At 43.2% G+C, this 72,089-nt stretch overlaps 2 protein-coding genes across 2 annotated transcripts; both read left to right on the plus strand.

Annotated features, from left to right (window-relative positions):
- Positions 1-6,447: 6,447 nt before the first annotated feature.
- Positions 6,448-51,001, plus strand: LOC131890482 (brother of CDO-like). The gene is made up of 7 exons (XM_059239832.1): positions 6,448-7,363; positions 27,963-28,295; positions 31,395-31,670; positions 38,023-38,295; positions 40,290-40,417; positions 42,851-43,283; positions 49,815-51,001. The coding sequence occupies exons 1-7, from the start codon at positions 7,297-7,299 to the stop codon at positions 50,069-50,071; spliced, it is 1,767 nt and encodes a 588-aa protein (XP_059095815.1). The 5' UTR covers positions 6,448-7,296; the 3' UTR covers positions 50,072-51,001.
- Positions 51,002-70,776: 19,775 nt separating this feature from the next.
- LOC131890776 (phosphatidylinositol 3,4,5-trisphosphate 3-phosphatase and dual-specificity protein phosphatase PTEN-like) lies at positions 70,777-71,967 on the plus strand. Its single transcript, XM_059240187.1, has one exon. The coding sequence runs from the start codon at positions 70,777-70,779 to the stop codon at positions 71,965-71,967; it is 1,191 nt and encodes a 396-aa protein (XP_059096170.1).
- Positions 71,968-72,089: the final 122 nt, after the last annotated feature.

Genomic DNA, 72,089 nt, shown 5'->3' on the forward strand with positions numbered 1-72,089 from the left:
AAATGAGCCGAGGTATCTTGGCGTAGATCGCTAACGCATTTTCCGGAACATGGATCCGGTTCGAGGTCAAAAGTGTTCCAGTCATCCTAAAGTGCCTTATTCCGTAGTTTGCTAGTCCATCTTACGGTATGAATGATGACGGGACGATTTCTTGAGAATCATCATTACGCTCAATGCTTTGTCGTCGTATGCAGAGGACGTATGGAGTAGCCACTACTACTGAGTGCCACAACATACATACCTTGTCTATTGTGGGATGGGAATCATGGGATGCAAAGCCGATGGCTTGAGTTCATTCTTATCTTGATCATGATCGTCATCCTATTTCACATGGTGTGTATTGTTATCATCGTCGTCGGCGTCGTCGTCGGTCCGGGCACCCAACCCTTCCGAATGAAGTGAATTATCAACCACCACTAGATACCTTTTGTTCGCAGATAGTCCGTGTCGTTGTTGGCTTCCTCCAGGAATAATCATCATTGTTCGCCCAGCTAGCACCTAAGTGAGACTCCCCGCTGATAAGACTCATTAAGCTCAGATCAATCTCAAGGATTAATGAACTGTCGCCAGACCCATATTCAACAGATTACCAACTTGTTACTATAGTATTAGGTTAATGCGCACCGTTCGACTCCTTTGAAAAAGTGAGTGTGACGTTTTTGTTGCAATCCTCGCAATGGCTTTTTGCTTCACGGTGGTTTTCCTTGGCGTCTGCCGGCAGCCTAATGGGTGGAATGTCTTTTGCTTGTTTTTTGACAGGGTCAACTATGATTTATTGAAGAGGATACAACAACCAAACAGTGAAACTAGAGGACGTCTCAAACTTATTCGTCTTCGTCCTCTTCCACGAGAGAGAAAGAGCGAGGAAAGGACCAAAAGGCATTTCAAGTTTTTCCATTTCTCATTTTATGAGTGCTCCCTGATGACAGATGACAGAAAAAAATGCGGCTGGAAAGCCATCTTGAGTGGCAGTCTACTGCATTACTGTTCAACAGCATACCTACGTTCGTTCACATGGCATTATAAGTATACTGTACACTGAAGAGGTACGTCCGTACAATGGAAAGGGGACTATTGAACAACCTGATCCGCCCTCTAGACCTTTACTTACAGTTGTCCATTGCCGCATTATATGCCCATTGTGGTTCAAGTCCAGGATGACTTTAATGTAACCACCTATCATTTTGTACTGCAACAAATGTAACAGACCTTGACCAAGAACGAGCGGACTTCCGAGTATTTGGATCAACTCCCTTTTTGTAAGGGGGCAAAAAAACACTATGAAATTTATGGGTTAAATTAAAAGGTGGCGTAGTACGGAGGTAAACCGATTTATTCCAATCACGTTGTGACACAAGGTAAATATTGGAATTTAGAATTTGGAAAGAGGTTTGGCTGATGTTTGAGGAAATGAAATTGGCCTTTGAAGCGACTGCGACTTGAACAAATGGCTTCATTTCTGTGAAACATTATTGCCGCATTGGTCCTTTCAATTTCAGGGCCCGAATTTCTCGCCGATTCATCACTTTCCACATTTTGTCAATACCCTGCCATTGATTGGCTTTCATATTTTCGTGCGGTTGACAGTTGACAGCATTTTAAAGGGATCCGATTTTCTGCGACAGAACGAAAGAGCCTTTTCTGAACCATTACGTTTCCGTCAAAAGGTTTGCTGGAGGATTTTCTTATAAGGTGGTTATTACATAGCCAGCTGCAAGAATCCGCCTCTCCTGACCCAAATTTTTGGCAAGCCCTCCAGGGTGTATGTATAATGTGTACAAAAAGGCACACTTCAGTCGGGAATCCCATGCTTGCATGAGGCAAATCGCATTAGCAGTACTCTCAGGGCATCTTGTTCGAACGGAGAGGAGAACGTGGCAAATGGAACAAAGTGAGTCTCTGGATCTCCCTTGGAACGGATTCGACCTTGCATGTGAGTCGTTTTTAGGGCAGCGTTAGAGCTTGACTCAGACGTACATTTCGTACAAACGTACCAAAGGTGGAATTGTTCCACGTGCCCTTAGATATTATTCGTCCTCGACTCGGAAATGTTCCACATGATAATGACTTGACCTAATTAGACGAAGGCACGGCACCACAAGGTGAGAGAGGAGAAGAAAACCAACCAGAGCAGATCTTGTTGGAGTGGAGGGGGAGATCTAGTGTCTACACAAAACACAATACACGTAATGTTGTGCTGAAAACAGGGTAGGAAATCTTCTGCATGATTCACTGTAATGATCAGGTGGCTTAGGCATTACTCGATACCCATACATCCACTGAATCAGGTCAAATAGCGACCATGCACAACATTGGATCTGTCTCTACCCGCGGTGGAACCGAACTGGATCCAGAACGGTCTAGTTGAAACAGTAAACTAAGATATCGGTAACCGTTGAGCCATAGCGCCCAATATTAAGTAGGACAGGATCTGTGATTGAGATGGATCGTTGAATACTGTATTTAAACTTTTTTCAAAGAAGACTAATAAAAGCAACGACTTTCGAAACGGGTGAGTTATCCTTGGTCATATGTCATTCATATCGAGCTCCAGGTCAAGATGGATTCATTTGTGGAAATGTTCCACTCCAAAAAACGTGTGTTCCATTGGGTTTTAATTACCTTTTGTATCCATTGGTTCAAAACATTTCCAAGCAGAGGGTACAAACGAGCAAAGAGAGGAGCCCCGAGCTTGGGAACGAGTCATTCATCAGGAAGGTCTGTTGGCTCTTGGCTCACGCCAATGAAAGAGGACGACAAAAAGACCGGATATGTCTGACCGGAAATGGGAAAGGCCTTCTAATGATTGTATGAAAAGAACCCTGACTGGTCTGGTGTGCACAAACGGGTTTGTGTCATCATTACCTTCAGGAGAAGAAGCGGAAAACAATTGGGGAGAAACACATTCCGAAAAACGACACTCACCTCTTTGCTTGTTCCAAGGGCCAACTGGAGCGCTTCAACACGAGGATAGAGGAGGGGGAGAAAATGACACCTCTTGAAGGTCATGTCTCCCTATAGTCCATTCCTGTGTTCCAACGGCCAACAGGAACAGGAACAAGTATTCCTCCTACCAACCAACCAACCAACCATCCATCCATTCGTTGGTCCATCCATCCCCGGCAACCATTGCACCAAGGCGGCTTGGAATCCTAACTCTGCTATCTTATACGTATCGGTATTCAGTTCTTTGGGAAAAGCCAGTCATGCGGAACTGAAGAATGAACGATAAAACCGTGTTGTTCATCGCATGATCACGGAATATCTTCTTGTCCAGGCCTCCAAAGCTACTGAACTACTAGAGCTATGAGCCAACGAGAGTGAGTTTGGTTTATAAGCATCTTTGCGTGAGCAACCCAAGAATCCAAAAATCGTGATGTTCCAAGGAAATCGCCAATTTTCAAGCTCCCTTGAACCCACATAAAAAAAAAAACAATTCTAACTGCGATTTTTCAAGTAAATTAGAGTTTGGCCTCATGAAGGAACTTTAAAACTGATTGGACAATCTTCAACTTAATCTTAAGTATCGAGAGGAGGGATTCGAGAGTGGCTTTTCGCTATTCAATTCTTTTTGCTTGGACATGTCCACTTTAAAGTTGATTGTGCTGAAATGGGAACCAGACATATCCATCATGGGAAGGAGATTTCATGCCATTTTAGAGCGTGGGTTTGAAGAAGCCTTGAAATCCAAGCAAACTTATGGACCTTGCATCGGGGCCAGCTTTTGTAGTTTCCTGGGCGTGGGAAGGTTTTTTCCTTTATCGTTTTGCCCTGAACAATGAAGGCCCAGAATTTCCACTCCCATAGGAGCAATAGAGCCAAACAAAAATATCGAAGTCTGTTGACGCAATATGTGACGGTTTCTATCATATATTTGGTTTCTTTAAAAAATCGAAAACAATCAGCCACATGGTGATGTTCTTCTTTCTAATTTCTTAGACCTATTATTTCCCTTTTTGTCTTTAGACTTTTTTAGAAACGCAATGAGCCTACGAAAAGAAACCACTTTGGAAACCCTAGTTTGTTTCGTTGCGGTGTTATTACTCCACTTTTCAAACGGACCGTCTTGTCTTCCACAGAGTTGTTCGGGTTTCAAGGCAGTTCCCATGATTATTACCCGGCTCAATTGAAGTGAGCCAAAAGGAGTTGAAAGCTCATTGTTCCATGAAAATAGCATGGAGGGAAAAGAAAAGGAATATCTGATCATGCATGGAGGAAGAGAGGAACAAGCATCGTGGTCTCTGTCGACCAGGAGGACCTCGGAATTGCCGGAAACTTCCATTGGGGTGGGTGGTTCCAGACAAACGAAACTATTGAAGGTCTTCTTCTGCGCTCACTTGGAACGTGGAACAAGTAGGTAAGGCCTTGTACAATGCGTAAGCTGAATGGACCATCCATTTATTGATATGATCGGGATGGAAAGGAAAGGAGAACCTTTCCACTCCCACAAATGGGAAGCAATATGAACTAGGGATTGAACCTTTCGTTAAAAAAGGGTAAATCCATGTCTTCTTATTGTGATTTTAATTAAAATGACCATCATCACTAACTCATCGTACACCTCGCATACCATTCAGGCATGATCTGTTCGGATACGTATCTTTGTCCCACTTGGCTTAAAATTGCGGTTATTTTTAGTCATCTCATTCAACTTTTGGATAATCCAAATTTTCAGATAAAACCCATAGCATGTCTTGCTTGAATTGAGCTGTCATATATTTGAATAAGAACTGATGTCTGTCAGAAACCTGACGGTTGGTAGATGGCCCCCTAACGAAAATATTGGATGATTTCTTGGGTCTTGGCCTAGAATTGCAACTCCTTGATTGAGAGTAACGATGAGCAATCAATTGATAAAGCAAGGCCATTTCTCAGGCATAGTTTCCAGCCCGGCTCCTATCACACCATCTACTCAGGCCAGTAGGGCGGTTCTCCGAATTTTGAGTGAAAAATAGGCCAAGGTGAAAAGACGTCAATTTCCTCATGGCAACTCGGAAATTTATCATGATCTTATCATCCGAAGCCAAAGCTGCAAATTTTCTTCGCGTGATTAACCCGACAACCGTGGTGGAACCGTGATCAGTAGGGCTTGGAATAATGGTTCGATATTTATTAGATTTTTCATTTTTCATTTTTATGAATTATCGATGGAATACATATCTAAACTCAATTTTCAAACCTTTTGCGAAAAGAATGAATCGTAATTCTATGTCCATATTTAAGGTTTCAAGTGATGTTTACAAACGAATCAAAAATGACAGTATAGCAAAAGCCAGTCAACAGTCTAATAATTTACATCACTCATGAACTAGTAATCATATTAATAATCAGCTAATAGTTTTGTTTATAATCAACTAGTAGATCTATTTATGCGATTAATTAACTAGTAATTTAATTTTCTTGCCAAATTTTTTGGCACATATTCTGACGTATTCTTTGGTATATTATTGTTGGTCTCTCTTTTGTTCAAAACATTAAAGGTGTTTTTGAATTTGAACACCTCTTAAACTTAACTTTTTTTGCTTGCATTAAATCAATATTGCAGCGGACGGTGTTTAAGTACATTTCTACGGTATGTTCAAGTAATTCATGCATCTTTTCGAATTAAATACAAACTTCGTTAGCGTTATCAGGATCGAGAAGGGAACAAATGATCGGTGCCCTTTATTACTTTGGATGGTATATAGAACCAAAAGAAGCATTCTCAAATGTTAGGCCTACTTGTAATGCTCAGATATATCATTTTCAAAGTCTCACAAATCAATTTCCAACAATAGAAGCCGCGATTTGGTCGTCCAACATTGGCCTCCAAGTTCTTGGATTGGGAGGGATGGGAGGAGAAAGATCCCAAAGTGCATAAGATTGTCGTTCCACATTTTGTACATCCAAACTTCAAGCCTTTTGTCTGGAACTTCCCTCACCAAAGTTGTTCCAATCAAATGGATTAAGCATGAACTTGCAACTACTATATTTCCAGAAGACTTTGCTTTGAAGGAAACTGACATGGCACCAAATCTAAGTGAGCCAACAAAAGAGGCTCCGTGTTGTTTGATTGTGAGACATGTGTTGGGTAAACGTATTAAAAAAGAAATAGGATTGAGGATGAAGGTGCATTGCATTACATTGAACCCATCAAAATAGCAATCTTATGCTTCGGAAAAGACGTTTGAGGAGCAGTATCCCAAATCCCAATCCTCTAAGTATACGTACATGGCTCAGGAACAACAAGAATGTTCGAGCAGAGGAGACCATCGCTTTACATGTACAGTACGTACGTACTAGAATTCCCGAGAAGGGCGAATGCCGCGTCAAAGGCAGGTTCTCTGCTCCTCTTCTGCAGCGTTGGCCTCGTCCGCTTTCCTCCTTTTGGATGGATCGGACTTGGAGGTCCTTCCGTCCCTGGCTCCCTCTGAACTGTGCGAGTGTGTGTGGTGCCCGCTGAGCTCCAGCCTCGAGGAGAGGAGGCCGCTGCTTGTTCCTCAGTCTCGAAGATTGGCCCGTCAGATAGTTGCGAGACGTTAGTTATCCCAGTGTCACGGTACGCGTCCTCGGTCGAGTTTCGAGTGAAATAATAAAATAAATTGGAGACCGAAAAGTGCTGATCTGGAGTTTTGTTGCGAAACAAAGATTAATTTATGCCTCATCCCCAAATTTATTGGCCCTAATCGTTGTGAGACCGAGAAAGTCGGAGCAGCATTGGCCGGAGAAAGAGGCGTGCCATTGTTGCGAGCCAGTCTGCTCGTCATCAGACAGCGCGAGAATTAGTCAAATCGGGGCTTAACATGAGGAAGAAACCTCCTCGAGATGAGGTCGTTAGTGAAACATTTCCCTATGGAATCATGGGTCTGTAAGCGGACACCTTCTTCCCTGAGGACAATTTCTTTTAAAAGCCCTCCTGGAGAGGATTCGACCCTAAGATAGAGGCAGTGAGGATCCTGGAGAAAGTGCAATTGTCAAAGTGACAGGTTCTGGACCTTCTCGTTTTTCATTCACTATTACTATTGTTTCATGCCTTAGACGACCCCGAGGATTGGAACGGACCGCCGAGGGATCTTGAAGCATTCTTCCTCGTTCAAGCTGTGATAAGAAATGGGCTCGAGGGACGAAATGAGCCAGGGGGTAGCAGTGGCCCCATCTTGAATTGACGTTGCTGTGAAATTGGAATTTGCAACATCAACCACAGTATTTCCGAGGGAAATATTCCGGGCTTTCTGGGCGAGCGAAACGCGAGACTGCGTCCATTTCCGACGAGTGCTTCTTGAGTGTGTGAATTGGGAGGGGGGCAAAAAGTGAAAAATGACAAACATTATCGCCTGCTTGGCAACCTTTCTTCATCTCGCGGGGTTCTTTATCATCACTGACGGTAAGCAATAGGGATTATTTATTCCTCTTTGTTGGGCAATACGTTGAACTTTGGCAAGTTTCGAGACTCCATTTCTAATGTAAAAAAAGGCCCACCGACCTTGGCCAAGTCAAAAGCCCAGGCAGAAATGAAGAGTGGCGATATGCAAATGAACTTTGTGGCATGACTCTTCAACGACAAACTCTTGAGCTCGGACCATAGTATTTGTCAGTCGTCACGTCATCATGCAAATGTTTTGTCCTCAAAAATTTCCTCCCAGTGGTGGATGAAAAAAGGAGACCAGTTCAGTGCACTTCATATTATGTGACGGAGAGCAAAGCGGCTGCTAGTGTAACACTGTCATGGCATGGTAGAAATAAAGTCCCAGACGCCAAGTCGCTTCATATCAAGCGAGCCATTATGCAAACTTTTTTCTGCCTTCTTAAAGAGATACGTCATACGTGAAAAAGCCTCTATCACTATCACGAGTTACGGGCGCGACAGGAACCACCGGGTTAAAGTAGGCCACGATTCCGGTAGTTCCATGCTTGCTTAATGTTATATGGACCGGCTACCGGCTACATTCTGTACATACTCTGGGCAAGATCTGAGGGTGGATGGACTAGTTTGGTGTCCTAGGAGGAGGAGGACGAGAACGAGATGTAGTACGTAAGCTGCTTTCAGTGTGGGGGCTTCTTGGAGAAGAATAGCCCCAGCGTTTTCATCTTCTCCAGGGAAATCGTTGCTCGTTACGTATGCTTATTCTTTTCCAGCTTTTTATCCATTTGAATCTGCTGGCGAAAGAGCCATTTTCTTGGGCCATGAACACAGGCTTTTGGGGACACATCAATTGCGAAGTCGTTTATAGTCTAGTACATACTAGCACCATAGATAGCGCTATGGAGAGTAAGAACGAAAGAGGAAAGGAAACAGGAGAAGGAAGACCCTTCTTCCAGGAAATTGCCAGTCTTTTACCACATGCGTACGAACCAACCAACGAACGAAGGGCACGGAGTCCCTTGGAGGAGGGGTCTTCAGATATTTCATCTCGCTTTTCACACAAAACCTCTTGGCCAAGGAGAAAAAGAAGAAGAAGGAGATGAAGGAGGCAAGAAACTAAAATAAGAGGCTACCAGATACTTTATGCCTTCAGGATATCATTCAGTTCTTCCAGTGCATTGTGACGCTTATCACATTTCAGCCGAGCCCCCAAAAAACCTGCAAAATATGTCTCGGGTTGACAAACCTAATTTTTGACTTTTGACTCACTTCTTTCAAGGACAATCTGCGAATTTAGGCAATAACGAATCCCCAACATTTGTTCTATTTAAGCCTCATTTTTTGCCACTGTCTGTTAATTAGCAGAAACAAGCGCATTTTTCCTTTCGTTCAAAAATTACAAAAATAGACCCAACTCAAATCTTGTCAAGTCTTAAGACAACGCCTCTTCAACTTAGTTCTTACTTTTTGGTCTCTTTCTTAATTCGGACTAATCTCGCAGATTCCATAGAACTATTTCCAAGCCCTCTGAACCCGATGTGTTTACAACCAGTGGAGAGTTCGGGGGTAATAGTATGCATAGAGTATGCAAATGTGGAGAGTCACCTGTCGACTATGGCCAGCTCCTGGTCGACCGCACAATTTACTGAATTCCGTGCCTTTTCCAAGGATATTAAGCCCACCAGGCCCAGGGTTTGTAAGTATAGACCGTCATACACCGACTTGGCCCTAAGACATTGAGAAACCATTAGAATCTAATTTGGCTTTGCCTTGGCTCGCATTTGGAAATCCATGCTTGAATAGGCTTGTCTACCTTATCGGTATCCTCGGGTCATTTGATATTTGCCCACCCGTCTCAGTTGTTCAATAGTACTGTACATTGCGGCATCATCCTGGTTCTCTAGTAAGTACTGTACATGGGGAAATAGGAAAAGCTGTTTCATCTATCTCAGCCTTTGACTGTTTTGGTGGCAAAACAATGAGGGTCTTTGTCGATATGAAGGATTCCAAGATGGCCTTTCTTTTGTGTCTTAAGCGAGATTTACGGTCCACAAGGCTATCTCTCGAGATTTTCATAAAGAGAGCTTGAGATGCACATCTTCTAGATGCACTTTTCCCTTGTGTTGTAGCATCCTCTTAGCGAGAAGGTATGACCTTCAGTGGGATGATGAGCGATGAGGTTTGACAGTATAGAAAAATTTCGAGGTTTTATCATCTAAGGTATCCAAACACATGTCGGATGTAATTGTGGAATGGGAATAGCTCTTGGGTACGATGAAGATGGTGATTTCCATAAAAAAGATCTCATCAGAGATGATGAGGGCCCCTCTGTCGTTTCTTTTTTCAGGGAACCAGGAAAGAGGAAAAGAGGACGAGAAGCGAAATTTTAAAGAGAGCGACACCGCCATCAGACTTCAAGTACTATAACATGAGCCAGAACATGCACTCAAATTGCGGCCAAGACGAGGGACAAAGACCTTGAATAATAGTCAGCACTTCCATTTCTGCATGCTTCTGGGAACCCAAGAACGATGATGGAAAACTAGGAAAGAGACTTTAGCCGAGCGTCAGGGAAAAACGGGACATTTATTCTCTTATTTCATTGTCAATGTCGGTCGTTACGTAGGAGTTAAGCGAGACAGACAGCCAGAGTGTTCCACTTGTCAAAATCAGCAGCCTTTGCGAGATCAAGAGGGTCTTTCGAACCACAAGGTCACAACTGGTTGCCTTCGTATTTAGAGGCCAGATTTCAGGTGGTTTACAATGTGCAATAATCCTTTTTTACCGGTTGGGCGTTCGAGTTCTACTCGTGGGTTAAATACTCACTCCATTTTGGATGTGGAATTTGGACCGCAGTGCAGAATTTGGACCCAAACCACCACCAGATAGAACTGGGAAGGAAGGCCCTTTGGAGGCATTCCTTCGCATTTGTTTTTCCATTGAGCACACAAATCGTAGAAACTCGCGGTGGGCCTCTTCTCGTTTCAACTTGAGAGAAAGAGAAACGTTCAAGATGGCACAAGTGGGTGTGCTCAAGAAGAGGATGATGAGGAAAAGAACAGGGCAAAACAAAGGGTGGAAAAAAACTTTTCCCTGCCCACCTCGCAGTGGATTTGTTTCAAGTTCGGATCCTTGAAATACGCACACTGTCATGCCGCAATTCCCCAGGTTCAATGTTTCGTCTTCACTTCCACTCGATTTTCTGGTGGATTCGCGGAGTTGGCAGAATTTGCTTCCAACTTTGCTTTTTTCTCGAGGCGGATTTGAGGTTTTTGTATCCCAGCCGATTTTGGACCCATGTCCGTAGGTTGGTAGTGGAAGTCTAAGCTTGTTGTTCGATCCCCTAAAGTGTTCTGCCAGACCTGAAAAGACAAGGTGGTCAGTATTTCGGTTTATTATGTAGCGAGGCAAATATCGATTGAAAGGAGATCTTCCGGGTCCTATTATGATGATTATTACCATTTGCGGCAGAGTGCCCAGAGAGGTCAAGCGGGAAAAGAAGAGCATAATATACAACGATGTGGCCACTTCCGATGTACCCATAGTCTTAGCAAGGTCATTTTTAGTCCTTCACATTCCGATGCGCCTCTTCTTTCCTCCAAGACTTCTTAACAAAGGTCGTCGTTATCGAAGGCTCTGCGCCCTCTTTATGCAATTGAGTTGGAGAGAAATCCAAGACCCTCGAGGCGCGTTCTGGTGATCAAGGATCGATGCTCAACATTCCCGAAAACCATTATCTAGGTTATAGGATGGAGTTCCTGTTCAGTCTCGGTGAGCCCCTATCATCAAGAATTGACCCACGAATTTCACAACGATGCGATGATCCCGGACCCTGACCCAGATATAAGAATTTGTTGTTGTGACGTCTTGTTCCCGGAACCTTCAAGAGACTCGGTTATTGCCATACGCACTCATGAATTTCCGCCAATTGATCTTTGATAACTTGGCTAGAAACTCGACTCAAATGAAACCTGACTCAGGGTATTTTCGTTTTTTTTTCCCTGGGCCATGATTTTGTTGACAGTTTGGTCGCAAGCACATAGTGAGGTCTCTAAGGAGGTCTGTTGGTTGGTTCCACTCCCAAGCCAAAAAAGATCAGTCCATGGTCTGCTTGGTTCCCTTTTGTCTGAACTCTACATTCATCTTATCCCTGGTTGGTTTTGGGGTGTTCTCCCACACTTTTGCTTTTGTATCTTCCTAACATCCTCACGCCTTGTCGAGAAGGGTTTCATCTCAAATCGGCTGAGGACGGACCAAAGTCTGGAGTCGAGTTTAGAAGGTCGAATCTTGGACCTTGGAGACCAGAAAAGGTCGTGCCAGTGTATCACCACCCGACCGACTCTTGAGGATGCGTGGAATAACATGGGACAGGCAATCTCGTTGGTTCGTTTTCTCGATGTTTGGTGTCGAAAAATCACTCCCATCCCAATCATGTCATGTTGTTATTTGCTAGGATCACAATGGACCACTCTTGGAGAAAGAACCTCTCGAAACAAGCAAAAACAGAGGAACCCATTTGGGGCTGTCCAAGTGCATGATTGCAAACGGCCTAGATGTCATGGTGGGGAAATGCCAAGTCATGTCCAAAGTGATTTGGGTCGTGGGACGACACTCATGAAGTGGGAGGACCAAAAGAACAAGAACGAGGGATCATTGCAAAAAAGTCAACCTTCTTTTGTTGTACGGTTAGCCGTTCATACGCCATGGAAGACCCGCAGAAGGCCTAATGAAATTAGTCTGTAAGTTGTGCCCCATGAATGTGTAATGTGAATGTTGTTGTGAGGTCCATTGCAATTGGCGCTGCCAAAAGATCCTCGATCCAAGTCAAGGATATTGTCATCCTAGGCCAAAAGTTCCATAAAAGTCAAGTAATGATCTTAGTACACAGTTGCTCCATAACTCGAGTACCATTCTAAGCCCATGTAGTACACTAGAGTACTCGTACTCGCACGCGTACGATGGAGAAACATGGGGCCTCTTTTCCGTTTCCGCATCATTTGGGGTAAAATGTCTCCATTTGCTCATCTTGCAAAGTTCTCATTACTCTGTTCTACCATCCGAAAACAACTTCTTCCACCCTTCTCAGTCCATCATCTATTTATGCCAATAGAATCAGCCAACAGCTTCCAAGATGTGCATTGCTACTTGCTCGAAAACCTTATCTGCTTGACTCTCACTCAGGGCTAAAGGCAACAACAATACTTCTTAGATTGGGAGGTGGAGGTGGTTGTCCTCGGTCCTGAGCGGAAGAAGAACGACTCGGTGACAAAAGCATTTGGATGTTTGATCAAATCATGCCACTTGGCTTGACACTCCCGAGGATATCATCATCATCATCGTCGTCCATCCAACCAGACGGTTATTGCAACAAGGGAGGCGTTTCGTGATGAGGTCTCAATGTCCCACTGTCCCACTGTCCCACTCCCCTCTCTGTCGTTCCATAATCATATGTTTTGATGACGTGTCATTGCCAAACAGGAGTGGCGCACGCACAACATTCATATGCGAACACCACTCATCATCATCCAGGCCCGAGTTTTTTTTTTGATGAAATGGACGCAGGAAAGTTGGCGAACAGAGCTTGGAAGTGCATATCTATCTACTAGTGTACACAATTTTTCGAGCACAAATGAAAAACTGCCAATGCAAACAAGCGAGGAAAGAAAAGCTCAAGGAATAGTGATAAACTTTGCCGATTGATTGCGAATATTTGTGAATGTTAAAGCCGAAACTCTCGTCGATTTTTTGACCACACAGGGTTTGAGTAGCAGGGCTGTGTGGTCCTTAAAAGGTGGAGGATAAAAACGGGATAATGGCGATTAGAGGAGTAGGAAGGCCCATGGATTATGACAGATGAGCTTTCCACACCACTAAGGCCAATGATCAACTAACCAAGTTACTTGAGAACATAATAGACATGGATGCCCAGCCATTGGTAATTTACAGTACTCGATCCATATCCACGTTAAGTGCATAGGTTGCTCTGGTATTACTTTTTAGATTCTATCATTAGAATTATGGAGCTTGAAATAGCTATTTTTGTTTCTTTCCACAAGATCTGTAGCCAAGGCTTAATGTACAAGATCGAGAGTTCAGATTACCCATTCACAGTCTTCCAGAAAATTAAGTGGAGTCATCCGTCTTGTTAGCAAAAACTGCATGATGGTGTAATCACTAAATCAGACGATGACACGCATGTTCTTTTGATCTGAAATTAACCAAGGTCAAACAGAAGTTTCCATGTACAACTTTTTTCGTATAGAGGCAGGTGGTTCGTTGGCATCTGTGTTCCATGGTTATACCTCTCAAATGTTCCATATCGTCTTTCTACGCAAACTGAAGACTCAAGATGATTCTCAGTCGAGGGGTTTCTGCGGTGCGCGATGTCAGCAAGTTTTCAAGAGTGTGATCATCTGTATCCGATACACCGTGTCGTTGGAACATATGGAATCAGGGGTCTGAGGCTTTAAGAGGGGTCTCAATGTGGAGCTACTCGACTTGCTCCTTTTGTTCCCTGCCTGGGAATGTGAAATCAGTAGTACGGTATGAGATAAATATCAGCCAACTGTCATACATTGAAGGAATTTCTGATGGATGTGCGCCTGATATATGGTTGTGCACTTCTGTCTTGGATTGGATAACAGATCCATCCATCCATACCATAAAGATTCCAATGTTGGCGGTGTTTCATCAAAACTTATTTCACTAAGCGCAAAGGTGCGGATCGCCTTCACATGTTTTTGGGTTTAGCGGGCGATTGCATCCCCCAATCTTGTGTGTTCCAAGAGAATGCCCAATCACGGTGTGATAAGTGCGCATCTAATCACATCTTCTGCTTCCTTGGTTTCCGATTCCGCTCCGTCATTCTATGGGACAAACTCTTGAGTGGGAAGCGATGGACAGCGAAGATAGTGATCCAAAATGACTTTGATCGTTGTTATTGGAGCACTGGAACAGACAGAAGCAAGCTTGGGACTGACCCGGTTGCCAGACGTAAAAGCAAACCAAAGAGGCTAGTGGGACAGGTTGGAGGATAAGTAAGTTTCCCATGAAAAGAGGATCTTATGAAAGGAACGTGCCAACGTTTGTCAGCTTCTTTTCTCACGATAAAAGTTTACTGATCGAAGTGAAAAATTATTCTCCCACGTTAATGGAACTAGAAGTGGCAAAGTACAGAAAAGATACTGTGCACCTCATGGTCCAAGCTTTATGGTTTCTCTCACTTCGCTTCAGGTTTCTTGCCTTGACAATTGAATTTGGAGGAAGACGGAAAGGCTCGAACAAAAATCAATAAAAATGGAATCGAGGTTAGACAAAAGCCATTGTAGTCCATGGTCCTGTCGATCATGGCCCCTCTGGTGGTGTTCCTGTTGGTTAAAATCTGTCAAGCTCCTTTCAAAGACTGACCTTGGCCCTTCTTCCCCATTGGAGATATAAAAAAAACTTTTTCTCGAACATTTTCATGGAAACTCAAAGGAAAAGTAATTTGATTTGGATCAAAACCACTATGGAGATAACCCACATTCTATCTCATTCCCTGATGGGGAATGTCCTTTTTCCTACGCTTTTAGAAGCTTCTTTCAAAAGGAAAAGCTACCGAGATCCCTCTCTTCTTTGCAACTAATAATATATGACCCTAATTTAAGCACAACCAGTTTTGAAGGCTGTTGTCCCTTAATAAAAGAAATAGAACATGTGTTGTTCTCTTTTTGAGCAAGAACACAAAACATGTCGGAAACTGATGTTTGAAATCTTCTTGAACGTCTTGATGAAGTTGAAGCTTCTCGAAGTTAATCGCTCTCTTATGCACTTTTAAGGAACTTCCATTCTTAGAGCTATTCCGACCGTTATTCCTAAAACTACGACAAGGAACAAGTGCACTCGTTACTTAGCGCAATGAGACTGCTGCATTCTAATTCGGGATTAGACTCATATTACTTTTTAACTACTTGACCCTAGACGAAACTGATAAACATGGTGGTCAGTTATTATTTGCCAAATGTGAATTTTATCATAAGTTTGGGAGCATGGCCACACGTACATGTGCCATAGAGATAGTTCATCAAAACGAAAGATTTTCTTGGTTTATCTTTTATCCACGTTTTAGTGTTTAACCCTTGGGATCCACGCCTGTTTGGCTAACAGTTTCAAATCCTGGAATTTGCACAATACCTGTCGTTTAAGCTCTCTTTCGCGATAAATCCTTACATTAAACAGCTCAGCACCAAAGTCTCTTTTTCGAACGAGTTCAAAGATTGTTGGATGGCCTCTAATACCAAGAAGGGTACGGACCATTCGAGTGGGTCTTATCGGACCTTACCTCCGCTTTGGTCGTCCGGTTTAAAGTTGAGGTACCTGAGAAGACAGTCAAGATTGATAGGCACATCCCTAGATACGTATCAAAACTAGCCTATTTAGCCCAATTCGAAGTTTTCGAGCTTTTCGCCTTTCCCTCTTCTCTCTGAAGGCCCATTGTAGGAGGCAGATAAGACGGTTTTTTGCATTCTTGTTCACTTTTCAAAGGAGCGTCTCCATGGGAAAGTCAACGAGTGGGTATTCCACACTTCATGGAATCCGCCGGGTCCAATGGGCACAAGTCTTGACGAGGCATTTCTTAGTTGGGAGAGACGGCTAATGTGTATTCCATGGAGGCAGGAAATGCGAAAAAAAGGCCAAAGAGAACCCACAAAAAGATCCCATGGTGTGGTGGTCATGATGGAATTGAAACAACTTGAAGGGCGGGTTCCGTCTTCCGAGTGTGCCAAACGACTTTGAGATTTGTAAATGGTCAGACGATTCGTCATAATTTCTGCTCATCCTGTGCATTCGCGGAAGGTCATGGATTACCGTGAGATCCTTCGTTTTTACCGATGAAACACCTCCATCCCGACTAGCATGGCTTACTTTTATGGTCAGGTCACTTAATCAATCTTTGTTACTGACTCTTGGCTGGAAAGCAACCATCCATTTCCACGTGATAAGCTACCGCTTCTACGTACAGAAGAACGACTCCTGCTACTACATAGTAATAGTAGTACTACTACTAGCAGTACTACTGTTACTTTGGATACCACTGTGCTCTAGTCTCCAGCTATCCTCCAACTTGGAGAGCACCGTCTAGGAGTGAAAACGAATATGCAGAGAGAAAAAAGCACCCAGGGAAAATGGAGAGAAAGAGAGAGAGAGAGAGCCGAACCCACCGTTTGCACTCTCCTTCTAATATTGACTTTTATGGATTTATAGCCCGAAGGGAAATTTACAACTCACACCAACCACCAATCGTTCAAGCAACCAAGCTGGTAGTCAGCAGGTACTGAAGGCGACCTCTTCTTTTTCGTCTTCACGCACTTGGGTATCTTTTATCCTTTGAAGGCGGAATGTTTGAAGTGAAGGGAAAAAATGGTACTAAAGCGCGTAAAGCGCCAAAGTCACGCCCCTCAAATACTAGAGTACAGACAACAGACTCCAAGGCTTCAGACTTTGAGTGAGATTTCAAGGTGTAGAGGACTCTTGAACTCGCTGAATTTTCTTGATAAGACATTCTGAAAGGAAGTCAGACGGGTTTTTAAGAAACACATCGTTGTTAGGTATGTTCAAACCGGGATTTCATCTCTAGATCTCCACTTACCAAAGGTCCAAGAAGAGACCAAAAGAATACTTAAACTAGGCCAAACGCAAATAATACAAGACACTGATCTGTCAGTTGTTGATTTCAATCCATTTAAAGAAAACGAAACCATAGGATGCTTTCTTCATTAGTGAACCGTATGTTAGTGTTCCATCTTTCCGAGAGTTATATTGAATTGTTCCAAAATAAATAATACGGCTCAGTTTCTCCACCTCGCTTCCACTTTCTCCCAAGCCCTTCTTATATCATCAATAAACGACGACCTCTACGAAGGCCTTGAGTGGCCAGTGACCAGAGGCCGCCGGAGGGAGGGTTCCATGTGAATGCCTCTTGCCTCACCGTCCTCGTCGACGTCATCATCATCACCATCGCCATCGTCTTCGTCTTCGATCTAGTCAGTGAAGCCCAACGAGAAGAACTCCCTTTGCACTTGTACGTATTTATAGCTGCTAAGGGGCACTCACGATGCTCGGGTTCTCTTGGTCGCTCTTCCTTATTTCTCGTCCCCAATGAGCGAATGACTACTGAGCATTCTCTTGCTTCGTCCTTCCTGTGATGAGGAGTTTAAGCTCCCTAAGGCAAGTGACACAAGAAGATCAAGCTAAAGAATGAAAACTTTTTTCTCTCTCTCTCTCTTTCTCCTCCTCGTCCCTTTCACCCAGTGAGTGAGTGAGTGAGTGAGTGAGTGAGTGAGTGAGTGAGTGGGTGAATGAGAGCCTCTTCGTTCTTTGTCCCACTTGCGAGTTACAATTCCACTTGCCTTGACGGGCGACTTCTCCTTCACTCGCCAAAACCCCAAAAGAACCAACATGAACAAAATGACTCGAAAAGCGTCTTCACATGGCTCGAGTAGAAAATGCGAGTGCTTGAGTGTGGCCAAGGCCAAAAAACATCCTTGACATTCGTCGCCAAATATGATGATGGCTGGGATACCCACTACGCTTCGCCTCAGTCAATTTACGAGTCAAAGCAATGCACCACGGTCAAATGGAACTCGTTCCTTAGCTTTCATATTCACTTAACTTCATTGAAGCTTCAAGGGGAAACAATGTGGTGCACGTGCATCTTGCCGCTTCCAACAAGAGCTTTAACGGCTTTTTTTGAGCCATTTGTATGCCACAATTTTTGCACAAAAAAAGAATTGGGATCTGGCCTGCATCTTGACACCGAGCAAGGTCCCATCACCTCCTGCGTACGCACTACGTACTCGTATCAACAACAAACCAAGACGGCCAAATAAGATGGGGACAGCCCGAAGAGGCCTGCAATGGTTCCAAAGAATCTAAGATATTTGCATGTACCAACACATAACTATAGCGCACATACAAACAGATGTCAGTTGATAGAGTTTCGGTTTCTAGAGAGATGAATCTCAGAACATGCTAGCTATATGTATTACACATACCAAAGGGTCCTTACAGGCAAAAATGATTCAGGCCAAAATCTTACTCTCGACAGTTTGTTATCATCCGGTGAAATAGGGTTTAAAATCAGATGAATCTTGGTTATCAATTCTATGGGGTCTTGGAATCTGACAAGAAATAGACCGAGCAAGCCAGAGTTTTGAAGTTGCACATTCGGGAAAATAATCGTATTAAACCAGGAATTTTAATTTAAACCGCAAGCAGGCCTTTTATAAGATCTTTAGGCATGGCATTTTGATTGCCTTGATGAAAATGTGAAACAGAAAGGATCGAATGTCGATGGGTCTCCAATAAATATAGAAAGCGACTTTCGAGCATTGCCATCGCCAACTTGGGGGAACTGATCAGAAATGCATACAACTCCTAAGAGTTGGAAGTGCACTTTCTACCAATCGTGGAGCGAGTTTGTGGGGAAGGGAGTTTGCTTCCCTATAATTGGACAATTTGTTTACCTTAAAAAAAGAGGGCTCGAGGGACACCGCCATTTTGGACCCAGAACCGAATGCAGGGACAGACCTTGGACAACTCGCCAATAGATAAAGAATGGTGCTTGGCATTGCACCCCACAGCTTTCGAATTTCAAGAAGAGATAAGCTGAATTAGAATGTCTGGCACGATCGACATTTAGAAATTGTCCCAATTTTCGAGGCAATTCCAATGGCAAGACCTCGAATGCAAATGGTTGTCGTGTGACACTCTGGTACCCGGGTTAAATCGCAATGGCTCCTTTTCATGGTGATCCCTGACCTAGATTATCATGAAAGCAACCTAGGAGATCAAGGAAGAATCAAAATGCGAGGGTGAACATGGCTCGAAAATTGAAATGATCGTCATCCGCACGAGATCCATTCTGTGTTCCGAGTCCTTTACTCGAACTCACACTACTAAGCCCAACAAATTGGATCACGAGAGGAAATGTGTGCCAAAGTTCGATTTGCGGTTGGAAAGGATTATCCAGGCTTTCTCTCAAGTTCGATTTGGATATTCTCGACCAACTTTAGTCCTTTAGCGTGTTCGGATTTGGAACGAGATACGTTTTTCCCCTGTTGCTGGAGTTCAAGGGAAACAAAAGGACCGGTCAATGCTCCATAATAACAAGATGTTAGGATATGGAGGCATTGGTGCGAATCACTTCTCAAGAGCCCCCTTCTCTTCAACACGACTGAATTACTGCTCTACCTTTGTACCATTCCAGCAAGCCAACGTGGTTGAAGGTATAAAGCAACGATAGCAGTCTACAACAACCGAACCGAATACATTATCTTCAACGATTCGAGGTAGACCACCCACCAAGACCAAAGTGCAAGCAAGAGAGGGGCCTGGCTGGAAAAAATGTTTATGGAGCTAATTGAATTGTTATTTACGGTCTATTTGCACCTCTTCCATTATCAGGCCTGACAACCAACCTCTTCCCTTGAAGCCATATACAGTATTATATATCCATACTGGAGGTGGGAATGGTTTTCTCTGAACCAACGGTGTGGTGTAAGAAAATGCAAAAAAAATCATCGTTGGAGCTACACAAAGTTGAAACATGAGGAACACTGGCATCAACACTTCGCAGCTGCTGTCCTCTGACAAGGACATTATTATCTTCTAAATTTGGCGCAATGCCCACCGTTCTGTTCTGTTCTTCAGTTTGAAGAGGACTTGATGAATTTAAGAATTGTCTTACATTTACATTTACTGTACCCAGCAGTTCGTGGAGGGTGAAAGAGTGTAGCTGGTTGAGAAAGAGACATCCAAGATGACGGTGATGATCATGACGATAATAATGGCATAATGCGATAACGTTACCGTATTAGTAGTAGCTCGAGGACGGTGATTTTCAATTTTTTGCCCCATTTTCTTCCCCGAAAGTCCTCCTGGTCCTCTTGGTCCTCCTTCTCTATAAAAGCTATGTCAGCACCAGATGAGCGGAATTGTTCAGAGAGGATCATAAAAAAGTCAAAACTAAAAAGTCTTTCAAAGAGCAGGGAATCCTTAAATTATGACTTCCAAAAGACTGTTCAATGAATGAAAGGACGGTGGGAGGAACGAAGGCCGAAGTCATTGAGGATGTCGTTGGACAGCCTTTACCTACGACCTCCCTCCCTGAGCATGTCGGGGTCCAAATTCTCCTCTTCCTCTATTTAAGCACGATAAATTCCCCAGAAGCTTCAAAAGAAGATGGCCGACGAGGATTCAATGGGAAATGAGTCAAAATGGCGCTGGAGACTTAAAGACAAAATTCCTGATTGGTTCTTCCACTCGTGTGTTTCTCGTTTTCTTGCTAAAAAGGTTTTTTCAACTCTTTGAATTGGATCTTGGCTCGATTGTAGCCAATAACTTATCATTGGTTGGAAAATAAGCAATGTAATGTATCTAATAATGAATGTTTACGAATCCAATGACTGATTGGAAAGGTTGATATTGACGAGGATAGTCAAGAATACACCTTTGAATTTGTTGAGATATCGGATACGCAAATCATGCATATACCTCAGGATCTGAACTAAATTTCTAGAACTTTCATCATGATGTTCAATAACCATATAAAAAGATGAAATTTGGCAAACATGTCGAAAGTAAATCTGGTTCAACGACTAGCGAGAATTCCCAAAATCAAAATAGCCAACCTTATAGCTGCATTGACAAATTTCTTGAATTTTGAGGTTGCCAATGACCTGCCATGAATAAAATGTGTGCGTGGATGCTATTTTAGGTTTGAATCTTTCCTTGAAAACGCAAGGGCAAGCGAAAACCTTTTGTGGCTAAAGTCCAAATCTGGAAAACCCGGTCAAAGATCTGTCTGCTCGATGGATGCAATGGAATGGAAAATACGAAGAGTGCCACTAAAGCTCAGAACCAAAAGATTTGTTCCCTCCGGCTAAAAGCTCACTTGGCGGGAACAACGACTGTGGTTTCGGATTGAGGATGAAGGGAATCCACCTCAAACTTTTTGGCCTTCATACCCACGAATAACACAAAGATACCCTTACCTATAGGTATAAGCATCAAATTTTCCATTACACTTAATTGGGGATACTTTTTCCTAATGAACCCACAAAATAATGCAATATTGGCCAATAACCCTCCAAAGTGATTGCCCAAGATCTCCAATTATTGCATCATGGCCTTGGATGGCCATGACAAGCAATTATAAAGCGGATATTTGTGCTCAAATGATGAGGGCTCATATCTGCAACTAATATGGACAAGGGCATGAAATGCCAATGCTACGTACAATAATGAGTAATAAGATCCATTCTGTGCCTCAAGACAGAAACGGATGTATTTGATGTAATAATGAGGCCTTTGTTTTCCCTTCGTTTTCTTCCGGCCCTACATCATGTTTCAAGGTCGGCAGTTTGATGGAGAGATTGGCCTTGCATGGCTGTGTTTCGAATCTCAAACTGGATGAAGGATGAAGGACGACGGCCCAAGAAGAAAGAGAAAACGAACAACAACCAGAAACGGGAAGACATACTCATCATCACTTCCTCGAACCCTCAAATGGAGGATAGATGGTTTCTCTCTGTCTCGTTCTCGTTAAAGAGTGGCAAGCCGCACGGAGAACGAGTTTTTCTCTCTTAAGTCTCTCTAAGCTTTAAAGCTCATCGAGGCTCGAGGTTCCTCTTCTATTCTTCTGCACCCTTCATCCACAAGCGGATTTTTGTAGTGGCCATATTATCCCGCCAAAAGTTGAAAAGCAAAATGCAGTTCCCTACTGCGAACCTTCTTGTGTTTGATGCCACAGCTATGAGAAGAATATTTCCTTAATTCGGTTCTCACAAGCAACCGAAACCTTGGCCAATATTCTTCCCGAGAGACCAGGGAGTACAGTGTACGTAGACGCTGAGTTACTACTACCGTGCATGTGAGATTTCCTTAAAGGTTCTATGACAACAAAGATCATCTGGAAACACTTCATGTCTTGAGACAAGCCTTGAACAACCAAACCTGGCCTTAATTGACTTCCGCATGTTCCTATTTGCCTTCGTTATCAAAGCAGCGAGCGAAGATGTAACCATAGACATACTGCCTACTATGGGCCTTGTACCGGCGGATAGCTAAGGGCATTCACTCATTGTTCAAGCTGAATTTGAACGGAAGAGTAAGAGAAAGATACACTCTCAAAGCTCTAGGATCCAAAATATCAGAAAGAACGGGGGAGCACCTCTTTCTCTTCCCTTGTAAGATGGAAGGCCTCAAAATTTCGGGTTTTTTTTCTTCAGGGCCACATTGACTCCCAAGTATATTTGAGTTAAGTTCTTTGAGTTTTTCAATTGTCGAAGTGTCACTCCATAAATCATGATGCTTCCATGGCGAAAGTAGGCTAGACATGATGCACATGAATAAGATGTCTGTCGTCAGTTCGAAGTGGATCAAAGCCGAGTTTTACGAATCAATTTGGCATACAATTTGATTGGCATTCTGGCCTTAGAAATAACATTGTGTTTTGGCTGCTACCTTTGTCTTGTTTGAACTGGACAACGTCGTGATTCTCTCGAAAGTCTGGTGGGGTTTTCTGTTTCACAAGGATATCCAGTCTTATTGGATAGGATGTGAATTTCAACCAGTTTGCGATGCATAAAATGCAGAAGGTAGTCCTAAATTGGTGTTCCTTGATTTTCGTAGCCATTATGTACTAAATGCGTCAATAACCATCGTGTTTTCTTAACCTTGTAAACCATTGAAGGGTAGAATTGTCAATGTATCAATTGAGTTGTTGTGATGAATGATATCCTTTATCAATATTAGGCATTCAAAGTGGCTGTCTGAAAGCAACAACAAAAGAAGGTAGCGGAAGCGTACTTTGAAGAGGGCTGACTTTCCAATAGTTAGGACCATACTTTCTTAACGAAAGTCAGATTTTTTCCAGAACCCTGTTCACCCAACGGTGTCATAAAAAAAACCGTATTTGCTAATGGCATTCAGAGCAATTTCTCGTTTGTTATGGAACAGCCCTGCATGCAGTCTTCGTCAGAATAATGTACTGTAATGCATGTTAATGACGACCAGATACTGCAAGTGTGAGCTGAAGGACCATGTTGCCAGAACTGAATTGCTTAAATAAGGCTCTTCCCATCACGTCACAACTTGAGAAGCTTAAGAAGTGAAGGGGAAGAAGAGAAGGAGTAAATGCATGGATTCCTCGTGTGTGAGTGTGTGTCGAACGTGAACTGTGAACTGCGGGCCACCCACTAGGCATGCATTTTGCATCAACCCTGAATTATGGTTGGGTAGGTTGGTCCGGTTTCAGAAGACTGAAGACGACACAGAGATGTGGCCTAAGACGAACGAGATGGAACAAGCCAGCATCTGGTCACACTGGAAAGGCAGCCTTGAACGTTCTACATTGCTTCGTGGCTCAAGGCTTAAGCAGCACTCTCCAATCTTGACTGGATGAAGAAGACGAAGAAGAAGAAGTTTGAAGCCACTTTAGATGAAAGGAATTGTTAGGACAACTTGAAAGTTTTCATGGTGAGGAAATCTGCGTGCATTTACCCATTTGGACTCCATCGTCACAATGCTGCCAATCACCAGACAAGGCTCTACTTTGGGTTTTTATGTAGTACACCACCCCCTTCCTTCAATTGACCTTGCTGCCCTATGAATTCTGGATCGTGTGACGTTGTTGTCCTAACACTTTCTCCTCTGGCCTCAAAGGAACGCTACGTTTGACCAGGAAGGGTCATTTTTGGATTCCAGGCACATTCTTCGTGGAAGATGAAAATTTGCCATGACCCCGGAAAACGTGTGACTGCGTGTACAGTGTGGGTACTTAAGGGTTGGTCTTGGCCAGGCCATGAAGGCCAAGTTCACGGAGATGATCCAATTTATGTTATGGCCAATGCACTTAAAAGAATTGAGCATCATCACAAACCCGAAAAATGAGTTTAGCTTACTCTCAGGTACTACTCAAAAGCCGCGCTGGCAGAAGATACATGCAATCAATTTAATCCTCGAACAAAAATGTAATTCCACAGTGGGATGTAGTTCAAATCCATTTGAAAACATGACAAGCCCAGCATATCATCTTTCCTGAAGTGGATTCAAAATACTCTGTAGAAGATATCGATCGATGTCGGCTTCTCGGGGACTACACTTAGCTTATTTAAAGTAGGCTTCCTTCTGATTACATTTGGTTCCTCGCTAGAATCTCGTACGTACGTAATGTGTGTTCTCGCAACGGGAGCCATTAAACCACAAGCATAGGCCAATGGTCTTACTCAATGTGACAAGAGCACCACCGATCAGTTAGGCTTGCCTTGGGCTAGGCACATCACATGGACGTAGGTCATACCACATTTTATTTGGCCATTTTTCATTCTGGCCATTCTGTGAATGGGAACAAAGGTTCATTTCTCGCCGTGGTCATTGCTTGGGTTCGACTATGCACCATTGATTGTAGTTTAGTGTGTGTACGTACGGAATTCTCTTTCTGCCTTCACATGCAACACTTGGCTTTTCAAGGATCAAGGTCTAAAGCAAAGTCAGGCTTCGTTTCGATCCCCGTATTTTAGTGCGAGATCTGGAGGATTTCCTTTCCATTTCATTCACCTGGTTCTGCCAATGTTCCTGCTGGACCAGTGGTTAAGGGAGCCTTAAAAGCGGCATTGTTCGACGAGAGTGTGAAAAATGTCATTATCCGACTTTCCAATTTGCTTTGTGGCTCTCGAGCTCGTCGTTCTCTTTTTCGTCGTGGTCCAATCTGGCCTTCAACCTTGCGGTTGGGATTTTTTGCACGAAATGCGATTCTCTCTACCATGAAGAGCGACGCATTGTTCCCTGATGACAAGCTCATTTTCCATGGTAGGTTCCATGGAATCCACCTGATCCATATGGAATTAGATCTTGTGATTACGCTGAATGTAATCCACGGATCTTTCCGTTGGAACCCCTAAATTCTTCTTCTTAAAGGCATCTGTCATTAGATTTTAGAAAAAATGGGGTCGATGTTCCTTTCCGGACGCGTTGGTCCCTGGTCTCTAAAGACAGGCGATGTTCACCACCAGTCTTCACCTCCATGGACCAATCACCCACTCGTCTATTTCCAGTACTTACATACTTACTCTTCATGCACTCGTATTCACCCACCCACTGAAATGGGGAGAGTTCTCCTCCCTTCCTCTTCTCTCCTGTTCTTCTTCGGGAACATTTTTTAATCCAATTTGATGCCGAGCTTGTCGGAATAACAGGAAGAGCAAGACGAAGTAGACCAAAGGAAGAGAAAAGTGGATCAAAGCGGGAGATCTGAAAGTTCTTGCCATTGTGTTCCTCCAGCTGTCAGACTGCTTGAGTGAGTGAATACTGACTACCAATGTTATACTTTCACTTGAAGTTGGATTGCCTGGCCGCAGGGATCACAATTCCCAATTCCTCCAAAGTCCAGTAAGCGGATGTCTAGAAAGCAATAAAATGAAATCCTCCATTTGTCTAAAAGTCGCGAGCAAAAACTTAGATGAAATTGGAAAAGCCACGATTTTCCTCATCCCTTGACGTCCATTGGGCTAATGGATCTTACGTGGAGCCCTTAAGTCCTAATTCAAAGGTGCAGAAGGCGTGTCTGGACTCGAAGAATTACTATGTTCCAACAATTTATCATGCCTAAGCTTGGCTGGTGTTGTTCCACGGTAGTTGCACCAAAAACGTCTGAGAGCTGGGAACACTCCCATCTTGGATCATTGTGGATGGGTTGTGGCTGGTAACTGGCTGGCCTTGTAACAATTTATTTGTTGTTTCTTGCCAACAACCTTCTCTTCCGCTCGGTGCCAGCCTTTGAGTCCATTCAGTTCCACCAACGTGGGAAACACGAAAGACATTTCCGAAAATCATTGCTGAAATGGCCTCTCAACGGACACTGGGAGAGTGAGATTATTTACTTAATACCAAGGCCTCAATTCATCTATCCAACGCGGTCGAGTGACCGATCCTTGGGGCCGAAATCAAGCAACAATTTTCGGATCCGATTTTCGTACCGAAGAAAGACTGGAGCAAAAAGTCACGTCCATCGAGGCTTGCCTCGGGAACACTGAAAGTCACGCACAAGTTCCAAACGGTTCCAGGATAGCTCGCCCCAACGCACTATTCGACACCATACAAAAGCTTAAGCTCACCAGGTTTACTATATTCAAGCTTAATTCTTTACAAAATTCAAACTTGATTAGAATAAGTATAAATTATATTGAAAAACAAATATGATCTCAATGATAAAATTGAGGCCAATTCAAGCAGATTGGACCATAAAAAGTCATCGATTACTTCTGATAATGTATGACGTGCTAATGGTTTTGTGTTGGGTCGATTTGTGACCTGAGTCGAGCAATCTTTTGAGGCAAGTTGACTGTTGTGTCGAGCTGCCCGGTCCCCGTTCAAAACTTCATGTCCGAAGGGTGTGCAATGCGAACTTGAAAGTGTCTGCAGAATCCGGAGGGATGCAGACAGATTGTGAACTCGGGGGAAAAGATTCTCAATTATAAACTGGGCCTTGCGCGTTGTTTTGGGAATCTCATCCACCCAATACAACGCAGCAATTTGGATGCCAGACCTTGTACTTACTAATTTACGGTATACTAGTTCAGTGCGCAATAATGATTGAGCTGCGTTGCATTTCGAATTAAAAACAGTCAGAACTTGCATAGACTTTCCGATTTGGATCCCTTACAAACCGGATTCCTTTTTTTAAGATTCATAATTGTCTTGAAACACGTTGATCATACAGGTAGATTCTCGTGCTGAAATGAATTAAAACTACTGTGGCCAATCTCTTGTCAATTTCAGCTCGGAAATATTGCATCGTTTGTCTGATGAGAAAGGTGAAGACGTTAAAGCTGGTCTAAATGACTCAGGAATCCCAAGAGGGGGCCGCTAATGAAATAATCGTTAGTCAGCAATGCAACATTACAATGTGAAGTACAAAAATATTCGGTTAAGCACAGGACAAATGCCAAGATTTGTACTCTTCAAATGTCCTCAATGATGAGAAGACACATTTCGGGTTTTTTCAAAAAGCGGAATTCATTTCAAGTCCCTCAAATCTGGAGAATGACAATATTGCATGTTGCCAAGATCAGAGCCAGCAAGCATGCGAGAACCAGAGCCAACAAGCAGAAGGAGATATTGCGTTGCTAAACAACTACCTCGATTTCAAATTTTGAGACTTTTTAGCGAAATGTCAACAATTCCATTCGTTTTGACGCCAGGCAAGGCTGAATTCCCCACTTTTTCGGCGTCTTCCCTTGCGTGTCCTTGCGAAATCAGAGCCCAACAAAGGCTCAATTCGCAGAAAGGGCGAGTCTTAAGCGAGGCCAAAGAAGCCGAGAAGAAACAGGTGACGAGGAAGTTGGGAAATCCTTCCGGAACTTTATTGTAACTTGCAGAAAAACATGGCCCGCCGAGTAGGTGTTTTGTCCCAACTTCGTGTATTTGTAAGGGTAATTGGCCTAAATTACACCTCAACTCCGATGTGAGTGGCTCAAGTTGGAAAAGAAGATGACATCTTGCCAATAGCACATTGCGTGTACGTGCAAACTACATCAACCACAAAGAGTTTCCATGTTTCTTTCTCCCTCTCAAATTCCAGGTCAGCCGTACAGCTTCCTACCGCCCCTCGACCCGAATGTGCCCCAACCCAAGATCCTCAATGACGGCCAAGTGTTCCGCGCTCAAGTCGGGGACACTTTGCTTCTACCTTGCAGCGTCCGGGATCTGGGGCCCATGATCCTTTTGTGGAAGAAAGGCACTCGAGTTCTCACCGCGGGTGACATGATGGTCCGTAGGGATGACAGAATCGATCTCAAAGGCACGGACCTCCAAATCAATAGTGTCGACGTCGAGGATGGGGGAAATTATTCCTGCGAGATTGAGGCGGATGCTGAATACCCAGTTGTGATTACTCATACCCTGGAGGTGCTATGTGAGTAAAACGAACATTTTCTTACTTTCTAAGGTGGCGAAACGAAAAGAACAAGAGACCGACTCGTTCCATGTTACAACTTACTTTCCTAAAGGAGTCCTTTTCATCCGGTGGGGTTGATGATTTTTCTTTATGACATTTGATGTCATTTTACATGACAAATGTCACCGAGGCACCGCTGGGCTTGCCGTCAAATTCAGTTCGTCTTCCTACCGGAACAGATACGACAACCTAACCACAGTCGAATCCTGGCTGCTGTATGGGATATTTTGCATATCTTATTGCCACCACAAAAGAAAGACCAAACAGTGAGCTGGTCCATGATGGCTCTTGGGAGTGTGTCTCTTTTCTTACAAAGAGACACTCAGACACTCACACACTCACACACATGCTCATCGCGTTGTTCGATTGTTCCTTCCTTCCTAATTTGCTCTCGTCTCTCTTTGCTCCTTTATTTGCTAGTCTTTGTTTATGCTCATGTTATGGACTAACGTGAAGAGCTTGCGTGTGTATTTCTGGAGTTCCTCGAGTCCTGAAAGTTCCAAGATATTCAAATCTCGCTCATTTGAGTATGTAAAGCTCTCGTAAGCCTTGTTTGGAATTGAATTGAGATCGTCAAGAGCACAACTGAACATTGCCTTAGAGTCCAAATTCTCGTGGTGGATCTCGCTTCTTGCTGGGTCCCCCTTGACTTTGTGGGAACCTCAATCTCAGTAGAGGTTGGAACTTGGACCATGAGATCTCTGCTGGATCCCATGATGTGTCGGTCCTGTTTTTGATAGCGCATTATGCTGACGAAATTACCTCCCTAGTCGAGAGTCTCGAGTTCCACGGTTGCAGCCAAACTCAAATACAAGGTCCATGTGAGACGAGTGAGTGGTCCTCGAAGTTGAGAAGGTATGGATGGCAGAGAGTGGTGTAATGTCTCGTGGTTTCGCCTTCATAAAGGCCACGAACCATCCAGAAGAATTGGAGGGCAGATCCTGTTTTCTCCAGGAGAGAGGGCCCAATGCTTCGGATCGGACCAAGAAAGCTTTTCCAGACGCTATTAGAGACAGAGAACTAACAAGGTGATACATCATCGAAATTGGACCACCTACATGGAAAACCCGTAAAAGAAACAAACACATTTGCTGCTTTCTAATCCTGGGTCTTCAGACTCATCAGATTTGCTCCAATTGGCTTCCGACATGTAAGAAAAAGATTTGGAGCCGGTTTTTGGTCCCCACACACGCACACACACACACCCATTGTTTGGAACATTGGAACAACCATTTCATTTTATCTGGAGCGCACGTGACTTTGGTGGTATTCAGACACGGAGCGAACGAGAATGAGTAGTTCCAAGTTCGCTTTCATCTCTTTACTGCTGAGAGACCCTGCTCGGTGGTAGGTGTCTATAAATTTGGATCTCCTAGTACCGACCGCTACTGCTTCTACCACTACTACGATTGTACTGTCCTTGGAAGAGCCGACCGACACGAAATGTTTCCAGACAATTTCTGCATTGTTCCAATCTTCTCACGAACTCCCAACCTCCAATGTTCCATGCATATTAGTTTTGTTGCCAACCATTTGGTTGTCAGCAACTTCAGTCCTTCCCACTGGAGGCTCTCTAGGTAGTTGAATTTATGAGATGACACACTACTGGGATCAAGTAGTAGAAGTAGAGCTAGCTCATGGTTTTCGATTTTGTCAATTTCCACCTTTTCCAATTGGAAAATGTAAAATGCGAGGCAAATCGAAACATTCATCTTCTTTCAAGCGCCACATTTCGAAAAACTCTCGAGCCATTAGAAAGTCCAACTGAGAATCATTTCACTTTCTTGAACCACAGCCCAAATCTTTTATGTAGATGCAACAGAAATGCGCATAGCAGACAAGGCACTCGGATTTACTCCATATCTTTCTCGCTCTCTTTTGAGTAGCTTGCCACATAGATTGAAATCCAAACTAGCAGCCGCAAACTTTTTTCATCTTCCATCAAAACTGTTCCCAGACTTTTTTAGACACCATCATGGATTCCTTCTCCTCCCCTTCCCTCTACGTAGAACATACAATGAGGAAACCGGAGAGTGAAGTTTTTTCGCCTTCCCCCTTCCTTGTTCCCCTCTCCCTGGGCTGTTCTTCCCTCATCTCCTGACTTTCCTCTTTCCTCTCGACAGAACGAAAACAGAAAATAATCATTATGATTGGTGATTCACACCCAACAAACAAGGATAATTTCTCTCTCTCTCTCTCTCTCTCTCTCATCGTTGAGACTCGTGATCTCAGACGAGGCGTTACGTTCGTCGCTTTTTCGGAAACCATTTCCTTGGGTGCGGCAATGGCGTGGAGGCGGCCGAAAGGGAGGTGGTAAAACGAGCAAAGCATTAGCATTCCAGGTCTTTCTGTTCTCTCTAGAGGCGAGGGGAAGCCACACTTTTATTTCATAATGGAACAGAGGAACAGAGGCTGGGGAACACAATGGACCCGGTAGACCCGGTAGATCTAATTGGCTCGCTTCTTTATTTCATCCTCATCTTCAGGAAGATGATTACGATCACCATCCACCTCCACATCCTCATTATCTTCATAGTACAGGAGTGTACACATATACATAGTCCAAGCAGAGCGCTTTAGATGGAACGGCGAAAACCACGAACTGAAGTGATCGGATCGTTGTTCGTTGGACCCACCCGAGAGGCTCATCAATTTCGAGAGTGTGGCATACAAATTGCATGATCATGTCCACCCCTCCTATCATTTCCCATCATAATGGTCAACATCAGAGCTCACCAGATACTACTAGCTTAAGAAAGACGGGCGGAGAAAAGAGATCTGGGAAGAACACGTGGAACAACAGGGAACGGCTACCAAGAAATAAATCACTTCAAGCAGATACATTGCTTACTAAATGCGTTATAATGAGATTGCGACATCCGGGAAAAGCTTGCCAACCTGTCAGAGATTGACATTTCAAAGTTTTCTGAAGCAAGCAGTTTTCTGCTTGGCGAGATTTAGGACAAATTGCCCTTTCCAATGTCGTTTTGAGGACGTCGGAATTTATTGTGTTGTTGTTCGGCAATCTTCATTAAAACGTCTTCGTTTTTCTTCTAGTGCCTCCCCAACTCAAATTGGATCTCACGGACTCGAAAATCGTTGTACGCGCCGATACCACCGTGGCCTTGAAATGTAAGGCCACGGGCAATCCTCCGCCCAAAATGGACTGGCGGAAACGAAACGATCGCCTCCCGGGCAATGCTCAAATCACCGACCAAGGCATGACACTTACCATGTCTCACGTGAGCAGACATCACAGCGGCCTTTACGAGTGTGAGGCCAACAATGGCGTGGGAAAGGCCGTGAGAGCCGAGATCTCACTCCAAGTCCTCTGTAAGTACATACTGTACATCCCAGGATCCCGCACTTGTACTTGTGCTTGAAGGGATCCCGGGGGCGAAGGCTCAAGCCTGACATGAACTTGACACGTTAAAGAATTAAAGACAGAACCACCACGAGAACCAATTGAAGTGGTCCTTGGGTACAGGACAACAGGATAAAGAAGGTTGAAATGTGAATGAAGGTTGTATGTTCAAAACTATCCATAAAGTCATCGACAAGCATCTATGGTAATGATGTTGAGGCTCCCTTGACATACGCTCAATCCCACATATCCCCTCTAGGCTTCATTACTATGCATGTCTTGTTTGGCTTGAAGTGTTGGATACCGAATTGATTGGATAGGAAAAAGAAACGTTTCCATTTAGCCGCTTAAGCTGCCAAACGTGATCCGGGTGGGAATTCCCTCATCATCTATTAGTATAGGACTCCGCTAGTCGGCAAATCTTGGAGAGTCACCCGGCTTATAAATGCTAATTAACCTTAACCCGTCCCATCTGATAGGAGGAACAATAGCGAATATATCTTGGCAAGGAAGTGGAAGGAAAGTTTTCCCAAAGAAACCTCGCCAAACTATCTCTAAACAAACTCATCTCATGAAGAAGAAGATGATGATGATGTTGTTGTCCCCTTCTACATATTTTCCTGGTCGGCCGAGGACATGTTCAGCCACAAATGAGTTCAGAATCTTATCCATTCACCCTCGTTTGGCTTTGGCATGCAAATCCTCCCTTCGACCCATGTACTCATAGTAGGTAGACAAGGCAAGGGTCACGGAATATTGGACAGCTCACTTCTCCGCTCTTCCGTGGAAGTTCCATATGGAAAGCAGTATCTTGGCATGGATCCGTATGTTATGCTTCATACGTCCAAATGGCATCCTTTTCCTTGTTTCGCACAATCTGGCTTGACCGCGTTTGGACACACAACGCCAATTAGAGCTTGTTCCTGTTTCGGTCCATCCCCCACCGCTCATATGTTTCTGGGGGTTTTGGGCCTGACAAGCAAGCTGTCAGCTCCGATGATGAACGAATGGCAAGAGGCTGATCCACATGATGGGTAACCGGTGTATCCAGGGAACAAGCTGGACACTTTAAATCACGAACTTATTTGAGAACTGGGTCAGACAAGTTGGGTGGTTAACCTCCTTTGGGATGAGAAATGTCATCTCTAATCCCGCTCGAGGTGAGCCTCATATGGATCTGGCGCAAGAGGCTTCAACGTACAAGTACACAAGTGAACCAGAGCTCGTTAAGCCCGAGGAGGAGGAGGAGGAGGAGCAGGAGGTGGTGGTGGTGTGGCTGGCTGGCTTGAGCGCCATAATCGAGGGATGACGGCGATGATGTTGACGAGCATTTTATTATCCGGCAATTTTCCACCTTCTGGATAAACTCACAACTGCCTTGGGTGGAAATTTATGTGAAATGTTAAACTTAATCTCTCGCTCCTTCCACCGTGCGTCTAAAGTGGAACAGGTGGAGCTTGAGAGGGAACAGCAGTAGGAGCAGGAGCGCGAAAGAGCTCACTCACATTTTACTTGGTAGTTATGCCGGAAGGCATAACAGCCAAATCTCAAAACACCGATTAAGTCATGAGCAACAACGACAACAACAACTTCTCACACCTTGAAGCTCAATGTGAATCCAAGTTGTGTTTGATATCATGAAATGTCAAGAATTTCAGTCTCTCCGTTGGCTCCAACACTCGTCTGTGGCGACCTTTTTCCTCCGGTTCCCACTCGTATCAAAGACAGTTCTCGGAGAAAATACAAGCAAGCATGCTACACTATGACGAAGGAGGAGGAGGAGAAAGAGGAGGTTAGAAGAGGGCATGAGAGCCTTCATTGAGGTAGAAACACGACACCACACCAAAATTCGTTGCGAATTGAGAAACATTCCAAAGCTTTTGTGGTAACTCAGTAAAGCGAAATTGCGCTCTTTCCAGAATTCCTGATGAAGAGCTAAACCACTCGTGGGGCTTAAATCGCCTTTGATCTCTAATTGAAAGAGTTCGTGCAAATTGTTAACGGCCAAAACGAAGGTAGATTTAATAGAGTGCAATTGTAATTTGTCCACCAACTTGGTCAGAGTTTCAATGTCCAAAAGTGTTTCGTGGCAAGGCTTTCAGGGTACTTGGCAACACCACTTGTCATATCTTAATCAAGTGGATTTGGCCAGCAGGTTTGTTTCTATGCCGACTTGAGATTGCTCATCTAAATTGTATCTTCCAATGCCTGGCATTGATGTTTCTTTTATCATCAAGATCAAATTGTCAAAAGTAATCATGAAACAGTTGACCACCTAACTCTAGTTCAAGTGGTATGGCATAAACTGATTCATTCATTCAAACTGATTGTTTGGTTGACTCGCAGTAACTTGAATCCATATGCAACTTCCTAACGTTTTAGGGTGTACCTTTGACATATCTTACATATTTATTAGACAATTGGTTGCATTTTTGCATTTGTCATCATGCTTATTTACTGCCACTCTCGTTCTGTCGTCTCTTCCGATGTCTTTCAGGGGAAACTGCAGTTTCAAGTGTTTGAGTCAATGTCAAGCCAACTGTGCTGACGTACAGTATTTGTTGGAACGAACGAAAAGTTGTGGTTTGTCGCTTTGGTTTTAAGTTGGGACCAACACAATTTGGTGAACTGCACACAATGCTTAGAGCTAAAACGAGCGACCAACTTCACAAAGAGATAGAAAGGGGGACAGCGCGGCCTTTAAAAAAAAGTTCCATGCTTGAATTGCTCGAAAATTTCTTGAATTATTCATGAACGATTTTAGCACCGGAGAAAAACTCCTCAACAATTTTGAAGGTCAAGTGGTTTTGTCTTCATAACACTTTCCAATCTAGCTTGGCCAATCGATCATAAGTCTGTGGTCATAAGAAGTGGTGGGGGCTCAAGGGAGGGTGACTGCGCACAAGTCGTCCATTCTTTAGAAGCCATGATAATGTCTGTAAGTATGTCAGGGAGAATGGAATGGGGGCCCTGTGGAAAGGTCCGAGGTTGGTTTTACGGTTTGGGTAGAGGGGGAAAATGGAGCGGCAAGCGGATAAAAAAGACCCTCCGGATGACTTTCAAGTTGCGTTGCCTTATCCTCCTTTTATCTTCCGCTTTCCACCATGACTTCCGAGTTCCACATCTATTAGATTTATCGATGTTCCCAACCGTCAGAATTAACGATTCAATTGCGGGGATCCAAAAGTGACGTGAGATCAAACCCATTTAAATCTCGATCTCCTCTTCTGTTTCACCGCTTTTTCGATTCAAGAGGGTGAGTAAATTGAAGTTCCCTCCGATTGAGCATTGGAGAGGTGTTTTATTTTACGACGATTTCAATTACAGTAGTGCTTCGTTGTCAAGTCTCTAGGGACACCTGAAGAAAGAGGGGAGGGGAAGAATGTTGTCGCGTTGAAATCAAGGCTCAAAGGGAAATGACTTGAAGGTTTTCAACACTCTCGATCTTGGAACATGGAACTCAAATATATGCATACCGTAAAATGTGTTGTCACCATAAGCTATTAATATGTGATTGAAAGTGCCTAGAAGCATTTATGGCTTGATTTGCGGCACTTCAATGTCGCATCACATGCTCCCAAATTAAGCATTCATTTGCGGTTTTGCCATGTTGTGTTACTAATCTAATAAGTGGTCTTTTCCTTCAAGTCTAGATCTATCTCTCAAACAATTTGAGGCAATTATGTGGATAAAACGTAGATTTTATGAATGGAACAACTTGATTTTAGGACAATAATCACTTCACGGAGGATGAACAACAACATGTTGAGCAATACTATCAAGCTTAAAACTGAACAGCTTAAACCATGGAGGAGCTCTTAGCAGCCTTAATAAAAACTGAGCGTGGAAAATACATAACCACAATTCATTTGTCATATCCAAAGGCCTATGATTGAGGTGCGACACATTGACAAATGATAAAACTACTCGCACCTATGGTACAAACTAATAGTTTGCCTCTGAAAAACTACCTGCATTCAAGAGGCTTTGAGCTTTTATTATTTGCCTATCTTCTGGGCTCCAGTTTGTTTTCCTCAAGTAAGTTCCACATGACCATGGTCCCTCTTAGTGAAAAGGGAATGGACCGAAAGAGGGAGAGTAATTTAGCGAACAAAAAGCAAAATGAGAAACCCTTAAAGTTAAATGAGTTTGAACGAACAATGAATTGGCAAAGATTAGAGTTTGAAAAGGTTGACAAAAAGTTGAGAGTGGATCGAAATTACATGGTTCAGATACCTGCCAAGAGAAATCAGCCTCAAATTGGCCAAACTTTCAAAAGTCAACTACTGCACAGATTCCAAAGTTGATGGGAAAGTCATCATATTTACTTAAATTTTAGCCCTTAAGTTGTTGTGCCTTGCAAGAAATGGCGTGGGGTATTCAACATTTGTTTTAATTTTCTTCACAACCAGGGCATATAAGACCCTTATGCGACAGGAGTCGTACTTTGTTCATCTGAAATGAAATAACAATGTTGCAAAGGTTAGCTTGTCATTAAGGGCAGCTTTTTTGTGTTTTTCATGATTTTGCTGATTAAAAATTCTTTGTAAGAGGGCTCCACTGAAGGCATGAAAGCATTGGTAAGCTCGTTATTCAAGAGTATTAGCGCTAATACTCAAGGGCAAAAAGAGCGCCCGTCCATTCATTCTTGAGTGCACTTTCAAATCCCTTTTCCAATGCAGAAATAAGCCGTGTTGAAATCCTCTTCTTTAATCTTTATAGCTAATATTCCCGTTACTCATTTCCAAATTCAACGGTAGGAGGGAGGTGGTTGGTTGGGTGAATGGATGGGTGTGTAAGTAGGCAGGTTTGTAGGCACATCAGTGAGTGTAGTTGCACAGCAGTTCAAGGGTGGGCGTCAGGGTGTCCGTCCGTTCAAAGTCCCCAAATGACCCTGAAGTTTCAAACCATTAAATCTCTTTATTTTCGAGCCTCACTTGGAATGCAAACAAAATGCAATCGGACTGAAACGTGGCCAGCTTGAAGTTGAAGTGTACGTGCCAGGCACACTTGCTGCTCATTCGCTCTCCACAGGGACGCACAATTTCAAACAAGAACAGGAGGAAAACAAAGTTGGAACGCGCATATCCCACTGAAAGAGCCATAAACAGCGAAGGGATAATTTTCATTGCACATTATTCCAAACTCAAAGTCTCACTCAGAAGCAAGCCGGGAGGTGGTTTTGAATGTGAACTTGACATTTGAAAGACATTCAACACTACCAATTTTAGCCAATCAGAGGACGCCGAAGCTTCTCGAAACCACGGTCGAGTGTCTTGAAAGAATTCCAAATGTTCAAATACCCCTCACTCACCACCTCAGATCAATAAAGTCTTTGTTCCACGACCAGTTTGCTCTTTAGAGATCCCAGGGCGAGTGTGTGTAGATATTCTCTGCATGCAACCTTTATGTTGATCAGGGGGATTTCTTCAACAGCTCACGAAGTACATATGTATCAAGGACACAGTTTGTGTCTTATCCAATATCTGGTGGTTCTCTGGAGTGCCCAAGGTCTGCAGTGAGTTGCATGATGTGCCCAAGTTTCTTCTGCTTCGTTTTCTCTTTCTCTCTTTGGTTCCCTGGTTCCCCGGTTCCGTGTGTCCCTTCCCATGCTCCACCTGATCAGGAGGCTTGCTCGAGGAATTGTCCAAGGGTCGGCAATTAGAATGCATGAGAGCCAACCATTTGTCCCCTTGAGAAGCCATTGAAAATCTATGGAGAAAACTTTGGCCGAGGCTAGAACCTCCTGAATATGGTTGTCTAGCACGAATACATTGCTGGGGGTGGCTTCTCCTTCTGGCTTCATCCTATGGCCAGAGTAGTTTCTTCTAACTACTCGTTTGGCCAATTTAGACGAGGATTAAGAGCCACTCACTCTACGACAAAAAAAAACTTCTATATCCGTTTTGAAAGCTGAAATTCTGCAATCAGTCATTTGAAATGGAAATGAATTGGATTATTTTCTAGTCGGATCATCCGTCTTAGCCACAAATGAAGGGCAAGTAAATGGAAAAGTAGCCAAGACCCGTTCAAATCGTGTTGACTTTTACATTATTCATGACTTCCGTGGTCACTTGCCTTCGCTCTGAAGTCAGACAAAAATGTGTCGGCCAATGACATTCGAAATGACATCAATTTGCAAAATCGATACTACTCGCCCGAGAGGCTTAGACATCCTTCTATGAAAACGACCAAGAGCTATGAAGTCCTACTCAGCCATAGCAATACGAATCTTGTCAGTGGTATTGAACTAATCCAAGCCTATTGCTATACGGTCCCCTGGTCTCACATAATCATCACATCCTTTTCCTGTTATTTTAGACGATCCTGAGGTGTCTGCCGAACGGTCCGTAGTTCATGGAGGCCTTGGCGAACAGGCCGACTTGTCCTGTCTTGTGTACGCAGATCCAGAGCCCGAAGTGATCTGGTACCGTGATACCATGCGTCTGGATCCCAATGGGAAACGCTACATGGAGAGTCGAGGCAGCCGGCATACTCTTATCATTCGGAAAGTGGAACGTGAGGATCTGGCCAACTACTCGTGCTACGCCAATAACCAGCTGGGTCGGGATCGGGCCTACATCACCTTAAGAGGTAAGAGTGCACATTGGCAAACAAAACACCCATAATTCGTCTCATGAGAGTGCTACCCACATGCCCGCTGGCTGACTGGTCAGTCGGTGACGACTCCCCGCATGTAGGAGTACGTACGTACGTACGCGTTCTAAACATAGCTACTTCTGGAGGGAGGCAACGGGAAGGAGGTCGATAATGCTCGGGATTAAGCCTGAACTCCATTTGGGAACATTTAAGTCTCACTCGGAGGCTTACTTGGATTTGCTCGCGCAAAAGTGCAATGAGAAGACATTCAGGCCCATCTATCTTCAGAGAGCAGAAAATGTCCAAAGTTTTGTCATCCAATTGCAGAACGAAGCGAACTGAGGGCAAAGCAGTGTATGAGAGCGAGGGAAGACGGACGACAAAGAGAAGGACGGGGAAGAGGGAGGGAGGGATCTGTACGAAATTCGTTCTGAAGATCGAGGACGGAAAAAAAAAATTAAAAATAAGAAAAGGAGAATGGCAAGAAAAGACTCCTTTGGGTAGAAAATTGAAAACGAGCCACCATGGTTCCTGGTTATTCATGATTTCCCCGCTCACCACTCTTCTCCGTCTTAACCAGTGAGCATTATACAGCAGCCATCAAGCATCAAGATCCTCTTGTCCGTTGTTGGATCCTGGAAGCAACTCGTAGGTTCCTTCGTTCGTTCGATCGTTCGTTCGTTCGGCTGTTCTATCGTCCGTGTGCCACTCACCATAAACTAGACACAGTGGGCCCTTTGGGACCGAATGTCATCCGGGGAGTATTCAGTTAAGCAACACTCACAGCTCTCGCCTCGTCTGTCATTGGAATCGAGGATGTCAGACCAAATTAAGCTTGTACTAAATTGATTAATCCCCACTGTGCGTGTGGATTCACGATCGCAAGCATGATAACTTGTTATTGTCGAACATCACCATCACTTACGTCCAGCCTCATGGACCAAGACGGGCAAAGGTGTCCAGCCTCATGGACCAAGACGGGCAAAGGTGGCCAGCTTCCAGGTCAAGCCTCTGATTTGCCGTCCTCGTCAAGGCGAGGCCATAAATTTGCTCTCCGCAAATAAGAGAGCGAAGGCAACCAGTCATTGATAATCGCTTGAGACAGTGCTTTCAGAAATGGCACCCACCGCCCATCTCGACAATTTGTTTCGGAGGGCTTTTTAGCCATTAATTGCATCATTCATTTCCCGCGATGCATCTCAGAAGGAATCAGCTTTGAAAGCTATGTCCGGCATCTTCTGCGTTTTTCGTTCAAACTGAAGTTGAACACGATTGCACATCGAGCTCGGGCAGTTGGGTAGTTGGGGAAGAAGTTGGGACCCAAAGTCAGGCCTTCGTTCCTCCCGAGTTCTTACTCGTTCTTACTTGTTCCAGCACAGTTGGCTGCCTGCTAGTTTGGGGCTTGTCATTGGCATGCGGATGAAGGGACTGGGTTCCTATTCTCATCGGATCCATCGCGAGTCCTTCCTTCAACTTGGAACTTTCCCGCTTTCATTTCAAATTACTCTGTTTGTCATTCAAATTTCTGCCCAACCAAGACTTTTGAGGGTGCGTGGGTGGGTGGATGGATGAGGCTCTGATTTGAACATTGAGGACTGAGAACAAAAAGTTTCCCACTCTTTGGCCCCTCTTCGTGGCCTCTCCTTACCTCCAACTACAACAACTACAACCACGACCACTTTTACTACCATTGCAACAAGAAAGGCAAACTTGGAAAGATAGGGCAAAGAATGCACGTGAATTTGACAGGCTAAGCTGTCCGAATCCAGCAGAACGGATTTTCCTGTACAGGTCAGTCAGTAGCCGCACACAATTGGTGGCCAAAGAATCAGCGCAAGAAAGAGAAAGTGGCTTTGGACCTGGAGGGAGAGAGTAGGAGGATCCTTTGTCGTAAAACTTGGGGAACTTTTCGGACTGAGTGCCGTGTGATTTGCTCATTCTCGTTCTGCCCAGGCTCTGATGGTTTTCGTTGTGTTTGTTGTCCGCAGGAAATCCAAATACGCCTGTCTTCAACAGTCAAGTCCTCAGCAAAAGTCAGACGAGCTACACCATTTCGTGGATCACAGAGAGTTACGCCCCCATCGAGGAGTACAAGCTCTTGTACAGGAAAATTCCGGTAAGTACTATTTATGAACAACACACTCCAGGGCCCTTAAAACCTTTCCGATACGCACAAGTCTGCCAATTAAACTGTCAATCATGTCCCTTCAAAGGGGAACGGTAGGCTTGAGTTCTCTTCTCCACTCTTAGACCCCCCCACTCCCCCCCACTCCCCCTGTCGTCTAAAGTGAAAAGGCAAAATCCAATGACGTTCTTAACCAACGGTTTGAAAAATGGTTTCAGAAATTGACGAAACCCTGGAAGTTGCCGTTTTCGGCTTTTGGCTTTCGTTTCCGTTTCGTAAAAAATGGCCACCGACTCTTTGATTGGTAGTACAATTTACATGGGTAGCCTTTAAGAGCTCATGACATTCCATCAGTCTCTAATTGTGCCTGGAAAAATTCCGTAACCCGAGACTTTGTGAAGGGGGATTTGCCAAGAAACTTTTGAACCGATCTTCAAGACATGGCATGGCTCTAACTCTATTGAACCATCTAACGCTCTCGAAGCAATCTATGACGTAAATGGCCTTTTGCGGTGGTGAGAGTGTTGCTTCAGAAGTCAGAACCATTTGTGAGCGCCACCATTGGCTCTTGGCACGAGGTGAGTGAGGCAGTCAAACAGAATGCAGGAATGCCAGAAATGAGTCCAAGAGTCAGAGGAACGAGGCCGAGGAGGAGGCGATTTGCAATCGACAAATTGAGCATCAAGGACCCGTTTAGAGAAGGATAGGATGGCAAAGCATTTCAGGAAGAGCTCTGGAGAGCTTCTTCGATTTCAGTCGGACTTTTTTTCAAGTGGCCTTTCAAGCGAAGGAATCGGGTTATGAGAGCTCAGCGCCCACCTCTACAGCAGTACACACCTGCAAACCGAGGATTTTGCACAATTCCTTGTAGGCAAAACTCCCACAAAGGAAGGGCCTCTGTCAAAGTCAGGACTGGAATCAAAAGGGAAGCGTTTTTCTTGGAAGCCATCAATTCCGGAAGCGGATGGGAAAAACAGCTCTAATTGATTGAAAGACATGCAGGCAAAAAGTTCATAAAACAAACAAAAAAAAATCTATATTGATCACACAATTGTTTGAGGCTTTCGAGCGCCACGCCGAAATTTGAGCTCGCTTGTACCTAAAATACTTATACAATCAAAAACTTTTCTTAAAAGGTTAGTTTGCTGAGCCCTGGTACAATGTGGAACATCTAGTAAGAACTGCTTTTTACGTGGGAGGGACAGCCAACGCTAAAGAGATCACAATTTACAAGACGCACGCACGCAAGTACGTATGCAGTGCCATGGATCCCAATCTGTTCGCTACAAAATGCCAATCCAAGTCTCCGACCATATCGGCTCAAAATTTTGTCCAATATTGGAAAGATATTGGACCGTGCGTGCATTGAAAGTTGTAAGTGGACCATCGTTTGTGCGATGGCGCCCTTTCCCCGAGGCCCAAGGTTGGGCCAAGGACAATTTCGCCCAACTCTAATGTTTCAAATTTAATCATACCACTGCATTTTAACGGAAAGTTGAGCTTTAAGTCTCAGGAAACGACTGACAAGGATTCCTTGCGGTGGTCAAGTGATCCGGTGGATTACGAGTTGTAAATTTAATATCCATGATGATATTCTCAGATATCGGAAAAGTGTTTTAGTTGGACAGCGAGTTGACAGGCTACACAACGACGTTCCATGGATTTTCTACTTCTTTTGAAATTCCAACAATCCATCTTGCTTTCGAGCAAACATTCGCTTCACATCAATTTGGGCTCAGAGCTCCCTTCTGAGTCAACCTGTTCTTTATACTTATATAATTTTTTACCCCAACAGATTGGAAAGATTCGCAGCCTCCTTCACAGGCCCATCCTATTTTTGAGATTTCAGGTTGACGGGGGAATAGCAGGATCGATTTCTATCAACAGTAAAGCTTGAACGAGAAACCAAGCTCATTTTCTGACCTAACAGGTTGAGTGTGATGGGGCCATGGAACAGAGAAAGGGCGAGAAAGACAGAGAAAGGAGCGATGGATGGATGGACTGCTTGTTTTTCTCACAAGGGAACAAACATAAAATAAGTAATCAATTCCTCGAACTTGGTTGGTTGAAACGGACACGTGGTATTGGAAGCGGAAGGCCGGGAAGGAGAAAAGGAACAGGGGGATGGTATCTCAATCTTTATTTCGAAATCGAACCTCTCAGCAGATCAACTAACATACGTGGGCGTTTTTTTCGGGTCTCCAGGGAAATAATTCGTCCCCAATGGAGAGTTGGGTAACGAGACAAAATAACTTACGAGGGCACTCAAGGACACACGAATGATCAAAGGGCCATATTGGAGACGACTTTGAAAATCAATTGAAAGTTTTTTTGTTCCATCTCCCAACTCGAGATATCTTCCTTTGTGAATTTGTTCTAAGAACAACCGAAGAGGTCCCATCTGATAAAATATCCATTTTTCAGAGCTCAACGTCGTCTTCGACAGGCCTTGACCAAGATCGAAGAAGAAGCAAGGACACATCCTCCGCCTCGTCCTCTCTGCAGATGGCACGGTCACATGGAGGAAATCCTTTGATGGTTCCCTCTTCTCCTTCCTCCTCCTTCTCCTCCTCCTCCTCCTCGTCATCATCATCGTTTTCTTCCCCTTCGTCTCCTTTGTCGGCCTCTTCCAATACGGGTGTGATTGGCACTCATGAAGTGACCCACGCATGGCACAACCTGAGGCTCCCTCCTCGAGAAATGATCCCAGGTGGTCCGAAAAACAACCTCTATCAGGAGGCCTATTCGTTGGGCCCGCTTTTGCCTGACTCGTCTTATGAAGCCAAGGTGTCAGCCAAGAACAGATTTGGCTGGAGCCAGACCAGCGAGACCTTTCAATTTTATACGCAAGGAAAAGGTGAGTGCCATCCTGAATGAACGTCACTACTTCTTATCGCTTCATATCAACAAAGATCCCTTGAAAGTGCGTCACCGTTGACAGCCGAGTATTATTTTTTTTTCTGCCACAAGAAGCATCTTATCGTTTTGTCAATATTTACTTTTGATTTGGTTCACTCTCTTTGGAGAACTTGGATCCCTCTATCCATCCATCTGTCCGTCCACCCATCGACCCTCGCTTGGAACAATATCCCTTTACCTTCATGGTGCCAAAACATCTGTCGAAGACGTGTCAAAATTGAAAAAGTGCACACCATCCTCTCAAGAGTCATAACCAAAACAAGTTTGGTTCTAACCTTGCTTTCTCACGCCTCCTTTTTGGAAAGGAAACGGATGTTTACAGTCTGTTCTAGTGAAAGTGATGGCTTTAAACTTCTTTGCTTTTGATTTCAAACAATTTGCCTGGCTTTCAAACCCTTGCTTAAGTAAACCTTGTGAGGAATGTTGATCCAGCCGAATGGTGATCTCCTAAAGTGTACACTACGGTACAGGCGAAAGTTCGGCTCACTTCCATCATCAGAAGTGACTGTAATAGCCAATACAGAAGTAGTAGTGGTATCCCCACCATTTCCATTATCTTGAGCGAGGGCACATTTCTGTTTTTTTTGTTCTTTTGTCATTGAATTTGTGCGGAGCATCTGCAACTTTTGTTCCATTTGATGCCCATATTGTGCCCCTAAGAGTGGCTCGATCAACGAGTGGTTTCACAATCCTCTTCTGTCTCTCGTGCTTTCTTTCACTCTGGAGATGGACAAGCAGCGACAACCAAGTCAGGAGAGCAAACGCATGTCATCCTCTTTGGCAGTGGAGAGTCGAGAGTCGTGATTGGTGATGCCCGGGCTCTGGAAATAGGAGTTTGGGGCAACTTTTTTCCCGGTGGCCCTGGCTCACCAACTATTAATTACCCAACAGAGTAGAGGACAAAACAACTTGGCACGAGAGGAGAGGAAAAAGTTTGCTTTTTTACCCTCTGATAATAATGCTGGCTGGGATCGTTTTCAACGTTCAAACTTGTAGAGTGTGTAGCAACTTGATTCCACCTTTCACAGAACCGAGCCAAGCAAACTCGAGTAGATTAAGTTGCCCCCGAATGAAGAGTTAAGGTCATGGATGGTCAGCGTTGGCTTTAAGCCACTCTTTGATTCATATCTCGTCCCCATGGCCAGTTTCCACCAAGAGTAGCTGTGTAAGCAATGCATCTCCGCCATCCACCACATCTTTCATTCACTGGGATCACTGAAATTGGGAGGGGTTGAGTGGATCCCGGCCAAGACTCGGGTTAATTCGCTTGAAAATGGGACCAAGCCAATTGGTTTATATGTTCATTTTCCACATCATTTTGCCGAGGCGAATGCCATACTTTGTTTCATTCTTCCTCTCTCTATCCTTACTTTGGCACACGCAAGAGCGTCGGAGCAGGTGATCCAAATGCTTAGAGATGATTGTTCCACTTCTTTGCCAATCAATGGACGATGCTTTCTTGACCTAGGTGCTGTGTTTTGAAACTCGTTTCATCATCGAAAATTTGGGTTCTTTTTCTCATTAGACCATCGAAGAGATATCCCATTACTTTCCACCTCTCTAGGACCCTCTGATAGAGTAGCTGAAAAAAAGTGTGTCACCGAGAGACCAGGAAAAGTAACCAAGAAATTGATGGCTTGACCCAAATAGCCAGCCTATCTCCAACATTGCTATAGCCCACTCCACTTGCTCTTTGTACTCGAGCTTGAGCAATATGGCGATATGGCGATATGGAAACGGTGTCTTTTCTCCTTCTCTCTCTCTCTCTCTCTCACATTACTTCTCAATAGAAGTACTTGTAGTGCTGTCCTTTTGATTTGCAAGCCTTTTCCGGGGAGAAAGAGCTAACCCAAAGATTGCAAATACACATGATATCATTGGCGTTTTCTCCAATGGCCATGAAGAAAGGTGGTAGGGGAAAGAATCGATGAACCAGTATGGCACTTTATGCGTTCGAATACATTTTGTCTGTTCGAAGTGGAGGAGAATAAGAGTACAGACTCGAGATGTACTCTCTGGAATGGGATCAGTCATATATTAGCTGTCTAAACGATTCATCCTTCTCATTCATAAAATGGTTTTTACCAATAGAGGATCTCAACCTATATAGGATTCCAAGCATGCATCCTTGGCCATTCAGTCTAGAGTATTCTTTATTCATAAGTCAGAAGGCCCGAGTTAGACCAAAGGATTGTGAAACTGAGTGGTAGTATAGAAAAGCCAGGCCAAAAGCATTTCTCATGGTATCCGCACAGTGATTAGCTCAGTAGTTAGCCAATCATAAAAAGGCCAAGTTGAGCACAATAGAAATTTACTTTTGTAACGGTTTTCGAAGATCTTGAAGGGGAGCCACGTACTGGCCTCCAAAAGAGGTACTCGGTGGAAAGACACTCTCCTAGAGTGCCAAATCCACTTGACAACTGATCTTCGGCTGCTGCAGAGAGAAATAGAGTACTGTCGGTCTAAAATGAGCACCTCTCCCTTCATGATTTTAACTGGATGTCACCGAAGCTGTCTTCGAGGTTTATCTCTTGTGCTCCGAACAATTTCCACTCGCTTGGTTCCCATAAAAACGGCCGCCGACATTAGTTGATCCGTCCAGCCTGTACAGACTGGCTTGTAGCCTTCCATGACATGTGGTCGAGCATGAATATGCAATTACGTGTGCCCTGATTTCCGCCAAAAATGGACTTTTAATAGCATTATTCTCTGCGGGTGCCCCATTGAGTCAAGGGCTCTTGTCACTACTTTGGATTTAGCGTCATTATCCCAAGCCCGCCTCGCTTGCTTGTAGCTTGTAGTTCGCTTGCTTGCTCGGTCGTTTCGTTCTTTGGGGTTGTCGTTCCGTTCGTGAGTTTCCTCCTCGAGCAAAATCAATAGCTCTTCTAATGAAAGAAGGACATTTGCTGGATTGCTACCATCAAGGAAGGCTGAGAAATGAAAGTGGTCTTAGCTAAGCCAGCCTTAATGGTTGTCGACATGACACCTGAGCCAACTGAGCCATGGCAGCTTGACTACCTCATCCGAGTATCACCAACATATTTGACAGTTGTCAATAAATTAAGCGTCCCATCTTGTCAAGAGTTCAATGGGCTGTCGCGCAATTGCCGCTGTAAATTCAATCACATTGACAAAGAGCGTTCACGGCATATCCGTTGAGTGGGAGTGTCTCCCTTTCGAAAAAAAGGCGTTGCAACAGATTTTGGCCTTGAGCAAATTGAGTCACACGGCTATTGCGTACATGCTCGACTCGAAATGTCCATGGTCTGGTGCCGAGACCGATAAAGGCCGTTGGCAATGCCGACTCTGTAAAGGCCCAGAATAGACATGTGGACGAAATCAAACATATTGGTGAGGCTCTTTGGGAAGTAACACAAGTCCTGGGCTGGGTCGGGGGAGGTTCGAATGTCCGCTCATTTATGATACTGCAGTTTGAAGGGGCTTTTCAAGCCTTGATCGTGAGAGAGTCTTTTGGCTTTGTGAATAGCTGAGTAACCGGGCTGAAATGAGAACGACTTGAGTTAGGAGGAGAAACCAGCCAAGCCAGGGCAAGAGAGCACAGAGAAAGGGGAGCATAAGTAGATTTTCAATGAGAAAACTTTGCGAGTATTGAAAAGTTTCCAACGGGAACTCGAGGCCTTCAATGATGAAGATACGAGTGGTACGGCCAACAACAAGCAGCCTATAACAAAAAGGTCGATGGAGGGGAGGAGATGAGCAATGCCACTCAAGAGATCACATTTTTCAGAAGCTCACACATGCCGCCTATCCTGCGTACGTACTAGTTAACCAAGTCCTTGAAACGAGGTCCAACATTGAAAACCACTACCTTGCTTGATGTACGTGTTTTTGATTTGACCATGCGAAAAAAAAGATACGGATTAGTTGGATTAGTTGTTTCTCTTTGGTACCATTTTAAACTTGCTGAGGACCTGGAAACGACAACTTAAGACATACGACAAGCAATTACACCGAGGGATTATGATCCATCAAATGTCAGTTGTTGCTTTTCCATAGTTCAAGTCCTCCTTTGATCCTCCTCTGGAACATTTTTCCTTTCAACTTTGCCCAGGCAAGGTGTTCGAAATAGATGTACTTTACTAGGTAGGGTACGAACATTTTTCAACACATTTCATCTCACATTCATCTAAGAAGGCCCGAAGGGTGTCATACTCGTAGCCTAAGCTCAAAAATTGAAATCATTTCACGGAACCTGATCTTAAGGGGCTTTCAAGTGCTCATCTAGCCCTTTCCAAATACAGGGGATGGTTGTTATACTGTACTAGTTCAGAGCTACTACTCTCACAAAAAGTTACCTCCGATTGCAATGCCGTCTCCAAGGTCCTTGATAAGTCCCCGAGGACAACTGAGTTCATCTCCGGTGACTTCACTCGAAATCTTCAACGGAAGGCCCCACCAGAAGATCCCAATATTGAATTTAGTGACATTCGGTTGATATTAAGTGCTGATTGCGTCATCATTTTCAAACCTGATGGATAATTTTGGAGCCAATGAGGTTGAGCACGAACCGTTAAGATAGGGAATGGGCGAGGGGGGGAGGGCATGGGTCATTAAGTCAAAAGTTATGCTCTCTCAAAGCTCCAAACATAACTGTTCACACTATGAATGTCATTACTTCATACAAGGGGGGGAGGAAATTCAATTATTATGTTTAAAGTTACTGTAGAGTGAGCTTTGAGAGGGTATAAGTTTTGAATCATTTGAGCTTAAACCTAAAATGTAGTTGAAGCCACCAGGGACAATTTTTATTTCAATCATATGGAGTCAAATCGGAAAGGTTAATTCTTGATCTCAACATCCCCATTCTTATTACAGAGGTTCATGAATTGAGCCATCTTCGGAAAGAGGAGCTTAAAAAGTGACCTACATACTTATTCCAACGCAATCATTTCATGTTTGCCATTGCCCTTATTTACAGTCTCACTATGATTGACGGATGCTAGAGAGAATTGAATGGAATAATAGTATCAATGAGGAAGCCAAAATCGACGTACTACATCTACGTGCGATATACTCAAGAAAAAGACCAACATATTTTCAGCCTTTTTTTTTTCATTTTATTTTCGTCAACCGGGGACAGAGTAAAAATATAGCAAGGAAGAGCAAATGTATTAGCTGATAAGTTTGAATGAGAAGGGCGCTCAAGATTTTAGACTCAGCGAATCATCTGACACGTGATAAAATACGAATTTTCTATGAATGTCTAAATCTTTGTTAAGACGTATTTTTTTTTAAAGTACGATTCTATACCTAATCATCCCCGATTACCTTAGGCATATCGCACGTGAATATCTTATCGATTCTGTCACTATCATCTAACGCACATCGAACATACGCCTCTATTTCCGATTTCCGATTGGGCGTAGACATGCCCAAATGGTGGGCCTAGAAATTGGACAATAATATCTCAGAGTCAAGAGGGCCTTCCGTTGGTTTTCGTTCCTCCATCGTTCTCATTCTGGGCGTTTTTTTTTGTCGCGGTCATCACTTAGACGTACGTCATTATGAAAGACGTCTAGCGTAGTTTTCTTTTGAAAGAAACTGCCCAAGGATGATGAGGATGCAATACTCTGGCAGCAATTTGTGCCCAAAGAAAAGCTGAACTCAGAGGTCCTTTGAAGCTCTAGATAGGTAGATTGCAATAAAAAGTTATTTCCAAATTGGTCCGAATCTGGGCAAGATCAGTATCTTTTGGGGTCTGAATAAAATGCTTTGGTGCACGTGTGAAAGAGAGAGAAGGAGGGAGGCAAACAAGGACTGTTTTGTATTGATTCTTGTGGAGCAGAAGTACGCTGAAAACACGGCAAGTATATTTGCAATCCTTCCACGTTGTGTGTGCTTACTCTCACTCGATCTCTGAAGGTTGCTGTAGCAAAGGTGAAGGATGACGGAGAGAAAGAGGAGAGCCTCTCAATCTCGAGCCAACAAATACTGCTATACAATAACCGCGAAAAAACACGAGCAAACATTCCAAGTCAGGAAGTAGATAAAAAGCCAAGCAATCACGATGACTTATAGCCAAAAAATGACATTGAGGTCACGACCTCCACATCCTTCTTGGAATATTGGCGGGGTCTGATTCGACTTCTGTAAGACGGGCTGATACAGACTTTGTGATTGTACAATGGTTGTTCGGATTGGTCTTTTGGGAGGGAAATGCCCAAGACGATGTCTTAATAGGCAATTAGAAAAATCTTGGAATTTCAAGGCGCCCTAGAAAAAAGTGACAAGTGGATGCCAAGCCACGTTGATGAATATCTCCTTTGAGTGAGCGTACGTGCTCGTTCTGGAGTGGTGGGGATCAGAGGCAAATGGAAACTTGACTACGAATGATTTATCGACATTTGAACTTTCCCTCTCCCTGTCTGTTCCCCGTTTTCCCTTTTTTCCACTCGTATATCTTTGTTATCAATTTCATCGTGTTCCATCTCTTTCTCTTCTGTTCCAGGTACTTCTCCGCATCAAAACTTTGTGAAAAAGCCCGAAATCCAAGATCTGGGCCTTTCATCTTCCGCGGCCGTGGACTCGATCCACAGTGGTGCATCCTCCTCTTCCTCCTCCTCGGCCTCAGCCTCGTCCTTGTTCTCGTCAAGACACGTGGTCCTTGGATCAAGGATCCTTCCGCTCCCTCTTGGCTCTTTGGGTGGATTTCAGGCGGTTTTCTGCCAAATGATCACTCTTCTCACTGTCATATCATTCAAGTGAAGAATCAAAAACTGTCTCCGTCTGTTAGGACAGCAAGAGGAGCCTTCCTCAGGGAGGATGGCAGAAAAAGTGTTCCAAAACGTGCTGTTCCACCACCGAGTTCCGGAGTTCCGATCCACTAGGCTCGACCGGGAGCATGGAGCTAAGGAGCGCAAGAAACACAACTGGAAAATGAGCACCAAATACATAGCAGTGGGATGTAACCAGCCATGAGGTGGAAAAAAACTGGAACACAACGACAACTAAGACATTCAACAGACTGATGTGATGGTCGCAAGACAAAAAATCACTACTTGAGTGCAACAACTTTGTCTTAATGTCTCCTCTTGTTTTCGAGGGACGGACGCAAAAAGTGCCCACCAGGCCTGCCTCGAAATCGTCCATTGGTGAAAATGACTTTTGCAGATGAGTGCTAAACTCCCCTTTGAAGCCGCTCAATGAGCCTCTGTTGAGAACCAATGCGGATTTCAGGCCAAACTCCGTGAAGCTTTCAAAGTCAATAAGAAGCACCCACAAAGAACAACCCACCTTGTTAACCGTTGAATTGACCCCCCCCCCACAATTCGTGCACTTGAACAAACCCTCATTGTTTTGACCAGAACATTTCATTAGTAAAGAATCTACCCAAACCCAATTGAAACCCACTTTTTCGAGACAACGTACGAGTACAAATTTGCTCTGTGAGTGAAGGCGCTGTTTTGACCGGCCAGAATCGTATCTTTGAATCAAAACTCAAGTGCGGGCCTGAAGTGATATTCAGGCCACAAACGCCGCATCAGGTTCGTTTAAGGACACGAAAGCCCCAAGTTTGAAAGCGTATGCCCTGAAAGAGGGTCCATATTGACGACGAAATTCTCTGACTAGACAACAACGAATGGAAGGATGATGAATCACTGACTTCGGATGAATAAAGAGATTATGATACTTTTAGCCTCATTAAGTTCTTACAGTTTCATGATCGCATTTGTAGAGAGTACAAATGATAGGAGCGCGGTAAGCAATAATATCCAGATAGTACAAGAAATGCAAGATTCCAGTGTACGTAAAGTGCATTGATATTCCACGAATGAGCTCCTCAGACGTATTAATCAATATGAGTGATCGTATCCAAGCTCAAAGCTGATTAACATGGGTAAAAACACGGACGTAGGCAAGGGCTGGAAGAAGAGAAGTTCAAGATTGCTCCAATAAAATCCGATGAAGAAAATCCTCTAATTCCTTTTCAAGGACTTGTCTTCCAAACTTGCTTCGCTGATTTGCTAAAAAAAAACCGTCCACGTCTTCAACTAAAAACATTGAAAGTGGGACAATATCAAAAGTTTGAACATAAACTCTATCCAAAAGGTGGAAAAGCTGGAGTAATGAGGCGTTAAACGAAAAAAACTAGAAAATTGGTAATGACATCAATTTTCCACTCGTTGCTGGGCTTTATGGATCAATAATTGTTGATCATGACCTAGGCGTAAAACACGGAAGGGCCTCGTTGTTGTATGGGTTCCTGGTTTTATTCAAATGCATTAACTTCGGGTTTCTATCTCATCAAAAAAGTCGGTCCACTTATCGATTATGTTGAATTACATATGAACAGCGACACGTGTACACGAGATTAACAGTCTGTGGGTCAAGTGTGTTCCAAACCTGATTGATCCAATGAGTTCCGATCGACGGGTCTCGTGTTTGTTTGATTGCAACGAGTATTGCATGGACCCACTTTCGAGGGTTTTACGATGGTATTTGTAGCTGTTGCCAGCAACCTCTTTGCATGAAAAGGTATCCAGACAACCAGACCTGTCCTCATCTGTCTGCGGGTGTAATTGTAAATGGCTGTCGCTTCCCCATTGGAACACGTAAAGATGGGCCGGATAGTTTCGGCGCTTGCCAAAAGCATCATTACTTGACATTACCTCCTCCTTCTCGTCATCTCCGAGATATTTGGAGCCTCCATATGAGAGACTGAGAAAACCAATTCCAGAAAATGGTGGCAATGATGACAATCATTTGGGCTGAGACCTCAAATCGAGACTTGAGTGCCCGTTCCCAAGTCCGCGTGGAAGTACACATCAGTCGTACGGAGTGGAAGAAGAAGACGAAGATGATGAAGATGGTGAGGAGAAGGAGGAGGACGACGAAAACGATGCCAATGATACAACAATCATTCGGAATTGATCTCTTCAGTAGAAGAAGATCGAAGGATATGAGAACATTCCACAGCTAGGTGGATCCATTTTCCACGACTCGAGACGAGTCAGACAACCATCATGGAGCACAATGGTGGACGAACGATGACGAATAAAATGACTTTTTATGGCCTTAATCAGTGTCTTGGAAAATTTAAAGCCTCTTATCTTAAGCTCAAAGAGTAGGCTCTAGTCTTGAAGTTCAGATTTCCTTTCAACCATTTCAGTCGGGTCCCCCAATTCCAATTAGCCTTGACTTGAGTTGAAACACATTCGTCAGGGGTGAATCTAGAATTACGTTAAAGTTTAAGTTCGTCTTCAACGGTCACGATGGCTCTTTTAGAATGTCAAAGGTATCTTAGTGATTAGATAGTGTTAACGAGGCGATCTCTAATTTAGCTCCACCATGTTACTTCAAAATGCCACATCTCGATTGTGTGATGTGCTAGTGTGTATTTGGCCGTACATATTACTTGCTTAATTGATTGATTCTATTCCCAAAGTTGGAATGGGGAAATGTATTGCACCCAGGAACGAAAGTGGGGCTGGAACTTGGGACTGGAAAAGGCCAACTAAAAAGTTGAGAACTTTCCAACTCAGATAGGGTGAAAGGGCCTTTGTCGGTGTGGCTGACTGGCTGGAACAAGTGCCCAATGATAAAAGGCCCTAAATCTTCCTTTACGTCTTGTTATTGCTTCTCTGTTCCAAGTCGTTTTGCTGGTAAAGGGATTAAGGCCAACTGTCGTAGGCTGGTCTTCTGACTAAGGTTAAAATAATATTATAAGAAACGAAAGGATAAGAAAAAACACCCATTATCGTGGAAACCTCTTCCAGAGAGCGGCTCCAATTTTCACTCTAATCATTCATAGACATTTTTTTCGTAAACTGTCTCAAGTTCTCAAAGGCCTAAATGAGGGAAGCCTTTGAAGCATCTTGTTACATCTTGTCAAAATCTTGGAAATCCTTGAGACGGATTCAATGACAGTTCTTTCATTTCCTCAAGTTAAGAAATCCACACCCACCTTGCAGGACTAAATATACTCTACGCACAGTGTACTAGACCCAACTCAATCCATAGTCCAAGGCTAAGTGAATGTTGTAATAAGATCTTACTTCGCCTCGAAAGCCCACCTCGTGACATCTGACTCCCCGACTACAATATAAATAATTTATGTGCATTATCGTTTGATGTCCACTCTTGAAGGCTTTCATGTTCCATCAATATCAAAAGCCGAAATGCCTACTAAACCGGGAAGATGTGGTTGATCTTTTCCAGCATGACTCCAAAGCTGATGGCTTTGCATGGAAGGACGGAAGTGAACAGGATTACTTTGATGTAGTACAAATTCCCAGAATCTATCAGGATGATTATGTATAAGAATAAGAATGGCCGCTAATCCCATCCGGCTCAATATTCTTTGAGAAAGTTGTCCTCTGGTCTCTAATATTAGCTTCTCGGGGAGTCAGTGAGCTTTCAGGGGCAAGTCTTTGTGAATATTAGCTTCATTGACACATCGGAACGGGATATTGCGTGCTTTACATGGTTCGAACACTACTTGTACCTGTTAACAGTTTGAACGAATGAAGCCCTTTTTCTAACCTTGAAGTAACAATCTATTTTTGTTACATTGTAATACGTTCACCTCTATTTCTAGGAAACATGGCATCTTCAAGGAGATCTTTTTACCCAAGTAAGCGATGGATCTTGGTATCAAATGCGTAATAACCAGGCAAGAGGTAGAAAGACGCGAGTGCATTTATCCTTGGTCGATACAAAGTGGAAAAGAATAGTCCTGACAGGTGATAAGAAGATATCGTACAATATAGCCTTACTCGTACTACCAGGAAAAGACCGCCCCCCCCCGGAGTTTGGCATCAATGAATGAAGAGCAACACTCACTTGCTGGTCGATTTCCTGGTTCCTAATGATGATAACAATAATAAAAAATAATGAGAGTCATAGAATACATATAATCCAATTACTGGATCCAAACTCGTCCACTACTTGTGGACCAACAATCGAATTGGTGGAAAAGGGGGGGGGGAGGGATAGTGGAAATTGATGACTGAAGGAATGCACACCGATCAAGGTGGTGGTCTGAATGGAATGCTCAGGGTGCTTTTTCCATTTTGGGTCCAACATGCACATGGTACTAAACGAGTCTTGGGATAATCTGCCTGTCCATGGCTGCAGCCGATATCTCTCTTGGGAGTGACATCTCCCACTGTATTGCAGCCAAGGTCTAATCCACTAATTCTTGGCACGCAGAGGACCGGGGCTTTTACGTGAGTATGATAAAAGAACCCAACCTTGGGTAGTACAACACCCGAGAATGTCCCCGAAATTCCCCATTGGAGCCAAAAGCTCGTGAATGAAGAGATATGGTGGCAAAGGAAACATCAGGGTCTGAATCCAAGTGGTCCAAACAAATCAATGAGAAATGGATCGCTTTCGCTCTTTAAAACCCTCGATGCAAAGTCAACATAGAGAAGAAACAAAAAAGAGGTGAAATTGTAACGGAATGGAAAAACGAATGGAAAACCTTCCGGGCCATCCAACCGATGCCAAGCTTCATATCCGTCTTGCCGTCAATGACCTGTATCCCAAAGCACTAAAACGTTCTTGTACCCACTATAGGTTGTACAGTTGTTGGACCAGATCTGCAGAGGAAGCAATCCGTCTTAGTTCCTTGTTTTTGGTCGGATTCTCCTTATTGCCTCCGTATTCGTTTCCTCTTTCTCTCTCTCCCCGCCCACTTTGGTGCCCTTGGGCAACTACTTGGATCAATGCAAGGCTGACCTAGACCTCGGAGGCTCTTGCCGGAGTTAAGAAACTAGATAGGGCATTTATATGCCAAGAATTGAGTGATTGGAACTTCTCAAGTCTTTGTTCCCTGTTTTTTCCACCTCGATTAACACGGTTGTTTTGAAGAGTTCAGTTCTCGCCGAGTGATTTAATTCAAGCTGTTAGCGAACGTCAGCCGCACTGCACTCAATACGCAGGCTATGTATACATTACTTATTTTCCAAAATATCTTGGTGGAGCAAGTCATGAGAGAAAGATGAAGCTGATTCTTTTTTATTGGACAGACCATCTTGCGTGAACCAACTTGGGCCTGGACCATGAAGATAGTGAGTATGACGTTAATCTGTCTTGGTTATGATTGGGAAGACGAAGGTTCCTTCCACACTCTAACTTGCCCATCAATTATTGTCTGTTTATGGTCATTTGTATAAACACTAGGTAGACAATCAAGATGGAACATGAAGTCCCTCAGAACCCAGCTGGCGGCTCTATATGGCCTTCAGGGTATTTTCGATTTGGGAAACACCATGGTTGAAAAGATTTACATGCAATGTAGGGCCACTATTTTCTTGCATTGCCGCACACATCGGATTGTTGCGATGGGTGGAGAGTCGTTTAAGTTATCGTAGCCTTTATATAGAAAATGGAAAATGTATATATAGCATTTGCATATCCAAAACGAAATCCCTTGTCTTCACAGGCCCTTCCTGTTTTATATTATGGTCATGTTCAAAAGTGGAAATTTTCGGTCAAGGACGTTTTTTACCTCTCCCACGTGGGTGTCCAAACCCTTGGTGAAGAGAAGTACTATGTAGAGTCATCGCTCTTGTGCTATCTTTCCAAGGGGTCTACCGCGTGTCTGTTTTGAAGATTGGAGTACTTGAAAAGGGCCATAACACTCTAAGGACCCCATTGGACCCATGGATTCACGCTGCCAATCAAATCTGTATGCACTTTCGCACTTCCCAGTTACTTTTTGCTCCGCTTTGTAAGATCTTGATCTCCAGCTTAAAACTCCATTCGCTTCTCAGCATTGCAAGGCCATTACAAATGCATAGAATCTGAACTTTCCTTACAACCGATTGACTGGGGGAAGTTCTCAGAATGGTTAACGAAATTTGCTCTTACTATTAAACTTAAAGGCGACGACATGGAAAGAGATTTGGCATTTGACCCTCCTTCCCCCAAGCCCCACTCCGAATATAATTCACAGACCATATGTATGACTATGACTTTAATTGTGAATTGATAATGAAGTACAGTATGTATATTATTATTATTTTTGAATAGTTTGGTTATGTGGTAGGAAAACGTACTTTAAGGATTAAACATTGACAAGTTTGTCCTATTTAGTGAGATGGTTTTGCCATTATAAAGTTTATAACTGTTTGAAATGCATGCATAAAATAGAAACAAAAATTAAAACTCTGACATGAAATCAGGCATTTCTAGCTTGATGTCCAATTTAAAGTTGGTTTGATTCCAAATATTCAAATAAGCATTTTCGCTCGTTTGAATGCCTGTGGAATTTCGTTTACAAGAAAATTGACAAAGAATCCGTTGTGGNATGCCTGTGGAATTTCGTTTACAAGAAAATTGACAAAGAATCCGTTGTGGTCAAAAGTTCTTCCTTTGAGTTGCCCAAACACGAGATAAATGTTCTTAATTGAGATTTAGTACAAAAATGATTAAACTTTCTTTTCTGTTGTACGAACAATCACTGTTATAAGGGCCTTGCGCTGCATGAAATATGGTTTACGTTCTGGACTTCAGATCGCGCTTTGTGAGTCAGCCTCTACGAAATAAGGGCCGATAGAGCCTATTTCTCTTTTTTTCTTATTATGTGTTTGTGTTGCATTTGGCTATTTCTATCAAAATCTTATATATTCAATTAGTGACCCGGATCACATACGTAATGGCCGGAAAAGAAATCGCTTTCATGGCATGTAACGAGTAGTTTATTTTGCAATCCACCGTACCTCTTCCATTAAATTTCGTAATTAAGACTTTGTTGAAATCTATATTTAGATTGGCCCTATGTCTTTTTAGGGAGCTAATGCGGAAATGCAACAATGATTGGGCACGAATCCAGTCGAGTTTTGAGACAGGTCTTGATAAACGTCCAATTTAAAGTTGGTTTGATTCCAAATATTTAAATAAGCATTTGGTTATGGTTTCGCTCGAATCTAATGCCTCTGTGATTTCATTGAGAAGAAGATTGACAAAGGAACCGTTGTGGTCGTAAGTTCTTTCTTAGAGTTGCCCGAGCACGAGATAAAATTTCTTAATAAAGATTTAGTACAAAAATGATTAAACTTTCTTTTCCGTTGTATGAACAATCGTTAGTATTTAGGCCTTGCGCTGTTTGAAATAAGGTTTACGTTCTAGACTTCAGAGGGCGCTTTGTGAGTCAGCCTCTACTAAATAAAGGGCCAATAGAGCCTTTTTCTCCTTCTGCACCTTTTTCTTCAAATAGGGCACTTCCCTATTTTTGAGAATTTATCTGTCAATGTTCGGAGCAAGGGTGGACTGCTCTTTTCGGCCCCATGATTCTTTCCTTGTGAAGTGAGGAGGAAAACAAAGAGAAGACAAGAGCAACAGTGGAGACAAGCTCCCAAGCCATCATGCTCCATGCGTAGATTAGATATGACAGTTGTTTCATTTTATGCGGTTTGCTTAAGCAAATGGCATTCTGGTACTGCACTCAGATAGTAAAAGTGTCAGAACACGCCAAAAATGACCTTTTTTATCATTCAATTGAATTACAATGATACTTGATTGCAATGTTTGGCTCCATTCATTTCTCAAAATCAGGTTGCAGAACTTCAATCATTTCCTGCTTTTTCCTCACTTCATAAGCTCTATTAAGCTTAAGAAGTGAAGGAAAACTAAGTTTGGGCTTTGTTGCCATTTGGTGTAGAGGAAAGGCATAGACAAACATCGAAACCGTGAGCTAATTAAATTTTCAATGATCAAAAGTGTTGTGTAACAAAATTCAAATAAATATCCATTTCGGTGTAGCTTTGACCCCATTTTGCTATCATGGTTCAATATCCAAACACTGTTTACTTAGACCAGCTTATGATTTGAGATTATTCACAAAAACCTTTCTATGCATGGTCCAGGCTGGCAGGGCACCTTGTCTATGGTTTTAACATAGAGGAAGCAAAGCAAAGCGATTGCTTTACAAGCAAGCCAGGCAGACTTATTTTTGGAGTGGATGGGTGACAACTGAACGGTTATTAGGGGCTAGGTCCTGATTGTAGAGACGCTGCCTTCATGCTGACCTGACGCTGCCATGTATGTTAATGAGAAAAAATGTGGTTTCTATTCAGATACACTGTTAGTTGAACAATTCCCTTCAATAACAAATGACCTGGAACTGTAATTCAATTCCATAATAAAGAGCTTTGAAACCCAAAAGTTCTAGTGACCTCCCAAAAATTGTGTGGATTGTCTTTTTTCCACTCCAATGTCCTTCATTGAGACACCAGAATTTATAACATATTTTCAGGGAATTGTAATTACAAAACAGTAACACTGTGTCACATTGTTACAAAATTCATCCGATCGTTAAAACCTTAATAGGAACTCGGTGCATATTACCAGTAACTTTGTGATTGCTCAACACCAACACAAGTGTACTTCGAGCAATCCAGCTGCCAGCAGGGTGACGTCACTTGCAATTTTTGGCAGTGGTCGACAATGAGGAAGGACAGAAAATTCAACGCAGGGATATAAGGCTTATCAATTTATGTACGTACAATAGACTTCTGAGCAAACATCATGCAACCAAAAAGCATCCAAAAGGTAGGAGATATCAAACATAAAATGTGATTGTGAACTTGTGACAAATTTGAGTATTCGATTCAGGTTGATGGTATAAAAAAATAAATTTGCTTATAGGAGTATCTTTTTGGCCAAAAAGTGTCTACAAAATGAAAATTTCGAAGTGTACAATTCCGAACGAATTTGACACGTAATGTTCATGAACATCAATTAAACACATAGCTAAGAGTCATCAGAAGGCGTTCTTCTATTCACTATGCTTCAAATATCTATTTTGCAGGAGCTTGTAGTGGCTCAAAGTACCATGTTGAGCAGAAACCAAAAAGTAAGTATTGTGCTAAAAGTGGGTGCTTTGGTCTCTGTTATACTGAAATTGGTTTAAAGAAGCCTTAGCATTTCAATGAACACCTTTCCAATATTGCTTGAAAGTATATTACATAGTGGCAATGGTTAAGGTATCATAAGTCAAGTTTCGTTCTTATATAAGTTGTGATCTTTTGAAAAACTTACCCCAAAACTGATTTGTTTACTAAGGTTTTATTTCTTTCGCTGTTATTTGAAATTGTCTTTGAAGACGTTTCAAAAGTGCGAATCTTCAAACACCATTCTATCAAATGTCTTAATTATCTTCCAAATCTATCCTCTTTTGAACCATTTCGTAGCAGTAGTGTTAAATATTTTGCCGGGCTTTTCCTGGAGTAAATATCATTTATGGAAATTATTTCACATGTGAAAATTTGATCTTTTCCCTAGTATCGACTAAAGATTGTTGAAGATTTGCAACAATAACATAACAAATTATGATGGAAGGGAAAAGTATTAGAAGATTTCGTGTTAAAAACTTGAGCCTAAAATCATAGGTTGTGAAATTTTGTGGGACACGCCCAAGCCAAAGATATATTTCCTGCCAACCAATTGTTTGACATTTTCTATACGAATCAGATCTTTCATTCCACGGAAGGAGATGTAAGCAATAAAGCAATGCAATTGTAACAAGCTTTAAAACCATTCAATATAGCAAGAGATTGGCAATTTCTGCCAAGTTTGCCTAAAATCTTCAAGTTTCCTCAGTTTTATGAAAGAAACTAAAAATTAAACGCCACTTTGGAGTCTGAAAAAAGAAGCGAGTAGCGAGTAAGTTCTGGGTTTTAAGTCCATACAATTGCACCATTTGAAAATGTAACGGAATTACAGTTTCGTTTTCGAAAAAAGGAACGATTGACTATAATTTCGCTACTACTGCCCTGATCAAATGCAGTACGGTATGTGTCGTAGGAACAAACTAAATAAACGTTTGGCGAATCAAAAACATAATGGAATTTTGGTAATTCACAATTTCTCCAAAATTCCGATTATAAGTAATCCATTGCATGAAGCAGTTAAATTGCAATGGTCTGAGGTGAGGTGGTACGAAATTAGTGGCAAAGGTGGAAATGGAAGAATTGACGAGTCAAGGGAGCTTTAAGGGAGTTCAAATGACTGAAGGCTTTATGGGGCAAGTAACACGACATATTTTTCTTTCAGCCTTCCCTAGTGTGGTGTCCATTAACGAAAATAGATGTAGAGAGTTCCAGAACTGCCGCTCCAGAAATCATCCGGAATATGAACTCAGCCTGACGCAGTGGGGAAATGCAGAAGGTTAAAGGATATCTGTCCAATGTCTTGGGAGACTTGTATGGGTGGAATCATCTTTGTCTTGCTAAGGGTCGTCTCTGCTTTCATCATCGGGTACCACAATCCCGTGCCTCAAGATAGCAGGTTCTATCGGAATGAGACATGTACATACTGAAGAATATGTAGGTTTTTTAGTATGCCTGGAAGCTACAAAGTGACTTTAGCGAGGGAACTCGAGACAGAATGTCAATGTAGAGCGAGCATGCGCACATCAAAAAGGTTTGCTTGTTAGTAGAGACTTTGTTCCCCGTCGAATCGGATTTCTTTGGACAAACGTAGAAGGCTAAGGCCACAGCCGCCTTTTAAGCTTCCCGTTTCTACAAAACATTCTTCGAAATCCAAATTCCAGCCGTTCATTGTTGTTGTTCAGATAAATGGGTCTTCTCTGGCGTGTCTCTCATTAACCTTCGGGTGCCGAGCCATAAATTGCGAGACCATTTAGCCTCATGACAAGAATTTGGCCCTCATGGCCTCGCCCGCAAGGACAGGTCAACTGGGAACCGGGGACTAAACTTGGGTCTTTTCCAGCCCAGAAACTCTCCAGGAGATTCTGGCCACTTGGGGGTTCTTCTTATGGTACTGTGGAAGTAGTAGCAAAAGTAGAAGTATTCCATGTACCGAGCACCTCCCTCCTTCGTCCCTTCTTTTTGTGCCCCTCATTGCAACAAGGGAGATTGGGAGACGACCGATCCGTGTTCACCCATGAAAGCGTGTGTCGGTAGTACTCGTACTTTCAATGGTAAAGTGGAATCGAATTAATGTCCTTAGGCTGAGTGCTATCTCACATGCTAGGCAGGATTTCTTCGATATTAAAGATAGTCTAGCTAAAAGATATTGGCCGTGCATTGCTCCCATCCTATCTGGACCTGGACGTCTGATCCTACCTGCTTTGGCCTCAAATATGGTCCAAGATCTAAAACTTTTCGAACAAAAGACCAGTTCTTGCTTGTATCAATCTTTAGCCGTACACTTAGCTTTTGTTCTTTAAATGATGGTTTGTTTCCCTCCACGCAAGAAACGTGTACCCGATACAATGAGTGGAACCTGGTTGCTAATCTGTTCTGGGCATTCAAGCTTGATCCAAGTGCTGAGAGGTCAAGGCACCTATCGTCATCCCACGTATCCCATTAGATCCTCCCAAATACCAGACCATACAAGTCATTGCTTACAATGCAATGCCAACCACAAAATCGAGACAACCAGAGGGGACTCTCACGTTCCACATGGAAGCTATTTAAGCTGCTATCCAAATTGCCTTTCATTGTATCTTATAGCAACAACCTGGACAAAGGACACTCATCCAAGAGCCATTTGGATGAAAGCCGAGATCATTTCGGGGCCTCGCCACTGCCAAACAGTTATCTTTCCCTCTTCCTTGGCTTTTCCACAGTTTGGATTGTGCTGGGATAGAGGAAGGCTTCTGGCTTGTAACCACGGCGGTCATTTTCCTCAATGGCTTTGGTTGGTGGTACTGTGGAGACGGGTAAAGAGTCCCCAAATAAAGAAGGCCTCGTTCCTGGCCCCCTTGACTAGCTACATCCCCACTATCTGCCTGCCTGAGTGACTGTTGTTCTGTCTAAGAGGAGTTAAGGAGAGAGAACTTATGCTGAATTCTAATGATGTGCCTTAGCATCACCACCACTAAAACAACCACAACAACAACAACAGCAACAACCCTTGGCATCCTTGGGAAAAAGGCATCATGCTGGGTGGACACTCGGGACACAACAAGCGGCCTTTCCTTCTGCATGATAGTGTAGGCAAACCGTTTGGAAATCCTAGGCAAGAGTAACGAGACCAAGAAGAAGACGAAGGCAATTGCCCAAAATGGAATTCAGTAGGGATAGGATGATGACATTGCCAGTAGGGGCCCAGGGAACCCGAGAATGGCCAACTACATTAACGGTAGGTGCGTGTCTGCAACGATTTCTTATTTTTATGTACATGAGAGAGAGACCGCTATTAAATAACCGGGGTTTCTCGTCCCCAAAATGTGCTAGGTTGTGCCCAAAGTAAGGCGCCTTTATCGCTCCCACAATTCCATGGATGCAACAGATGATTGAATGGACAAGAATTAGGGTCGGGCACGACCGGATTGCCAACGGACTTGGCCAGTCCGTTGGCAAGAGTTATGAACAACATTTGCCACGGTGTCAAGAACACAAAACTCATTTGCCATAAAATTGGGGTTGCACTGCAGAGCCCCGGGGGCTCTGAGGAGGTATTTCGTTGCACACTTTGATTCTCCTCGCAATGTGTTAACGTTCACCATAATACTAAACCAGAGCGAGTTAGCTCGGGAACCGTGAAACTCAGAGCTCCAATTGAAAATAACTCGTTGCCATGGACCTCCTTTCAAGTAACGCGAACCAGACATAGGAAAACACAGACCAGAATCTTTAAACAATACACTTACATACATACATCCCGAGGAGTTCTCTCTGTTTACATACCTTTCAATGGAAAGTACGTCGTTTCTCTTGTTGTTCTCTAGACATGCCTTCTCAAGGGTCTTCAGGAGTTCCAATGTTGTTGTTGCACTCCTTGAGAGTGAACGAGGTAAAGGCAAAGTGCATCACTACACTCACATGGGCTGGAGCTATCCATTAACGTGGTGATTTGAATCAATCTTCATTTCAGGAGCTCTTCAATCCTAGGTTGCCCATAAAACACGAACAGCCTTTTGTCACAACTTTATGCCGAAAATCTTCAAAGAGGTGACATAAAGTTATGGAGTCCGCCGTAGGGCACTATACGTTAAATGAGATTGACAACGGTGGCATCTCGGCTTTTTGGGTGTCCGAAACATGACAAAGTCCATCAAAAAGAGCAGTAATAGTTGTGCTCAAATTGTATATTCTAGTACGAGTTGTGTCCATGTACTTATAGCTTACAATTCAAGAGCTGGTACTTTGAATGAAGAAGATTCTATAAATTATGCAGTTAAAATCTCAGCTTACATTATGACTAGGAGGTCCCTACTCATGTTTGGAAGTGTTAAGTACCATCTGTAGTAACAAAACTTTGATAGTGCAAAATAGTCTCAATTACGTGGAAATAATTAGACCCATCGTACGTGACCCCCTTCACTAAATTAGTGTAGACTAGTGCAGAGCATCGTTCTGCTGCACTCAGTATCAGCAATTTGCTAAATCCAAACCTAGCACAGAAGTGCCCTTCTGGGTACTTTAAAACGGGCTTGGAAGTATCTTCCTTCTGAACTCAAACTTCGAAAAAATACGATCACCAATGCAGATAACAACTCTGTCAGACGCTTCCAATACTTCGGGATTAACCATCCTTTGTAAGTTCCCAACTCTCAACTATGTACATATTTCCAATAACTGATATCATGAAAACTTTATTTGCGTAACTAGTAGTATCATTAATGCTTTTTACCAAGAGGCTTTTGATCCAGCCACATTATTCCTTCATCCATGGCTAAACATATGGAAAATAGAATCAGAAGCAGATATAACGTACAAAAACATTTTGTCTTGGGAGAGTGTTCCACGTACTCGTATTGTACCTTACTAAAGTGCTCATATTCTTATCCATGCGCCATTTTCAATTCAAACGAGGTTGTTCGAGTGGAGCTTGTCGTTCGTTGTAAGCTCAGCGATTGAATCGCAAATACCAATAAATCCTTCTATATTGCCTCGCTGATGTCCCTGCAGAGCGAATGCTTGTGGTTTGAGTGGGAGGGCGAAGTATACTACAAACTATACGTTTATGTTTTGTAGGTACGTACGTACGTGATATCTTGCTTTGCCTCAACTCGTCTTTCTTTCTTCAACGCAAGATAGGCATGAGAGCATCATTGTCTTGCTTGAATGTGGCTTTTCCAGCGGTTTCCGTTGGGCTTGACTTCGACTTCGGCAACTTTCTAGTTCAATATACGCTTGAGCGAAGGCTAACTTCGGTGGGTATGGGTATACCAAATCATCGTCATTGTTCTTTGACGGACTAGCCCTTGGACTAGACATAAAACTTCACGGGGATAGGGGAATTTCATCCCCTAAGATGTCGTTCAAATGACCCAACTATTTTGAAATTGGAAATTGCATTCATTGCAACAAGATGGAGAGTATGTGAAATGTAACAATGATATTGTGAAAATGAATGGCAAACTTCTTCTTGCTAACACGGCAACTAATATTTGTCATTACTTAGATCTGAATGAAGCAAATAGCTCAGATTTATCTACTGATGAGAGTCCATTTTGGGTAAAGTTTGATTTTTGTTGTAGTAGTTATGCTCCAATTTGTGTTTTAGCAAACAACAGCTTTTAGATATGGTGGGCTTAAGGTCTCCTCTAAAAAACATACATATCAGGAGATCCAAACCTTTCTGTCGAGATCTGGATAAGTTAGCCAGAAAGCCGTTTCTATTTGTGACTAATGGCCAAAGGACACATCAAAGATATTGTCTCTTTTGAAACTCTAAGGTATGTGGGAGTCAACGTTCAACAAAACAGGCTCTGTGTCAAAAATAAGAGCACATCATGATTTCGCATACTGGCCACAATAATAAGAACCATATTGAAAGTGTATGTTGCTCCTTCCTATCCTGGAAATATTCCGAGTCTTTCTTAGAAAGCGCTTCAGCGTTTCGTCACACTCCTGACATTCATGACATTTTAAGTTTGAGGGATAACTAACGGATCATAAAGTCCCGAGCTTTATCTGTGCAGCCGTTAGAAATGAACCCCTTCGGTTACTTTTTCTTATTGTGAGCGTTTTTGTTCAAGTTGTTTTGTTCAATCGGCATGCCGATGTTCAATATGCCGAAAAGCTAGGCCATCCACCTTTTCGTAAAGTAAACACAAGGCATAAATCAACGTTTCTCGAGTATAATACATACAGTACAACGAGTAGGAGTCAGTAACCCGAACATACCTCGGAAATGTGTGCACCTGAAAGCACATAATACTCCTACGGCAAAAGGGAACTGAGTACTACTCGTATCGTATGTGATGGTCCATAAACCTCGAAGGCAATGGATAATTGTTTAACTGAGAACTAAAAAGTGGGAGCACAAGAAAGACCGATTTTCAAACCTATCCCGAGACCACACGTTGTGCATCAGGACTTGCACATTCAATTCCTACCCGAAACATTCATGGCACGATCCTCAACTCAGCTCCGGATGAATTGGATCACTTACATCGAGATCCCCCGACAATGGTTTCTTGTGAAAGGAACCTGCTGTTTTGGCTTTGGTCGGAAATCGGTAACAAAATCAGCCTCAATAAATCACGACGGGGAGGCACCATTTCCCTCTGGCCTTTCTCTCTCTACATACCGTACTGAAAGTACAGTGCACATCAAGGCCGCGTCCACGGCGCCTAAGTACCGAAAGCTGGTATACGACTTTTGGTCGGATGCCATTGAATAAGAATCGTTCCTTTCCAACAATGGCATAGTAGTACAGCTTCACACAGAAGGGTGAGCGAGTTGAGTTTCACTTTTCCAAACTTTCAAAGATCCAGCTTGGTGGTGGGGTTGGTCGAGGAGGAACCTCGCGGCCATTTGATGGAATCGACGCCCATCACAACGAAATGGATTGAGCAGGACAGGGTTCCTTTATTCAACCGTATCATCATACCAGCACATGAGTCATACTGTGAGGCAAATGAAGTTCATGACTCATTGTCAAATCACCTTAGATTTAATGTCGAGTCGAGCTGCGTTTGAAACCCGTTGTTCCGAATTGTGTGGTTACAGTTGGGACCGCGATTAAGCATTCCCTTCCTGGTTGAAAATGGCATCGTTTCGAGAGAGTTAACGTCGAATAAGATGCATCGTGAATTCGATGTTTTGTCTGGAATCTCACAACTTCCGGGAGGAGGCAATCTCAGCGGTGGACCGGGTTTTGTTTGTGCCTGTAGAGATTCGGAAACAAGCTCTTGGGAGGAAAGTTAGTTCTTTGGATCAAACGATACAAGATTTATATCCTATTCTGGCTCAAGCCCTTTCACTTGGCCATTCTCTCCATGGTGATATGGGAAGTAAATAGTCGAACTCCAAAGGGTTCGCAAAGTCTTGGAAGAACCCTTTTTACCGATGGAAAGGGGACTCAAGCAAGAAAATGCAGAGAAGCACATGTGTGTGCGTGTATTTGGGGCTTTTTTCACGTTGGACACACTTGGCAGGTTCGCTGTATCCATCCAAAGAATTGTTGTAAAGAGTAGGGTTAATGATTGATTTTCATGGTATCTCCCAGAACCATGACATTAGTTTGACAAAAAGATCGCAAACTAGATTAACTTTTGAATTTGCTCGTAAAAAAGTTTTTGTCCATTCACTGGGAAAAACATTTGTACGACATAACCAAGACTTTGGCGTGTTCGAATGTCAAAAATGTCCAAATCAAAGAAAACGAAAGCCCTAACAAGAACCTTTTCCATAGCCAAATGGCCAACTAGAGTTTCTTTTAAAATCATTGTAGCGATCAAACTGATTGTACTTAAAGGTAATGAAGAGTTTACTGACAATTCCCTTCTACGTTCATTTTTGATGCCATTCAACATTTTTTTATTGACAGAGTAGAATGGATACAACGGCTTTCAAAGCATGATCAAATCCATATATATGTGTGGCAGGGAGCGCCGTCTTGCATGAGGACCACCTTCAGCCTCCAGTAGTTCCTATAGGTGGCTGCAGCCCACGTTTCGATGATGGGTATGATGTTGGCCAGGTACCAGGTACCAGATATTCATCTTGATTCCCTTGGGGACGAAGACCCGGGGCATGACGTGTCCATCAGAGGTCACCAGACCGAACACCATGACCAATGCCGGGTCCTTGGACACTAGGATAGCCTGCTTGTTCACTTTGGAGGCAGGGGCGACCCTTTGCGCCCTAGCGCCATCTTTCGGATATGTAGGGATGTGTCAAACGCAAGAGACCCCGCTTTTTTGACCAACAATTGAAGTTCTGTGTCAAAGCAAGCTTAAAGTTTTATCTTTTGATCGTTTCTGGCACTATCCTTTTTTGTATAGCAGCTCCGTTTATTTCGACACTATTGTAATTGACAAATAGTAAATAAAAAGAGCCAAAACTTTTATACATCCCTAAATAAGTGAACAGTGGGCGCTCAATTGCAAAGGGGTGAACAACGACCCCCGTGAGCATGTCCTATTTTGGATACATTTTGTTGCACTTTCAAAATGCGTTGCTAAACAAGGGCAATCAATAGAATATGTGATATGTTCTGTGTTATGCCCAAAAAAGCATGTTTTTATTTTTTTACCGCTCTTTCTACGTGGATATTTACACTTGTTTTATTTACGTTTCATAGGAATAAGTCAGCTTGCCTTAAGCAAGATTTCACTAAATGCCATTGTCCCTTGCCAACTAGGGTCAGTTGACCTGAAAACATGCTTATCAAGTACAGCTCCTGTTGAACTTAAGCATTCTAGTTACTTGGTTTTCTATGGTCTGGATTGTTACAAGATTGCTGATCAATTAGACCATTTGAAATGAAAGATGCAAACCAGCGATCTCTCTCTCACTCTAGGAAACTGCCCTAATTACTACACCACATATCCTACCTTCTGTAAAAAAATAATTAAGACAATATGTACCAGTTACCAAAAGTACCACCTGCAGAGGGTTCAGTCAAGACCTAGTTGGAACCAAAAATATTTAGCCATGACATATTTGGTGTTGTTAGCAAACAACTTTGACTGATGATTTACTAGAGGTTAGAGGATGACAGTTATAATTATGATAGAGTTGGACTTGTCAAAGATGGGCGTCAAAGAGAGAAAGTATAGCACTTTTATTTATCAAGCCAAGGCAGCAAGACAAGAATGTCCAATTGTCCATTTTGCAACAAATTTGTTAAGTTTGAAAATCTCTCAGAATATTCCAGAAAACATGCCAGTTCCAAAAAATATGCCATTTTCAATTTTTCCATGCCAGAGGGCTTCTCACTTCTTTGGCATGCAAATATGCCATCTGGCAGCACTGGTCCTGTGCTGTAACTCTGTGGGTCTGTCGAAAAAGGGTGATTAGACTTTCAATTCTGGGAAAACCCCAAAATGGATCGTTGCAAATGGCGTTATTCACTCCTTTCTCTAGGCCAAGTGAGTTAATGACGATAAAGTGCTAGTAAAGACAAATATGCTTATGAAGAAGAATATGCTAATACTTTTAGCGAAAAACAAACAACCTACAAATCCGAATCACTTGTTTTGAATGCAAACCCTGGAAAAGGCAAATCTCTCAGAAAAAATAACAATTCCTTAAAATCCCTCAAACTGGCAAAAAAGGGCTATTTATAACTTGGCAAGTTTAGTGAGAATACTTCGTCGATTTGAGAATCAACTTACATTGAATGGTTCTCCTTACTCAATGGTAACTGATTGATATTTTAGTCAGAGTCAGTCAGTAGTCAGAGTTGTCTTTTTTAAACTCTTCAGGTATTACTCTTAATACACGTTACTCAACTCCGGGGAACTCAAAAAAACAATCAAAATGACAAAAATGCTAACTCTTTTTCGAAGGGAAGTAAAAAAAAAAACCAAGCATCAATACAAGAAAACAATTCCACTCAATGATCATTACAATTGTTCAAAAAATGCTATTGAAACTGACAAAAGGAAACATAAGAATGCAAAATAGGGCACCATAAGGCAAATGGGCATTTGAAAAGTTACTTAAACTTCCTCAACAAGGCCTTTTTATCCACGTGAGTGACTGTCACATAACCGCAAAAATGGCCTTTTTGGTTTTTAAGAGGCTTATATCTCTGCGTTTCAGAATTCTTTTCCCTGTGAAAATAAATTGTTTGTTAGTTTCAAAAATTATTTTTCAATCATTATTTGGCCTTCCACTCAACTCCTTCATTATTTGAATCATATCAGCTGGTAAGGTCATATTGGTGAACGGTGTTACAAACAGCTATTAACGGAAGCATTTGAATCATAATGAAATTTTGATTAATCTTGCTAACTGACATGGCAATAGGGCTATATTACTACATTAACTTCGTAGAGATAACAACAGGGCTTAGTCATTTCAGAGGAGAGGAACCGCAGTACTCTCTTCTTGATTTGGTGGCCAATTAATAGTATCTAAAAACAAACATTTGTGAAAAAAAGGTTGCTGAAAAACTAAAAGATGTAGAATTGAGTGTCACAAAAACACTAATAACTAGACAACAATTAGCAAACAAGCCGTTGGGTGAATTCATGATACTCTTAATATAGTATGAGAACATAAAAAAAATTAGAGCTATAAAAACTTCTTAACATGTTTTTCACTTAAAAGTAATAAAAACCTGTGAGAAAAACCTCGAAAATGCATGTTTTGAAAGATGATGCAAAACCTTCGGAAACAAAATGCCCGTTTTTCAGCTGATTTTGAAGCTAAAGTTCAGTCTTCCCGAATGATCAAACTTAATGCCAAAATATTTCCTAATTTAACTGCGAGCACGAAAGCCCTCAACTAAGACCAATCAAACCTACCTACTGGCCTTTGAAATACCTGGCCAAGGCTTTCAGTGAGGAGTAAATTTCACCACCATTGTGTATGTAAAGCACGTGACTTTGGACGCTCTTTGTCACTCGTCCTCGTCCACGATTACAAACTCTAAGATGAAGTACATATCAAGGAAACAAATCCAACTCAGTCTTTGAAAACCATCAATGATAAAGATCCACAGTTTTTAAAACCACATAGCTTGTAAAACAAGTTCTTTGCCACCAAGGCATACAATTCATCACCAAATTGGCCTGACTATTTGATCCCTGTCCTGACAACACTGCTCCACTTAATCATGACTCAATTTATCGCTCGTTCTGTCGTCCTTTTTTTCTCTGTTATTGGTCGATCAGGAATTGTCACGTTTGTTTCGCGCTTGAAACTGTTGTGAATCATAATTCTCTCTCTTAGTGCATCCACGTGTCTGCCGACTTGACTTTTAATGCGTCTTCCTTCCCCTCCCCGGCCCATATTGATTGTGCAATATCTTCCATTTGTCCAAGTTGAAATCGCCATCAGTATTTGACTTAGTATCCAGGGTTTCTGATTGATTGCCCGCGATCCCTCATGGAAACGACGGCCCAGAACTCGACCAAAAGGCTCCAGGCAAGCTGGACAACACAGCTTGAGATAAGAGGTAAGCTTGACATCGTTTCAAGATAGCAACAAGGCTGGCTGACTGCCCTAGTTCGAGTTTCATCATCCTCATTGTCAACGACATCCTTGAGGTGGTCGTTGAGTGTCCATTGAGAGCGCAACAGTGTCATCATGACTGATTGGATCAAATCCTGGGTGAGCCAAAACCGAATTCGTTACCGCCAGGATGGGTTTAATTTGGACTTATCCTACATCACGAAGCGGATCATTGCCATGGGCTTTCCGGCCAAGGGATTTGAGTCTTTGTATCGAAACGCCATGTCGGATGTGAAGCGATTCCTCGAACTCAGACATGGAGATCACTACATGGTGTTTAACTTGTGCTCGGAGAACGGCTACCGAGGCGAACATTTTCAGAATCGCGTGGCGCAATATCCGTTTGACGATCATCATCCGCCGAATTTTCAGATGATCAAACCGTTCTGTGAGCATGTCCAAGTTTGGTTGAATGAGCATCCGGATAATGTGGCTGTAATTCATTGCAAGGCTGGTAAAGGTCGAACAGGGACCATGATCTGCGCTTTTCTGCTCCATTCGGATTTGTTCCAAGACACGGAGAAAGTGTTGAGGTACCATGCCGAGCAGCGAACCAAGAACATGAAAGGTGTGACCATTCCCAGTCAGCGACGGTATATTTCCTATTACTCGTTGCTCTTGCGAGAAAACCTTCAGTACAAGGCTGTGAAGTTGGTGATCAGGCGGATTTCCATCCGCCCCACCCTTAAGATGGCGTTTGGCAACGAGTGCTCCATTGGGATCACGGTTCGCCAACCCAACCGAAAGTTGAATCGATCTCAGGTATCTAATGTGGATCTCAGCCAGGTCCGTGATGAGATGATCGTTCTGGATCTGTCTCAACCTTTGGCCATATGCGGCGATATTAAGGTGGAGTTTGTGGTGGTGCCCAAGTTACCAGGGCTTGCACTGCAAAAGCTGGCCATGCCTTTTAAACGGGACTTTCATTTCTGGTTTAATACGTACTTCGCGGGCAAGTCTTTTCCCTCTAATCTGTGCCACAGTGTTGACATTCGAAGACCCTCTGAAGAACTCACTCCTCCCGGAGCTTTTCGTCCGCGCATACCCAATGGAAAAAGCGAAGCCACCATGACTTTGCGCTTGGATAAGTCCCAAATTGACCAAGCAGCTGGAGACCGAGAATGCCGATATTTCCCAAATAATTTCGCCATCGTCCTGGACTTGGAAAAACCAGCCGACCAAACCGACTTGGGTGCATACAGCTCGTCGCCATATTGCCCCATTCAGCAGTTTAAACGTCGAAATCGACGCCCGAAGACTTCATAAGCACTTCTTATTTGGGATTCAGGCCTCCAATCGTCCCAGACAAGCTATTCCTTCCCTTATATTTCCTTTCCTTCCTCTGTCTCCTCTCAGTACCAAGTGAGTCTTGCCATCTCACTGCAACT

Source organism: Tigriopus californicus, chromosome 11 (genome assembly GCF_007210705.1).
Source record: "Tigriopus californicus strain San Diego chromosome 11, Tcal_SD_v2.1, whole genome shotgun sequence".
Lineage (NCBI taxonomy): Eukaryota > Metazoa > Arthropoda > Copepoda > Harpacticoida > Harpacticidae > Tigriopus > Tigriopus californicus.

Coding starts and splice junctions, on each gene's coding strand:
- LOC131890482 (XM_059239832.1), top strand. CDS start 7,297: ATGACAAACATTATCGCCTGCTTGGCAACCTTTCTTCATCTCGCGGGG. Junction 28,296..31,394: donor TCATACCCTGGAGGTGCTAT/GTGAGTAAAACG, acceptor TTTTTCTTCTAG/TGCCTCCCCAACTCAAATTG. Junction 43,284..49,814: donor ATTTTATACGCAAGGAAAAG/GTGAGTGCCATC, acceptor CTTCTGTTCCAG/GTACTTCTCCGCATCAAAAC.
- LOC131890776 (XM_059240187.1), top strand. CDS start 70,777: ATGACTGATTGGATCAAATCCTGGGTGAGCCAAAACCGAATTCGTTAC.